Here is a 53,960-nt window from a genome sequence, read left to right as displayed (position 1 = left end):
ACATCTTTAAGTCCATGATCCACAGAACTGACCAGTAACTAATACCTGAGCCCATGATCTGGTTTCTTCTCATGTCCTCTACAACTTCATGTTTGTTTACACTCCGAGCTTTCCTGCTCTAAGCAGAGTTTTTTTACTATGATATTCTGAAAAGATACTTTTTCTAAAATGGCATTTGCCAAATCATCTTTTAATTGCACTCATCTAGATATAACTTCACTTTAGGATGCTGTCAATTACTATAGACAATCCTCACCTGGATGAGCCAGCACTATTTTTACTTATGCCAAAAGAAAAGATGCCTTATCTCCTCCTCAGAATACTCATTCTCATTAGAAATCATTCATCACCTTCACAATTAGTCTTGCACCGGAGCCAACAAAAGAAAACACAAAACAATAGTGGCTCTAATTGCAAAATGTTAATGTTTCAGTTTTTACAAACACCTGGCAACTTTCTCAGATCTATTTTAGGGATGTATGATCTGTCCTGATCATAAACATCTTCCTGCACTAGTGCTGAAAATATTCTCTAGCTTTAATGACTGCCAGGCATTCCTTTTGAGCACTGCAATAATTTAAGCTCTGTTTTAAGAATCCTCAGTAACCATCCCCTGAAGATTTTTATGTTCTTATGTCAATACTGCCCCAACATGCCTACCCTAGCATCTGTACTTAATATGGAAGGGGTTTCAAACACTGCTATAGTAGAACATTTGCAATGGGCCTTCCAGCTCTGAACTTGCTAAATCACATTTCTACTGATTACTGAAATAGTTTCCTTTTTGTCTACAACTCCTGCATGTTTTGCAATATTGGCAAATCTACCATCTTATGTTCTGTAGTAATAGCACCATAATCCTACAAAACTCTGCACATCTGGTGGGTGTAAGGAGTTCTGCTCAGCGTCTCCTTTTGTTCCTGCCTGTGTAAACCCATTCTCCAGTGACTAAATCACTGGCAGAAAACCAGAAATAAATTTTCTGTCCTTAACCCAATGCACACTTCTTTGGGTTCAGACTGGTGACTTTAAGATTAGCACAGGTCATTTCTAAACACATCTGTTTCTGTTCATCAGCTGTAACATTTGCCAGGTTATCACTTACGTACGCCAGACAAGCTGGGGGAGTACCCTGACCTTCTCATTAGCCTTTCACATCTGACCTGGGAAACACTAAGTCTCAAAACGTGTCCTGAAAAGGTCTTTGGGTCTAATTCCACTTATTGAGAGCCACTTCTGAAAGCTCCCTGTCCTTTCCTGTTGGTAATGAGTTAACCAGGAGATGGAAAGTCCTTACCTGAGAAGCACTGCAGCTCAGCCTGTACCCGACATGTCCCATGCAAACCCATCCCACTCATTTGCTTCCCTGTTTAACTCCAGGTCTGTCCCAACACTATGGACTTTCTTGACAATCCCTAGACCCTTGGCTAAACCAGATTATCCTTCCCAAGCCTCTTTTTTCACCTCTCTTGTGCACTTTGAGACTGTGCCCTTGTCAAGGAGGACACCACCCTTGCCTTTCCTGCCCTCAACACATTTTCCCAAGACATTTCCAGAACAGAACCAAGAGTTTTTACCTACCTTCTTCAAAAAAAAGCAAAGGGAAAAAGCAGAAATGTTTACCTCAAAGCCATACAAAATCCAGCACAAACATTTATTGAATTTGTTCTACTTCTAGAGTTTTGTTAAATTGAAGTTGGGTTCACTTAGGACTTTTTGGTGTCAGGGTAGGGTTGCACACACTTTGCAACAAAGCTTGTTGCAACATGGGGAGAGTTCAGGCACTCCTGCTCCTTGGGCTGAAGGAAATCTCTCCCAGTTCTGAGCAGGATGGGCTGCAGGCCCCCAGCAGGGCAGCTCCAGTCCAGCAGGGCAAAGGGCAGTGGTTTAGCAACTGCTCCATCACAATACATAAAAAGCAGCCAAGGCTATAATGAAATGCCACAGCTTAAACACTCAACAGACAGAGCAGCCTGAACTGTGAATCATGCTTAACACTTTGTGTCTCACTAACACTTTGTATTTGCTAAAAATACAATTTCTTCCTGCTGCTCTGTCTTGATTTTACAAAGCAGCAGTTACCCATAAATTTTAGGAATTGACTGCAAATGTGCTATTCTTAAAATCAGGAGGAAGTAAGCCCTTTAGGTCCATTTTGGACACATTATTTCTATTTATAAACTCAGACATGTATGCTTTTAGCAGCAAAGACTAAGTGAATGAACATGCTTCTGCTTTTGGAAGAGCTGAAATCAGCAAACAAACAGGCATTGAGCTCTGTGGAATCACAGAGATTGGTACATGCAAAGATAAACACTTGTTCCAGAGTGGTTATGTAAAACAATCAGAAGTATTAGGTGTTTCCAGGTAGGAAACTGTAGTAAGAACAAAAACAAAATCAGAAAACAAACTCAAAATAACAACCAAGCCAACAACTATGTTTTCAGATCAAGACTCCTTGCTTTTTCAGAGAATATTCTTCATCAGACATTATTTCTCATGGTTTTTGGGAAAACAAATTCCTGGCCTGGACCAAGAAGGGAATGGATTGAGTGAACCAATAGTCTCTTCTAGTCTTAAACTGCCTTAGGCCATTAAATTAATTTCTATAATTTAAGAAGTATATATAATAGCTTTTTCTAAATTACATATTAAATACATGGCTACATGCATACATACACATGCACGTACAAAGAAATAGCTCATGGCTATATTAGAATATTTTATTTCCTATAGATGTCAGAATAGAATATTTGGTTTGAAGAGACCAATGACAATTATCTAGTCCAGCCGTGTGAAGGCTAATTGACCTAAACCTGCTCAGCACACAACACCAGCTTTTCCCTTCTCCAGAAAATAAATCAGAGTCTGAGCAAAGAACAACAGGGGAAGATAAAGTAAAAGTGTTCAGCCTGCACGGGTAACCTTCCCTGGTAGCACTACTGGAGATAACAGCCAAGAAATCCAAGATAATAATTTGTTTTATTGCTCAAACACTTTCTGGAATAGCTGCATGAGAGGCCACACCAGCACTGACAAGTTGGTCAGCCTAAGTAGCACTGGGAAGTTGTATCCACACTGCCTGCTTATATCATCACTGGATCATTCTTTCACCTAATTTTGCAAATCCCCAAACTCCCAGGAGGCTTCTAAAGTTCAGCTTCAGCCAGATTCACCATAGTCATGTTCAGAATCTTCCAGACAACCAACAAGCCAGCCTGGAAGAGGGATACAAGAATAAAAGGCCTCATGATACTACAGGTCTGCATTTGCCTTGCAAACCCTGCCACAGATGCTCTACACAATGAGCCAGAGGGTGAAAAACAGAATCTGTTGAACTTTCAGCTGTCTTTTACTGCCCAGTCCTCTCCTCTGGGACTTCTCAGAATTACTCACAAATGAGTGACTTGCTTTGCTGTTAAGAATTTGTTAGCATTGCCAAAATAAACTAAAATTGTAAGAGGATAATTGTTTTAATTTAGATTAGCCTGGAGTTTGGCAGTCTGTCTCTGGAATTAGGTGGAGGTGGTCTCCACTTTCTAAAAGACAGGAATTCACAATATTAAGCTGTCCAAGTAGGCTCCTTTTCCATGTCTCTTACCACTGCTTCAACCTTGGACTGCTTCACAGCTATATTCTGCCTTGCCTATGCTTCTTACAGCACCATACCGCTGCCAAAAGGGCTGAAGCCTGAAAGCAGCTTCACACTCTGCAGTTGCGTGCCAGGCAATGATGCAGACCCAGCACCTCCACTTCATAAAGTTCCTAATCACCACAAGCCAAGGAATGGGGAAATTGAACCCCAGGTCTCCCACCCAGTGCCACATCACACAGTCACTTCAGCCATGGAGAGATTATTTCTGCTGTGGCTGCACCTAAACAATTCTGGCCACGGCCACTCTCCACTGCTCTCCTTTCCAGCTCCCTGACCCAATGGAACCCCCACAGCAGAGTTCAGTGCCTCAGCAGGGTGAACAAGGCAAACCAAGGCACAGGACTTCACCAGAGAGGCAAGTCCTGCCTGCAGAAGGAAGACAAGGGCTCTGCCTCCTCTCTGTGGTCAATGCATTGACTGTTGAACCCAGGCCTCAGAAGAGAAGGACTCATTTCTCACTAGCTGAAGACATGGCAAGGCTCATTAAATTCTAGCATTTTCATGCTTTTCCATTAAGTAAATGTACTTTTCAAGGCCACTCACAATTCTATTCATCAGCAGCTCAAAAAATGAAGTAGGAGGACCTACACTGAAAATCCTTTTTCTGTTGTTTCTAATGTTGTCAAAGGGGTTTCCAAACCCCTCATTTGTAGGACTTTCATCCATTCTCACATTTACATGCACAGTATCGTATTTCTATGTAAGATTGTTTGCCAATGCTAAAGTTCTTAGGAATGTAAGTAATGGAGTATGATCTGAATAACTGTGACATGAGCTAGGCTGCTGTAGATACCACACGCACACTGTGAAAAGGCAAAAGGAGGCTCTGCAAAAATTATGGTGGAAAAAAAAAACGAAAATTTGTGAGCCTTGCTTTCTCCTAAGTTTGAAATAACCTGCATCCTCACTAGCCCTACACACAGTACAAAGTAGGCTAATTCAGAAGGACATTTATGAAATGTGGATGTAAACTAGAACAATTCCTGGAGTTCAAGGGGATAAAAATCTCTGCAGAACCAAGAAGTGATTTTACAATAATTGACAGCTTTAAAGCAAACTGAGGGAGAATTATTGCAGTTGACGCAACATTTGTTGCTTCCAGTTTGATTTTCCTTCCAGAGCCAGCAGAGGAGCTGTCACAGACAAACATATGGGAAGGGGAGCTGTGTTGAAATTGCCGCTGCGGGCGCGATCCGCGCTGCGGGCTCGGAGCGGCCCCTGCGGGAGCGCGGCCGGACCGCACCCGGACCGCGCAGCGCCGGCACCGGGACGGGGCTGCTGGGGCATCGATACCTGCTCATCCTCCAGCAGGGCACCGGGACGGGGCTGCTGGGGCATCGATACTGCTCATCCTCCAGCACAGCACCGGGACGGGGCTGCTGGGGCATCGATACTGCTCATCCTCCAGCAGGGCACCGGGACAAGGCTGCTGGGGCATCGATACCTGCTCATCCTCCAGCAGGGCACCGGGACAAGGCTGCTGGGGCATCGATACCTGCTCGTCCTCCAGCAGGGCACCGGGACGGGGCTGCTGGGGCATCGATACCTGCTCATCCTCCAGCAGGGCACCGGGACAAGGCTGCTGGGGCATCGATACCTGCTCGTCCTCCAGCAGGGCACCGGGACAAGGCTGCTGGGGCATCGATACCTGCTCGTCCTCCAGCACAGCACCGGGACAAGGCTGCTGGGGCATCGATACCTGCTCATCCTCCAGCAGGGCACCGGGACGGGGCTGCTGGAGCACTGGCACTGCTCATCCTCCAGCACGGCACCAGGACAAGGCTCCTGGAGCACTGACACCCATTCCTCCAGCACGGCCCCACAACGGCCCCAGCACCAAAGGCAGCACACAGAACAGCTGCATCCCTCGGAGTCCTCACTGTAAGAAGCTGTCAAGCAGGGCGCTTGAAGGATTTTGCTCTCTTTGGGCCAGTTATTTTGGGGTAGAACCAAGCTATTTAAAATAATAACAGAGTGCCTAAACATCAAAAGGAAAGCGCATTTAGTTAGGAATAAGTGTGAAAATTCTTTTATGGAATCAATTCTGTAAAGGGAGGGAGAACTGTTGAATCCCATTCCACAACTCCCATGTACACTCTGCCATATGTACGCTCCATATTCATTTAGGGGAAGGTTTTCCCTGAGTTTGTCTCTCCTTCCTCATGTCCCTCAGGCCCTTCATTTTAGCCACCATCCCTTCAAGCCAAACGAGGAAAGTCATCCAAAGCCGCACAGCCTTCAGCCAGGACAGGCTGGGAAATGGCTGGGCCAGGTTCAAGGAATTTCCTCTCTGTAGGAGGTAAGTCCCTCACAGAAACTCCTGCCATCTGCAGAGCAAATATTGTCTTTAGAGCAGCACAGTGTGCTGCCAGTAGACCTCTGGCCACATCTCAGCACTATCTCCACCACACACTATGGGTATTCCAACCCATTATCTATATTTTTTCCAGACTTGTTAATGTCTTTGTTCTTTAAACTGATACCACCTGAATGTAATTTTAACAAGTCACCTTGGTGCAATTCTCTGGTATAATTCAACACCTGAAACTGTTTATTTAACTCTAAAATTTTCTTTAAAAAGTAATTCTTTTTAGATCTTGGCATGTGACTAGTATGTCAACTCAGAGAATGGGAAATTATGCAGATCTTGCCTCTATGGATAAAACTAAAGTATAGCCTGAAATATCTTGGTGTGCTTGAGAACACAGGAGATAGAGTGGGAAACCTTGCTAATTAGGAAAGATGACTGCTGCACACTCATACCCTTAAACACACACCTTTGGGAGAGAAACCAAGAGGATGGGCAGTGCCACCTAGTCTCACATTAACAGTGCAAATACAGAGCTACCAAGCAGTAACTCCACAGGATAATCTAAAGCGTGAGAATGGCCACAGCAAAAGAGCAAGGGAAGTGGAAATGAGCAGCTAAGTAGCCGCGTGGTTCATCTTCACAGAGATTATGGCCCTGTTTCACCCTTGGAATGCTGCACTGGCCTCACCTCCCCTGTGCCATCCCACCTGAACATCACTCAGCACTCACTGTTGGAGAGGCAGCAACACAAAGCTACATTTTAAATCCAAAAATGATTCCTCTTGACCAGACAGCTGTTACAGCTGCTACTGCCCTTAGGCCAACAGCAAAATTTCAGACATCATGGAAACGGTAACAAAGTATTGACAGTATAAAATAAATATGCAAGCAGCTCAAAACTCTGAGATGAACTAACTTGTCATTAGAGGTCTTCCTTCTGCTATTATTTACAGGGGGGAAGGGGAGGGATCACCAGAAGGGGAATAATCATAAGGAAGGTAACAGATAAATTATTACTAGAGACAGAACTACTGAATTCCATTCCAGCACCTGGGCATGTTTCACACAACCATGGAGAGTTACCAGGATATAAAATCAATTCAAAACATAGACCATGCGCCTGGCAGGCTCTTTACTGCAGCAGATGTCTGTCAATAAACAGAAATTTAACTGTGCCTCAATGGCATTTCATTACCTGGAGTTCAAGAATGCTACTAAATACTTCACATTTATATAGATTAATCCATTCTCACTTACTGTCTAATATCCATCACAATCTAGTCTATGTTGGCAAGACCGCTCCATTTCCCTGATGGGATGAGTGTGGACAGGTTTTATCTGTATCACTGGTGGCTATTCATAAAAACACCTTCAGTTTACCAAAATGCAAGATGATTATATTATTACCATTATTTTAAAAAGCAACACATTTACCTGGAGTTAAGGACAACAGCACTGCATTGTGGATAAAGGAGGATGGTCTTTTCTTCCTATTTGCAAGGCACTTTAAAACAGCTCAGCATTCACGCTGAGTTTGGGGAAGGAAGGGTTAAAGTGAAGGCCCCTCCTCCCCACTCAGAGCACTTTAGAACAGTAGATACTCATTTCAACATAAATGTGGTACATAAAATTCTGATTGTGCATATGCTCAGTAGTGCTTTTGTAGCTTTTACGTTTGAAGGAGCATTGTCATAATTTAACCTGATCTCCTTAATTGTCCCCTCAAATTCAACCACTGATTTCTACATTGATCAGTCACTTTTACCCTTGATTTAAGGGCTATAAACAACAGAAAATTTACCACATTAAATGATTGTCCTCTTAAGTAGTTCAATTTCCACAATGCCATGAATGTGCTTGCTAAAATCCCTGGCCTTTTATCTCAAAGCTCCTTAAACACATTTATTCTCCTCTCAAGTACTTCTTAACTCAGCCACAAACTTTGTGCTCAATCATGTTTTGACGGCCTGTTTGTTTTAAGCTATCCATGGATATTCAGAGGTCTTAACATCCAATTTAGCTTACTCATGCAAAGGCAGAACATTTACTTTGGGACAGAGAACAGGAAGAAGAAATCTCAAAAAAAAAGCCCCAAAGAACTGTCCAATGTTTCCATTCTTCCATCATTCTTCCATGACATTATCTCCATGGGAGATGTGCCCTAGGTCTGTGTTAAAGCAAGCAACTTTGCTTTCATGGATAAGCATTATAATTGGCATTTTTAGCCACAGAAAAACAGATCTAAACCAGCTTGAGAACCAATCCAACCTCACCAAATAAACCATGAACAGATTTTAGAATGGTGCAACTCCAGCCTTCTGCTAGTCCATGCAAAGCTAAACAACCACCATATCACTTACTGTAATACAAGGTAGCATTACTGTTGTACAAGTCCCTTACTGTGATCTTCTTTGGAAAAAAGAAGAGAAAGAGAAAGCTCTGCATGACAGTCAATGGTTGTCTTGACTGAAAAACTACACAAAAGCTCTCCAATGATATGTGGAAAAGAGCAGTAAAAAGCACAAGCAGAATATAAAGCTGGGGAGACTGCCTTTCATTCTGAAAATACTCAAGGGATATTTCTGCATAGGATGGAGTCACAGACTGGCCCTGTTACAATCTACCCTTTTCACTTGCTTCCTGCTTGGTGGCTGACTTGGCCCTGAAGAGATGCAAAGAAGACCTGCTGAAAGAATTACTCAGGAAAATCAGTTGTATTCACACACATTTGTAAAAACAGTTAAAAGCACATATTTAAACTTGCAAGACTTTAAGCCTGATATCTTGGGAGACTAAAAGTGGTTACTGGGAGAGTTGGTCAAGTTACTGAGGAAGACTTGAGATGGAAGGAAGTGCTGGCCTGGCACTTCAGAAAGGGAGTCCTTTGACACAAGGGACAGCAACTCTGAAACACAACCTCCAGCAAAGCATCACCACCTCCAGCAGCCAACTTTAATGCATTAACATTGACACTAACCCTGCCAACCTCTGAGCAGCATTCTAAGTGATACCTCAGGGTAAAGTGAGTGGATAAAAATGCTATCAAGGAAGTTATGAATAGAAAGCATTCTTATGGAAAACGTTTTCTACTGAGGAGTGATAAGCGCTCAGAAATAAATCCTGCGCCATACTATCTCATTTGAGAGTGAAGCTATAGAATCTGGGGGCAAGGCATAAAACAACAAAGAGGCAAAATGAGCTTATTAACACCCTTTCACAGGTTTTGGCTTCCTCCCTTCTCTCTTATTTTCAAAACTTGAATGTACATGAGAACATTGAGAAAATCAGTTCTCTAAGGCATTCTTGCCCTACGGCCACAACTGGCAACCCAACAAGCATAGAGACAGGTTTCAGAGATTTTATTCCATATCTCATGGACTAAACTGTGCCTTAGTTTGCTTGTAGGATTTATTACTGCAGTGGAATACAGTTTTTTTAAAAAGTCAAACACTGCTATTTACATAGAAAACACATTTCTTTGCCTACTGAAGCACAAGCTCTTAAGAAAAGTGTTTATTAAAATTTAAGTATAATAAAAGCAGTGGTTCGGTAAATTTCAGATATTCATGGCAGTACATTTTCTTTCAGAGGTTCTTGGGTTTGCTTTATCATTTCTGACATTTCATATAGCACGTTATAAGTTTTTGCAGGGGAACAGCACTTTTACTAGAGCAGCAAATTGCACAGGTGGGAGAGGTTGATGCTAAACATTATTAAAAGATCTTCCTTCCCAAAACAAGAAATGAATGCAAAAGCATAAAATCATCTGGGAGCACAAATTCTTTAGAAAAACATTAGAAATAAATAAGGAATAGTCTGGTTTTTAATAAGAAAGTCACCTGTGCATATGTCTGTTAACTCTGCTTACTATACACATCTTCAATGGTCAGATGAAACACTGCACTGTGATTTAACAAGACAGTACAAGTAGTTCAGAATACATTCCAGATTTCTGTCATTTATATGTCAAAAGACTTCAGCTGACATGGCTACAACACAATTTTCCAAGACCATTTCCAAGGAGTTCTAAGGCCCCATAACAAAATCAAAATCAGATTTTATTTAAAATACAGACATTAATATTCACTTTTGTAACAACACTGAGATTACCACTACTTATAAATTCTGATAATGGCAGTTTCTGGAAATGATTTGTTGCTCTGCCTCTCCAGCCCATTTGGTGACTGCTTTGATATATAAATTGTTTGCAGATCTATACACTCTGAAATTCTTCAGAGAAATATCCATCCTTCTTGTTTAAGTTCATAACTGTCAGAGGCATCTCCCAAATATCAATACATTTTCAACTTGATTTACATTGGGGTAAATTTCCACAAGGCCTTTTTTATTTTGTGTTTGTGGAGATTTTCCTGGTTCTTTTTCTGTTGTTGTCTCCCAATCTACTGTCATTTTTCAGTTTCCACAACAGTGGTGGAAACACTGTGTTTATTTCTAAGTTCTTTCATGGATCGTATGATCCATTTTAATGGCACACATCCTTTTGAATTACAGTCCTCTGTTCAATTAACACATTTTATGTTCACTTTCTGCCAAAATGCCTAGGGTATGTGAACCTTCTTCACTCTGCATGTTTTGTTTGCAGACAGAAATGAAGCAAGCAGTTTTCTTAAAATTTCAAGTTAATAAATCCCTGAGTAATTAATTGACATTAAGTGTCTACACTATACCATTGGACTACCAAGGCAGGGACTGGCAATGCACAATTTAGCCTTCCAAAAACCCCAGATCCTTAGTCTTGGAAAGTCTTGTGTTTACCTAAGGCCTCTTGATAAAGCAGCCTGATCCTCTTCCTGCTGAAATCAGTGAGGGAATTGCCAGTGACCTCAATAAGAACAAGGTTCCAACGCCACTACCCCAAGGCTTTATTTTTTCCAATTGTCTCGGTACACATCACAGGCATTAAGAAATGTGTCTCCACCTCAAAAGTAAATCCTGTGGGTGTGCAGCAGTAGATAAAACCACTTTGCACTGAGATAGCACTTTCTGTTTCAATACATTTTACAACTGATTCTGCCTTTCAATCCCTCCAGTAAGATAACCACTTCATACTACAGGCTGGAAAACCAGCACACAGTTACTGTCATTTGCCCAGTGAAGCATGGGGGAAATTCCAACACCCAGCCCCTTTAGGTCCATGCCCCTCTGCTGCTGGGAAGGAAGCAGAGAGCCTCTGTAACTAATCACCATTTCTCTTTATGAGAACTGAGCTACAGCTTCATAATCCTTTGTTAACATCCACATCTGTGATCTGATTCCACAGAAGAAAAAGAGGTTATTTTACTGTTCAAGGCCCAGTCCCAGTTTTTTGAACCTGCCTTACATATCAGTGTCCAAAAGCTTCTCCAAGCCAGCTGGGTAGAGTTTAGACAGTGTTTCTAATCCCACAGCACATTTCCAGACTCAAACCTTCTTTGAAATAAAGAACGAAAATCTTGGGAAAAGCACCTGTAATCAGCATCTGAAATGTCCTGTTAGACACACACACACCCTCAGAGCTTCCCCTGCCTTTTTGCTGGCCACAAACTTTGGCTACAGTCAGCAGAAAAGCAGAATGTTTATTCTTCAGGCACAGCTAGCAGCACATCTCTGAAAACTGCCAAGTTATAGCAAGCCTGTTTCCTAGCATTCAGTCCCTTTTTTGCAAGACTCATTGTTTCCACCCTTCCTGCCCTTTTCCTCTAGATTTTTTTTTTTAACCTGTATTCCAAAGCTTATAAGAGATCACTGCTTTGGGCTTCACATCAAGTGTCTAGGCTGGTCCCTATGTCAGATCAACCTTATCTATGAGTACCTGTGCAGAAGAGACACTGCTGTGGTCTTCAAGGCTCCCAACAGCTAAACAGCAGAAATACTTGGTCTTGCTTCAAATTACCCAATATCCTCCCCTTCGGTATTTGAAGATGCAGTGTGGCTCAGGGAAGATTATGTTAGCATTAACTGATCTCACGCACCTGAATTTTGCTATTGTCCTTACAATCTTGCATCCTCGCCTGTCAAATTAATAGCATTAGAATGGCTTCAGTGATAGCACTTAAAAAAGCAGAAACTGGTTTGAGCAAAGCAGATACCTGTTAACACTACAGAAGGAATAGGTAGGAGAAATCTTCTTCCAGTTGCTAAATAAAAAAGAATCATTGCATACCTTCCACTCCTCCCTTAACTCTAGTTACCAAGTTCTCGGTCTCATTAGACACCTCAGCTGAGTCACATTTAGTGGGTCAGTGGGAAATGCCTCATTTACTCTTGCTTGTTCACCCTCAACTCCTATTTATTTCTTGAAATGGTATAAAAAGACTTGGCCCATCTGCATACTTACTCTCCTACTATTGTGGTGTACATAAAACTCCAAATAATATGACAAAAATATCACTTAAATATCCTTCTGACATACGGATGGAGTTCTGAAGGGTGAATTTTTGTGGTAAGAAAAGTTTGTTTTCTTTGGCTGGAAACATATGAGTTATACATTACAGTGAGGCAGATCATATTTACAATTGAATGTGCCTATTAAGATTTTCATACCCCAGACACACAGCAGAGCTGGAGCTGCATCTGCCAAGGCAGTCAGGAGACATTAATGAAGCGCACAGGACTCTGCTGCTGTCCAGAGGAAAGCTGATAGTAAACCAACAGCCACAGTCACATGGGTTTGTTACATAATTTTGGTCTTTACTAAAATAGCCAAAATGCCTGGCTGTACTGAGAGAATCTCTGTGGAGGAGTTTGTGTTTACAGCGGTTCTTCCAACCTGGAACGACTGACTGTAAAACCCCCATTAAAGCCCTCCAGTTTTAGAGTTGACAAAAACAGTGAAGAGGCCACAGACCTCATCTGGTGATTAGGAAAGGCATGGGGCAGACTCTAATTTCCCTTCAACAGGGTAAATTTTTCTCCCCAGAGGTGCAACCTGCACCTCTCCCCAGCTGTGGCTGCTGCCCAGTCCTGCTCCTGTTGGCATCCCAGCTGCCAGAGCACAACCCAGCACTGCACTCCAGGACAGCTCTGCCCTCGCCCTGGCACAGCCCCTCAGGAACCACTGCAGGAGGCCTGCAGGTGAATTGTCAAGGTTACAGGCAAGATAATATCAAAATAAATAAGCTGTTGGTAGCCCTGATTGCTAAGAGCTCCCTCATACTGCAGGCCTGAGGCAATCAACAGCTGGGCAAGGGGCCAGGCAAAGCTGAGTCTCTGCAACCAAACACAGCTGAAGCTGTTGAAAGACAATATAAAGGTGGTTTTGTCTCAGCTATCTGAGACAGCCCCAGAACTCCACTGAGACTGCAGAAGGGACCTCAAGAGTCATGGACTTGTCTTATTATTTAAGGCAGTCACATCAGCTGAGGCCCTTAAACTCGCTTGGACACTGTGCTAACACATTGAGCAAATACTTCAATGCATTGCTAGAGACTCTCAGCATTTATTTACTTTTCATATTAAGATACAAAGTGAAAACATTCTTCAGAGGCCATACTAACCGTAAATTATTAAGAATTTGTTCTAATACTGACAGCTTAAAAACTGCATGGGCTGGGTCATGGAGCTTTAGGGCTGGAGGAAAACCAGCTCCTTCAAACACAGGAGCTGGATTGAACTCAGATAACATCAACAGAGATAAAATTCAGCACACTGAACAAGTTGTTCATTTTTCTTTTCCTTATTCAATGTAAGACTCATTAAACCATTCTTAATATGCAATGTGAAATAGAAACTATTAAAAAGAGATAGTGAATGTGAATAAGTATAAATATTGGAAATATAATAACATGTTAATAGATTACAAAACTGTCAACAAAAATAGAGAAATTACAGTTCTCATGACAGCTGTCCATACTGATACTGTCACCACAGAAGGCTTGGTTTTAGATGAGATAAAATTATATTTAAAGGGAAGGTTCAAAACAAAATATACTTTAATTCAAGAAAAATATTAACATTAAGAAACAGAAGGTTCTGATTACCAAAGGAAGTTTCAATATGAGGAAGAAATAAATATACACAAAACACTTAGGTTATGGGAAATTGTCCTGAATGCTGCGCTCAAAACCACTTTTTTTGTTATGTGCTTGACATTTGTCTGAATTTAATACTTGTATGTGTATCATGAAGAAAACATTTGCAATGTGTGGTGGATGCATATTATAAATAAGTTCTCCATATCTAGTTTCTACTCATAGTAGGATCTGCAGTGGGATTAAATAAACAGAGCATATCTTAAGCTCCCCATAAACCAAAACAAAAGGCATGACAATATTTCATACAGATCATATAAGTATAAATCAGTTTTCTGATGGCAAGCTGGTCTTTATGACGTTTTGCAGAGAGGTACTGAACACACACGAGAGGCTGCATAAAGATGACTGGGGATTTATCGCCCTCTTGTGAATAAGGGAAAAGTTACAATCTTCCTGAAAGTGAACGTGCAGTTGTTGCTGCTGCTAAAGAATCCTGTAGTAAAAACACAACTGTACAATTAATAAACAGAAATTCAGGTTAATAAAAAGGCAAGTCTGCTGGTTAATTTAATAACTTATAATAATTTTATCAGAAAATGATAAATTTCAAAATGAAAAATAATTCTAATTCAAATCAGAACTAGCAAGATATTTTTCTATGTAAGCAGTCAGACAGTAATCTAAATTCCACAAAATCACTCCCTAAAGCACTGATGTCAAATGCACAGACTAGCTCAAAGGTGTGTTAATCTCTGATTGCAGCCCCAAAACATTCTCCAATTTCAAACGGAGCAGGAGGATGAAAACACCTATTTTTGCCATGCAGAAGATGTGGCCTTTTAACTGCAAAGAATAATTGTGAGTATAAATCCAAATTTGTTTGCAGATGCCAGTGAATTTTGCAGACAGGAGGAGGTGTGTCTTGGTCGAGCACTCCTGAGGAAACAGGCTCAACACTGGGAAGCCATCACACTTCTACTGAGTTATTTTTACAGAGCTTCTTCTTTGTGGCACTCCTTTCTTCCCTGATGCTAGGCACTCACTCAGAGTGTCACTGCTCCTTTCCTTCTCCATCTCTGTCTGCTGTCCCTCTCCTTTACCAGGTGACCACTGAAATCAGGGCAGGAGCCATAAAATGTTCAGGCAAAGCCACCACCCCTCATCTGACAAAACTCCAAGGCTGAGGAGCAGCTGGACACCAGGGTTTCTATTTCACACCCTGCCCTAAGGATGGGCAGCTACATCAATCCTTCCTTCCACCCTTCCCTTCTTCATCACCCCTCACTAAATAAAGGCTCCAAAGGGAACCCTTCCAACCTAAACAACCCTGCAACTGCTCACCCCACACACAATTCCCTTTGTCCCTCACCAGACAGGGTGCCCACCATGGGTGACCATGGTTCCCTCTCAGGCTCACCTAGGATGTCCCCACACAAGCACAGCCTTCCCTGGGCAGCCATGGGCCCTTCCTGGGTGCATGCACAGCACATCCTGAGTGTTTATACAAATTCCTTCTGCTCTTGTCACCACCCCTACTAACAAGAGGGCTCTCTCCTGCACATCTGCAACAAAGAAACCTCACCAAAACTCTCTCCTGAGATTATTATCACGGTATGATATCAAGAAGCCAAGTGTTATTTGATCACAAGTAACAGAGGACCCTCATCCTGAGAAGCAATAATAACACTGCCTTAGAGGAATCTGAGAGCTTCTGTTGTTTGTGCTGCCTTCCCTAATTTAAAGTAAATAAAGCATAAATCCTATCCAAATGAAGGCATCACCGAGCCCTACTAGCACAACATAATAACCATTTCCCTGAAAAACTATGTATTAATACCACTTAGCATAATGAATATTTAAAATGATACTGCAGTAAAGAATATAAATTCACCTATGTCTTTCCTCTTCTTAGTAGTGACTGTTAATAAACAGCTTTATAGCTACTATATTTAAATGCAATTAGTTCCATACATTTCCAGCTTAATAAGAAATAATACATATTCATTTCTGCTCATTAACAGTCAGTATATAACTCTTAGCTAATGAACATTCAATTATGTTCTCTGAATACATTGTGGGATAAATTCTCTTTTTGTTGCTCATATCAGTTCACTTCAATTCAGTTGCTGCTAATTAAAATTCTTTTGCCTCATGCAGTCAAACCTGGGTTTTTTGGAGTCCCTGGAGACTTTTTTAGGAGTTCTGTTTTATCTTTATGTACAGTCAGCTCCCTAATTAATGCTTTAAATAGGGTAAACTTTACTGAGGCTCCTGGGCTCAGTTCAAAGGGAAAGAAAACCCAACCAGTAATTTTATATCTCATTCTCACACAAATCACTGGAGTCTCTCTTTTTCTTGTAAATCTACTTTTTTCCTTTTGTTTTCAGGTGAGTTCAATAATAAGGGAAGGTGCCAGTTTGAGAGCACTGGGAGCTGGAGATGCCCTATCATCAGTTGAGAGCTTTCCTTTCCCAGAGGAACAGAAGAGAAATTCTTGTCAAGTTGTCTAGTTCTGCAGCCAGCTCAGGTGAGGAAGGAGCAATCTCCAGGGGTACATACCCAGTGGACTCCTTGAGATAATACCACCTCCATTTTCACTCAGCATCAGCAAGAGTCAATGTTATTTTTCCCTAAATTGTTATCAGAGCTGGCTCAGCAATCTGTCTGCCTGTCTAGGACCAAAAGTCCAGCCAAGTCCTGCCTACTCCACTGAGACTAACACCACACACGCTGAGCATCTACTCAAGTGTCTCCCTTTGCAGAGGTCAGTATGAGGAATTATTTGCTAAATGAAGTGATTACGTTCTTGTCTCTTATTTATTTGCCTTATTAAGCATTGCAAAGATAAGGGAATTCAGCAGAAGAAGCTTCAGGGAACTTTCAGCATGAAGTTTTCCTCTTTGGCACAGCATGCTAGGACTCCTTTACCTGCACTTATGGGTTGGCATGGATAACACACTGGGGGCAGCAACCTCCCCGTGACAAAAACAGCTAAAAAATCTCTCAAATTGAACAAAGCATTTGAAAACTTACCAAGCAAACACTGAACCTTATGTGTATCAATATAAGGAATATAAGACAAATGCAGAAAGTCTAACATTTAGGGAAGAAGGGACAGAGGCAGAGAAACAAATGTCTGTAAGAGAAAACATCTAGGAATACCTAAGAGAAAGATTAGCTTAAGGGGTGTTCAATTCTATTTAGCATTAAATGAAACTCCAAGATACATCTATCTCAGCACCTGCCTTAGAAGAAAAGAAAAGGTATGTCTGGGTTTGAGTACACATGCATGACCCCATGTGTGCATGCAAGCAAGTCAGCACCTCATCCCCTCCCGAAGTACCTGAGCACTGGGAAATGAACAGTCCAGAACTGCTTTCCTTGCTTGAAATCTCACTAAACCAGTGAATTCTACTGAGGGATGTGCAGAGCTGGATTCCCAGGAGACTGAAGCTGACTGACAGAACCCTAAGGACTTTCACACCCTGTGTTATCCAGGCTGCCACAGTGCCATTTACATGGCATGAGACTGAGGTTGCATGGTGCACAAAAGCCTTTGAGTACACACAGCTTACCAGGATAACCCTGAAGACTGTCCCAGGTGGAGAAAGACAAACTCCATGCGATCTGTGTCCCACTTTTTGGCTGCCCTGATTGCTGCAGAGACCATGCTGTCAGCTGGGCACAGATGGTGTTAGTGGGTTAGTAGAAGGTGTTAGTGGGCACTATTCCAGCAGGGGGGCACAAACTCAACCAGCATTGGGGCACCATGGCCTAGGCAGCAAACAAGAAAGCAAGAGAGAAAGACAGACAGAAAGAAAGCCAGAAAACAAGAAAGCAAGCAAGAAATTGTTGAATTGAGAACACAAACACATGGCCATCTACTCCTATCCTCATATACATTTCTCAAAAGTAGTTCACACTTAGTACCACAGAAAGAAACTGGAAAATCAGAATGGCACTTTGCATGACGAAGTTTTTAGCTAGTCCTTGAGAGGAGTTTTTTTCCTAACAAGCAGTGAACAGATGCTCCCCAACTGCTGTGTGCAGCAGTGTTACACGGCCAGGCCAGGAGATGGCAGATTTTTGTCAGACAACAGCAGGGAGCAGATCAAACACGAGCAGGTTTTCAATTTCTGTATCAAAAATGTCTTTGTACACGTGTTTTTTCAAGGTAAAACAACAGCCCTGATCAAAAGAATTAAACAGACAAATGTTAAAAAGGGAAACTCCTTTTAGCCTCTGGTTCAGATAAGGAATTACTGACAGAAGAGTTAAAAAAATGTTTGCAAATATTTCATATTCTGTAGTATATGCTTTTGCCTACCAAGAATTTTATGATAAGAAGATAAGTTAGAGTATATTTTTACAAAAATGAGGAAGAGAGTAAACTGTCCCAAAGGCAGCTATAATAAGGCAGATATCTTAGTCCATTTTAGACTGCATATATACAATTCATATTAAACACATATAAAGCTGCATACGCTTTTTTAAAAAGAGCTGTGTCTGTTTATGAGAGAGAAAAACTCATGTCTTACACTATGGAAATGTGTACTGGGTTTTCATGTATCGCTAATATGATTCATTTGGATTGTATACAGAAGCTACACCGGCTCCAGAGCCACTTTTAGTTTCTAGACAGAATCAAGGTATAGGGTAAGCTTCTCAGGAAAAACACACACTGTCCTAGTGACCTGCAGAACTAAAGCTGTAGTTTCAACCAAGAAAAATAATGAGTAACAAGCTAATGCTACTTAGTCCATTGATGTCCATCTTTAACACCATATAAACATTTTGGTGAAAGATTCCAGATATCAGTTTTGCTAAAGCTTGGTGGTGTTTTATGTTAGCAGTCCAATTGATCAAGATTCAATTTACCATAGATTCATAGACAATAAAGAAATTATTATTCAAAAGAGATGCTAACTCTAGTTTAGCCAAAGAATTAAATTTCTTTAATTCTTTGGCTAAAGTAGGGTTAATTTCTCACATGTTCTGAACAATAAAGGTTTTTCTGCACTGTGCTTCCATTTTGGTACTTGTGATGCTAAGCCCTTCAAATGGTGCTATAGCTAATCAGCCTTAGAAGAGTAGAAATTTTATAATCAATATTATAGTTTTTCATAAATGTACAAGTCACCAGAAGCACTAATCTAGATATGAATAGCATCATGTCTGCAAGGCCACAGCGTGAGTCACAGGATCAGGCTAGTGGTAAAAAAAAGTTCTAAAAATAAAAGCAGATGCTATTATATAGTGATATAATAATATAATTTGTCAGACACAAATTAATCCTGCCCACCAAGTTGCACTGGTCAGGCCTCCCAGTAGTAGCATTTCCTGTTTGGGTACCTCAAGAAAGATGTGGATTTATTGGAGAAAAGCCAGAGGAAAGCTTTCAGAATGCTCAGAAATGTAGAAATGAGCACCTGGGAGGGAAAATCTGAAAACATGAGTCTGGTGAAAGCATAAGAGAATCATAACACTACACAAGTGTACAAAAACTAGCTGCAGAGAGGAAAGGGACCAGTTCTTGCATCCACTGAGGGTGGATAGCATCTGCAATGAGAGATTCTTCTCAGATACAGAAAAAAATAATTTCAAGACATTACCAGAGAAGTGCTGGAATGGATCCGCTAGGGAAGTCATGAGCTTTTAAAAAGAGCTTATAAAATCATCTGCCAAGAGTGATGGAGGTAGAACTGATCTTTCTCCTCTGAAGTTCCCCCCAGCCTTACTTTCTGTGACAATTGTGCTGATCCAGTTCGTTCACAGCTCTCAGCTTTTTCAGAAGACAGTGCTGGTTTCAAGGACTGGCAACCACAGGGAAAGCCTGGAAACCAGCCAAGGGAAATCCTATACTCATCAAGCTTCCATTATAGGCAGGCTTCAGTTAGCCCAAATATGTCATTAGGACTACTCCTTAAGCACCTGCAGTCGCAAAACACAAATAATTATTTTATAATAATAAAGCTTTGTGAATGCTGATGGTATCTTTGTGGAAGCAGAGACGTCAAAGTGGGAAAGGAACCATGAGATGTTTATAATTAGTTTCATTACAGCGACATGAACAGTCTGGCAACATACAGACAAGTGCTGTGCCAGGAAGTACCAACATATTCATGGGAAGGACAAATTGGAAAAGCACCATGACAAAATGAAGTGTTTGAACCAATGTCAAGCAAGAGGCAAGCGGCCTGAGCCCAGTGCGCACTGCACAGACAGACTGGCGGCTCAGCCCCACCACTGGAGTGAAGGATTCCTGTGAGAACCAAATAAGCCTGCTTCCTAAATGTGGTCAGCGTGGAACTTCCTCTGGGGTGAGACCAGCAGCCGGGGGCAGGCGGTGCCGCAGGACGCTGTGGTACCGCACTGTACCGCCGGGCCTGCCCGGCCGCTCCGGGCGCATCCCTCAGGGCACACCCGCGGGAAGCGACCCCACGGGCATCCGGCAGCAGCGAAAGGCTGCAGCAGATCTGCGGACCTCACGTGCTCCAGAACCAGAATCACTGTACCAGCCTCAGCAGCGCTGAAAATGCACCTAGAATTGCACCTAAAACTGCCCTAGAAGCGACCTCTGCCGTGTGTCACGACCGCGCCGGCCCCTGTCCTCTCCCATCCCAGCTAATGGCCCGCGTTACTCCCAGCGCTTACGGACATCGCCCTGCGATCGCACCCGGCCAACGCGGCTCAGCTGCGGAGCCTGCAGCGCGCACGGCGCGGGGCAGGGCACGGCAGAGCAGGGCTGCGGGGACACGGACCTCGGCACGGGGCAGGCCACGGGCAGGGGCACGGGTAGCACTGTGGGCACACGGACCCCGGCGCGGGGCAGGGCACGGGTAGCGCTGTGGGCACACGGACCCCGGCGCGGGGCAGGGCACGCGTAGCGCTGCGGGCACATGGAACCCGACACCGCTACCGTCCGTCCTCGGCTGCGGCGCAGCAGCGGCAGCCCGCCATCACCTGCCCGAGGCGGGGCTCCCGGGATGGGCAGGGCCGGCCGGTGGCTCTGGCCCCGGGCTCCGCCGCCGGCTCATGCGCAGCCGCCGGGGATGGCGGTGGAGATGGCGCCGCGAGTGTTGCCGCTGCCCAGGCAGCAGTCCTTCAGCCCGCCCATCGTCATCAACCCCTTCGTGCACCCGGGCTTCCTCAGCACCGGCGACAAGCTGCGGGTAAGGCTGGGGGCGGGTGGGGAGGCCGGCGGGGCTGGGCCGCGCTGCCCGGGCTGGGATGCGCTCGGCAACGCGGCGGGCACGGCACCCCCGGGCACGGCTCAGTCCGGGCACGGCTCCGAACCAGCGCTCCGTGCCGCGGCCGGGCCTCCGCGGGGCTGTCAGCGCTGAGGGCTGGGGGCACCGGCCGCTTTCGAGCCCCCTTGCCAGGGCAGAGCGTGGTGTGAGCGATCGAGGTTTGAAAGTGCCGCCGGCAGCCGGGGCTGCGGGGCCTGGCCTGCCCTGCACCGCCCGTGCCCAGCACCGCCCGTGCCCAGCGCCGCCCGTGCCCAGCGCCTCGCCCGCAGCGGAGCGGAGCAGCCCCGGCTCTGGTCACATCCACAGCTCCCGGCTTGGCTGGGAACGGGCTGCTAGTGACAACATTTCCTTCCCTGTACGGCGCAGTTTGCTTCCTGATCTAACCTAGACATACGCGGGGAAGTTATGTAAACGGTCAAAGATGCAATGGGTGGTCAGCATAAAAAAGTCACTGTTTTTGAAATTAAGTTCTTCAGCCTTTCAGAGTCCTCAAGCTGCATGCTTACTCAGTGCATACACAGATGCTTACTGACTTCAAACTTAAAACTTTAAACACAAGATTCAAAACAAGCTTTTGGAAATATTTGTGCAATCATTGCTGATAACACATCATGCCTAGAGAAAACAGCGGTCCTGTTTCATCAGTCAGTCATGTCAGATGCCTCAGCTTTAGAGTTGAGATGTCAATTTCTCTCTGATATGAAAAGCTAAAACAGAAGAGAACTTTTTCAGTCATGCTGTTTCAGATGCTTAACTGACATTAGGCTGATCTTAAGCCTGGGATGGGGGCAGTGAATCTCTTGGCTCCATATTGCAGGGTGTACAACAAGAAACAGTACCCCATATTCCACTGTGTCACTGACTGGTGTCACTGGGTGAATTGAATCAGGCCCCTGAGCTGAGTGCTATCCCAATATGACTTGTGTACAAGCACACAAGACTTACAGGATACTCATACAACTAAAAAAGCTTTGATTCTTAAAAACATTCTTTAAAAATTAGCTGAACCAAACATGAATATATGATTGAGGACAATGAGGACATCAGTGTGTAGGTGAAATTACAGCATTTTCTGCTGATGTTTATAAATATCTGAAGCTGACATACAACTAAATATTTTATGTTTCATATAGATCTTTGTCAAGTTATAAACAATGTTTGCCCTGAAGATAGCTGGGTAGAGGAAATGTGAGAAAGCTGGAAAACAATTTCAAGTCCTTTTATCCCCTGTGTTTTACTAGCAGCCTGGAACATTTCAAGTGCATCTGGATCAGTAGCTTTAGGCATGAACCCTGAAGAAACCAGTTTCTTAATGAGGTGCCAGAAATTGACAGCTTTCTGTGCTGCCTGTCTTTTCTGGAGGGTGCACAGACTACTTTCAAAAGCTTGCATTTTTAAGTTACTCCATAAAGCACCTGGAAGGAAAAGCACCCATCTGGGTTAGGGCCTGGTGCTGGTGAGCTGAGGAGAAAACAGTCACAGAATTGTAAAGCAGAAAAACACACAAGAGAATCTTTTCTGTATTGTGTTTTGCTCCCTTCTGTTCTTTTCCCCCTTGGTCATAAGGACTGGAACACTTCCTACTGATTGCTTTGTCCTGTGAGCCTCTGCTCCTCTCTTGCTCAGCACTGCCAGTCAGACCTGCTGGGAATCAAGGCCTTAGCAGACACTGTTACTATAAACTTCAGAAAAGGGAAGTCTCCCTTCCTGTTCACATCAAGTGCAGTGTTTCTCCATTCTTGCATGTTAAGGATAGTCTTTTTATGCCTCCCCATTCTGTACTATTCCTTTAACATACACCAATACAGATACACAATTTCAAAACCCTCTTTCTTTGGGAGTCCACAGCAGGATTTCCACCTGCTGGTGACCTTGCATGGGCTGTGTCCCTGATGAATGGAGCTTGAAATGAGACAGGGTAGGTGTTTGTGTTTCATGCAGTTTCAAATATAAAAACAGCCACACTGAAAAATGAGTGAGCAGATTTTACAATTTCTTGCCAGTCCTTTTTAAAAGTTTACAAGCCACCCTTTATTTGTCATTCTTTAGAATGTGCAAAGCAAGGATCAGTTTGGATGTGCTAAACATCTTCATGTGCCAAATGATTTTAAACCAGTTGTCAAATACTTCTGGTTTCCATCCACTGACTGAAGTGCTGCAATTCCTTGTTGAGATTTTTACTGGGTTTTAGTTCTTTTGCTCCTGATTGCTCCCTTGCTGTCCTAACTTCTGAACTGCAAATCTAAAGCAGAAATTCTAGTTAAGTCATTACTGGATTCCAGTTTATTCAGAAGAGATGCTCAGTGCAATTCTGCAGTGGTGCACTACGTAATACCATAACCAGCATGCGAAAAGCAGTATTTTTGGAAGCAAGCAACTGGGCTGCCTGGCAGAGCTGTGACATCCTCTGGATGCTCATGGAGCACTGTCTTGCCCTGTGTGTGCTGCTGGGGACAGTCCATCTGATCACAGCTTCAGATGTCAGAGTATTGCAGTGGGAGCTGGGCTTCACTCTGGCCCCCAGCCTGCTCTGCTGCTGTTTCTGAGATAACTTGACAGCAGCTACAGTTGAACAAAAATTTTATATGGAATTCTGTGGCTTTCTGATAGACCTGCTTTTCCACTTGTAAGGTTCCTGCCATCAGTGGAGGTATAATCCCATGTATTGATCAAAGATCAATCAGCTGTGGGAGCGGGACCTGGACTGCCAGCACTGCTGCAGTGACAGGATGTGCAGTTATTGCAGACACAGTAAACAGAAAGTACATGGGTGATTCAGTATGTGGGAAAAAGTTCTTTGGATGACTCAGATTACTTCTATCTTGGTGATTACTGCACAGAAGCTGAAGTGGCTCTCATCCTACTGAGTAGTAACTACGCTTTGTATTTTTCTCTATGTTTTTCTCCTATGCTTTCCCTTTTCTAGTCTACCTTGACCTTCCTCTTTTCTGTCCTTTTCGTACCCTGCTCTGCAGCTGATGGAGCAGAAACCAACTCTGCCTCATTACACAGTGACCTAGAAAGCCAATAGCTTGCATCAGCAAATCAGTACCACCTGTGCATCTGCCTAAACTAGATTAATGAATTTATTAAAGTTTTGAAGAAGGGATTGTTTTGCTTTTGCTATTGCATCCTGTATCTTTTGTTTTAGGTCAGTACATATATATTCTTTTTTTCATTAAGAAAAACATTAAGAAATATTTCATTAAGAAAAACTTATGCTCATGCTGCCCATTTTGGATAACTGAATGCAGCTGAAATGTTGAACTGGACTATAGATCATAGTAAAAGAGGATGCATATAGAGGAAAAAAAAACCCCAAAGCTAATTTTGGGAGACAAGCAAGGAGTCTTTGCTGGTTTATCTTCCTAGCTGACTTTTTCAGATTTGCCACAACTGGCACCAGAGTGAGTGGGAGCAATAGATCTCTAGGGTGAAACCTGTCATGCTCATTTCTGTGATCCAGAGCAGTCCTTTGCCTGTTGTCCATAAAGTTATGGTTAAAATCCCATAGCTACCTACTTACACTTTTTTAACTTACCTAAATAAAAAAAGGAAGTAATCAGACCTAAATGTTCAGATCTCTCCTGGAAACGCACTGTGTGGCAGTGCTTGCAGAACATAAACATCAACACAGTGTACCTGCTTATCATGCTCATCTTAATTTACTCTGTGTATCCCCTGTCATGTTTGGACTGTTGCCACTGTGCCTGTGGTAACACAGAAGTGAGTCCTGAAGGCCCCAAATTCATCTTAATCCTCATCAGTGTCAGAGGGTTTAGAGCCAGATGGCAGAGCCTCTCCTGAACAGTGACAAGGGGAGGGTAAGAGGACATTACATGAAAATGGAAGGGATTTGGTGAGAGGAAAATTAGAAACAACTGACTATCAAAGATTTGGATAAAGTACACACTAAGGTGCTTATTTTCAAATATACCACACTCATTCCTTTTTAAAGAAAAGAGGTAAATTAAAATCCACTGTGATATTAATAATCACAGCTCTAGGAGGTTACAAACTATTTTGTAAAGCTGTCTCACAAAAAGCCTTGCTTTTTCTGTACAGTAAGAGGCCATTGTTAGAGCTGACTAGAAAGGTTGATTTTGAGAGAGAAACACTGTTGTTCCACTGTAGATTTTCTTAAAAACCAGTAAAGCATGAAACATAGTAAGCTCACAAGAATAAGTTAAACTCTCTTAACTCTCCTTCAGTAACTTATCCCATACACTTGAACTGGTGGAGCTGTCAGTGTGTGACACACTCTCAGATAAGTTTTGGGGGACTGGAAGAAACAGCCCAAATAAATTTTTAAAAATCACTATTACAGTTTTTTTGGGTGTGTTTTGTTCTGTTCCTTGGTTTGCACACAAACTGGTCCTCATCAGTGAGTGGCAGCAGAGCTGGGTTAGTGCCAAAGGGAGTTGAACCCCTCACTGGTTTCCCAGCAGTGCTGGGCTCTGAGCTGCTCACACAGCTCACCTGCCTCCCAGCCCCACCTTGCTCAATCTGCACAGTTGCACCATAAAACCAACCTTCAGGATACAGTTTCTAACCTAATGTGCTGGGGTAAAACAATTAAGAATTTCTTCCTGCACTGTACCAAAGCTGCCTGTGGTACAACATGGTGCCAACACACCTGTTTCCCGGAGCTATGCATGAAAACAAGCAAGCTAAATATTCCTGTGGGAGGGCTGGACATGATGTTTGAGGATTATTTGCAGTCAGGGCAACTAAAACCTTAGTTTTGTTAAAGTCCCAACTGGGGGAAATGACATTGTGTTGTGTGTGCACAGCTCCCTGGAGCAGCAGTGAGGACCACTTGCAGCAATATTGTGACTCAACACAGGATTTGTCATTTGAAAGGGCAAGACTGCAATTAGTCATCTTAAGGATCCCTCTTGACTTCTAGATAGGCAGCTAGTGATAGAAAGCCCTAGAGTGGAGATATGTGTCAGCTGGGCAAACTCATCTGAGCTGGTTTGTGCTGCAGACCAGGACCAAATATAAACTGGAGCCAGCAAACTTAGTTTACCTTCTGTGTCTAGCTACATCCAAGCCAAAAACATAAATACTCACATACTCCAGTTCTTCCTGAAATGGGAACTCAGAAGAGAAAATGAAACCATTAATTATTTCCCATAAGACCACTGCAATAATTAAAGCTTTCCTTAAATCACAAAGCAATAGTGGTAGTACTTTAAAATCATTGTAAAGTAACTATACAGATAGCAGAGTCCTTTCTTTGTTGATACCATTTCTTAAGATTTTTCATCTCTTTTTTTTCCAGACTGTTCTCCAGGGGGTTATTTTGCTTCCCCTCCGTCTCGTTACCATCACATTCCTTTTACTGCTAGCTTGGCTGTCTGCATCAATTGCAACTGTCTGTCAGCCTGGAAGAGGAGTTCTGCCACTGCAAGGATGGAGAAGGTGAAAAACTGACCAATATTTGTGAAAACTAAGCTTTTTTTTTTCCTAATAACACAAAGCCAGGGTCAAAAGCTATTTTTTCCTTTCACTCCTCCTTTTGATTAAAGAGGATTCCTCAGTTTTACCCATTTATATGAAGCAAATTTTTAATAAATGTATTTTACAAGAATAGTGGACCTTTTTAAAGAGGTATATTTTCAGTTGTCTTGAGGCTAAAAAAATGTATAAAAACATTTATAGACTATCTGTAAGCCAGGACTTATTTCAGTAATAATCCTTACAGGAATATTTGAAAAAATAAATTCATTAAGCAAGTATTTTGTAAGGTGTCATAGGCTGAGCTCCTGTGTAGCCTTTGTCCTTTCTGCTATGCTATGATTCTATGACAAAATTAGCTTTGACAGCTCCTCTCTGCTGCATTGCCCTTGAAGTGGTATTTCACAGCTGCTTCTGTGGGTTCTGGGTTTCAGTCCCTCACTTCTGACCTCAAAGTACTGAAGTTCCCTTCTAGCCACGATGCACTGCAGCTGCAGGAGGAGGAGGAGACACAGGAGGTGAATTCTAGACCAGAAGTTTAGGGAGAGTCCCATGAAAGGAATGTGTCCTCTCCAGTGGGAACAAGTTCCAGTAAAGAAACATTGTTATTTAATCTTATTTAAAACTGACAGTAAAAAACCAGTATCAATTACATCAATTCTTATAGAAAGGGCACTAAATCTGCTAATTACCCCACTCAAAATAGTGTTATGGTACCATGCCATGAAATGTGCCATGAGAAATAGTGTACCTGGGAAGAGGCTGTACCCTGTCTTATCTTCCATCAGGAAAAGGTGATGTCCCCTTCCCCACTTCCTTTCAGGCCTGCAATCTGGTGATGTCCCCTTCCCCACTTCCCTTTAGCCCTGCATTCTGGTGATGTCCCCTTCCCCACTTCCCTTCAGCCCTGCATTCTGCGGGTGAGTAGCATTGCTGCCCTGTGTGGAGCCCCATTGCTGGTTAGAACTGGGAAATCCGTTAGGGGCTTTTCTTTTGAAGTACAAAATAAAAGCTGACTGTAAGCTGGATGAGATTTTTGTGTTTCTGTTTCCAAGGAGGATGGTCCAGATCACCCTGTCCGGGCTGACTCGCGTGGCGTACTTCGTGATGGGGTTCCAGGTTAAAGTCAGAGGCAAGGTGGCGAGTCTGTCAGAAGCACCAGTCTTTGTTGTAGCTCCTCATTCAAGCTTTTTTGATGGCATCGTTTGTGCCCTGACTGGAATGCCATCAATAGTGTCTAGAGCAGAGAATTTGTCAACTCCAGTATTTGGCAGTAAGTATTTATGAAAAAAACCTGAAAGTTACAAGTTAACAACTCGACATTGGGTCAAAAATTTTATCTCCTGAAGTGATTTAAGGGCAGACTTTTAAGCTCTGTCTTGCAAAGACACTGACAAATTGTTTTCCAGCAAAATTCCTATGACACATTATCTTTTTTAATGGGTAAGAATGCCTAGAAATTATTCTGTTTCTTTTCCGGTATGAAATATGATGTCATTTTGAACTTCTTTTATACTGAAAGCATGTTTTGCAGCTGCTCAGACTGGAAACTTTCTCTTTCATTCTCCCAGTAGTAGCTCAAAAAATCTGTTTCACTGCTGTCTTTTAACAGTGTAGCCCACAAATCTGAGTGAAGGTTATTTCAAAACAGACCCAAAGTACAGTAGTCTGGAAAATACCATATTGATAAGATTAAACTTGCAGGCAATGTTATGGATTTTTTTAATGGGAGCAAGACCAGGAAGGAATAAAAGAGGAGTTACTCAAAAAGGAAATGCAGGGAATGGAAAAGATCAGATGAGTCATGCTTCTATTATTTTCTCCTCCTTCTGGCACAAAAAGAATCCCCATTTGCATTATTGCTAGAATCAGCTGTAGACTTTCTGCTGGCTATCCAGTAACCCAAAACTAAACACAGCAGGCAATATAGCAAAGTGTTTTTGTAGAAAAGAAATGGACAGAGAATATATTGATTTTAGCTTAAAAGCAGAGGATTGGGACAGAGAAGATAATTCTTCGCCAGGTTTCTGATCACAAAGGTCCACATATTCTGATGTAGACTTCTGATTAAATGAGGGGGTTTTTTTCTGTAATTTACATCAAAGCTATGCATGCTTTGTAACAGAAAAGGGAAGGCTAAAACTACATTTTGGGTGTAGTGTGCCTAAGTTAGGCCTGAGCGTGGCCCGTGAGCAGACCCAGTCAGGTCACTCTTTGGAATTGTGTGGAAATGCTTAGTGAAAAATAACAGCAATATTATTAGAATGTGTTTGGATAAATTTTGAATGTTTATATCTACTGTAAAGCTCCTCAGCTGGCAGGCTGGGTATGTCTTCTGTGTCTTATTTCCCATTTTGCAGAAAGAGAATAACAATGCTCTTATCAATTTAGTCTGGAAGTTGTTTGTGTGGAGTCTGTCTCCTAGCATATAAATAACATGTTTTTGCTATAAGGAAGCATTGAACCCATGTGTTTTCTAAGCACTAGTATAAGGCATTTTTTTAATCTGTTTCACAGCCATTTTGAGATCCCTCCAGCCTGTAGTAGTTTCTCGTCAGGACCACAATTCACGGAAGAACACGGTGGCTGAGATAACCAGGCGGGCACAGTCGAGAGGCCAGTGGCCACAGGTAATAAACACACCACTAACTTCCCTTCTGTCATGTGTTCTTGTTCCCTGTTCACTGTGCATCACAATGGCACAAATGACCAGCTGGATAGGATTCTTAAAGTGTACAGAAATGGAGTCAGCCCTCGGGTATATGACTGGGTTAAGAAGGGTGTCCAGAATATGATATGGTGTCCAGAAGGAGTTTTGTTGTGACAAATGGATCAGATAAATCCAACCAGTACCAATTGCTGTTGCAAATGCAAATGCTCTTGCCTTTCTCTTTTCCCTTTTCAAGTCTTAACATGCTGCCTTCAGTGTGAATTGCATTGGTATGGATCAGTATTCTGAAGCTGGACCACAGAGCTGTGCTCACACCAGGTAGAGGATGAGCAGTTAATGAGATGGATAACCCAGACTGTCCAAGATTAGTACAAACTGTACTTTAGCCCAAAACTTCAGAGTAATGTGTAAGAGTAACTACGTGAAAGTTTCTCACATAGGGTATAGACAAGGTGGAAGAATTTTCCTTCACTTTTGTTCCACTGAGTAACTTTTGAGTAAAATTAAGAGGAAGTGAAGATAATAGACTTCAGTAGGAAGTATCTGTGACAGCTAGACCTGCTGTTTACTGCTCTACTTCTGAACAGTCTCTAGAAACAGAGACCATTTAAGTAGGGGAGACCAACACTTGCCATTTTTTTTTTGTAATGGCATTATTTGCACATTTCATACATTTTTACTACATAAGTACCTTTCTAAAAGCTTTTTTAACATTTAAGGTACTTTGACTCATAAATGTATTTTTCTAGTACAATTGCTCTAAATAATTTTAGAGCCTCCATTATTTTTGAAATTTTTCAGTTAAACACGCACATGACAAATTTTTTAATACTGGGCTTACAGACTACCCTGCTGCTTATGATTTGCTAAACTGTTTTAGGTGAATGCCCTGGTAGACTTGATCTCTGCTGGAAGCAGCATGGGGAGGAAAGGGAAATGGGCTCCTGCATCAGTGCTGCACTTGGGATGAAACCTAGATATGTATTGTGGCATAAATAGATTATGATTCAAGTAATCTGGGAATCTCCAAGACTGAGTCAGCAGTACAACTGAGGGTGTCACTGGGTGATTCCTAGTCCTGTGCCCTGGCCACACTTTCTGATTACAGGATGTGTCATGGAGGACTGGCTGGAACTTGCTGTGTGCAGCAGCCTCTGTCATACCCTTGAACAGTGTGTGTCCCTTGGGTGTGACATGCTGAGGCCTCTCTCACGGCTGGCCTTGATCTGTTCATTCAGGCTGAAGTGGGAGCACACCTGACCCAGACCATTTTGTGCTGGGGTGTTTTTAGAATGCTGCTTATGATCCTGTAGTTTTATGTGAAATACAAAGCTTGTGTTCCTGAGGGGGCCAGATTCATTGTGCCACACTGCAGTTCCCAGTGCACTTCATGTACTGTCTCAGACACTGATCCAGAAACCTTCTGGGAGCTGGTGTGTCTGAGTCACTGGGGTTCAGAGCTGCTGTGGTGTGTGGTGCTTTCAGAGCTGTGCCTCACAGCAAACGCCTTCTCTGCCTTTTGCTCTGCTGCTCAAGCTGTGTTCTCATCACAGCTGGCATCTCACTGATAGCATCTTCACTGTAAATGCCCAAGCACCTCATGTACTTCCTTTCAGCCCAAACTCCTCTATTTATACACCCAGCAACTCGATAAGAAACTGCTGTCAGAGGAACAATTTATTATTACCAACACTAAAATGACAAGTGAAACACTTAAAGCATTTTGTACCATATTTTTGAACTGATAAAGACCTTTCCCCAGAACTCCTTTCTTGGAGAGCATTGGTTTCCAAGTCAAGATGGATCAGGTTAATAATATTGTGAGCATCCTTCGTTAATATGTTTGTTTCCTTTGGAAACAGTAGTGATATTCTTGTAATACAGTACAACAGAGCTTGCATAAGGTCAGCCTGTGCCTAACAGATACTAAGGTATAATTCTTTTATGAAATATATGTGTGTGTGTGTGTATTTTTCTTTCTCTTTAAATCCAAGTTGCTGATTTTCCCAGAAGGCACCTGCACAAACCGATCCTGCCTGATCACGTTTAAACAAGGTGAGAGATTTTGTCCTGTTGTTGTTGGGAAAAGATAAGTGATACTAATTTGATAGTTGTACTAAGGACTGAATTTGTGAAGATATATCATCCACAACAGCACTGTTGTAATCTCTTACATTATTAAAGTTTTAGAGGTACTAAACTCACTCTTTTATACTAGCCAGCTTACTTCTCTGGTTTGTGCTATTGTGTAGGATTCAAAATGTCTGTGACATACATGAGTAGTTAGTTGGGGGATTTTTCTGGCTACAGTTTTCATCTAATATATTTACTGAGAAACTCAACTGTGATTGTTATGAGATGAATGTATGAACTTAGATGTTGTTCTTTTATCTCATCTAACAGGTGGGCTATCTTACATTGCTGTAAATTCTGCCATGCAAGACTTAGCAGCCAAGTTACAAAATGTCTTTGCATAGCACTTAGCAAGCCTGGACAACAAATCATTTTTAACAGAGAAACATTTTTCATTGCACCACTGATCATTAGATTGTTGTGCTGCCCTTCAGTTAAGAAAGGAGAGCAACATGATTTTAACTGTTTTACAGTGTCTTGGGTAGAAGTGTTAAAAACCATTACTCCCTGGGCAGACCCATATCACTTGTGATGATCAGACCACAGAATGATTCAGGAAATGCTCAGAAGCCTTGTGAGCATCTCATCCTTTGAAATTAATGCCTTCAATGGGGAAATAATGCACAGAAAGTGAGTTTGAGCAGCCCAGGGATCTTAGGCAGCTTTCTCCTTTGAGATGAAGCCAAACCCTTTTCTGTCCTAACATCTTGCTGGTTGTGCTGCTGATTTAAAAACAAATTAAAAACTAAAAACCCAAGCTACAATACACATAAAACCCAAATCAAACAACAAACAAAAAACTGAAGTAGAATACATCTCATTTTCCTTGTGTTTTAAAAAATGTCTCCTTCCAGGTACTGTTGTCTGAAATAAATCTCTTAAAGCTTACAATTGCTGTATTAAGCTTAGTTGTAACAATTAGTTCTGATTTGTGGCTGCAGGTGCCTTTATTCCACGAGTCCCTGTCCAACCTGTGTTACTTCGATACCCCAACAGGCTGGTGAGCAGAAACTCCTCTGTTACTCACTAATAATACAGAAGGCAAAAGTCTGACTTAAGTGGTACCTACAATGAGTACTTTGCATTGTCACTGAAGAATATATTGTGCTGAGCTTCAGCATTGCTAAAGCTAAGCTAAGCAGCCAGGCTTCCCAAGTGTCACCATGGTGTAGTTGCTATTCTGACTGTGAAAAATTACTGCAGGGCTTCTTAGCTAAAGCGGGGAGACAGGAAAGTGTTGTGGCGGAAGTTGGGAACTTCCTGCAGTGCCACAGAGCCTGTCCTTTGAAGTCTAAAATGGACAAACTTCCCTATTAGTCATCATTTTCTGGTTAACCTCAAGATAGCCTTACTGCAAAAGGACTTGTGATGTTTCTGAACAGAAGCAAAGCTGAGCCCTGCAGTACATCCAACACCCCTCCTCAGGAGAGCAGCTTTGCAGATGTTCTTTTCAGGCAGCATTCCTTGTGCAGTTCCACTTCACTCTGCCTGTAAAGCTGGGACCTTTTCAACATTCTTTAAATTACCTGGTCATCCAACAAATCCAGGAAAGACCAAACTTTCACTTCCTAATGTTTTGTTAGGATTGAAAATATGGTTGTTATTGTTATTTGCAAAGACTCCTTTGTGTAATCCTTTTACAAATAAATGTCAAATATGAATCACCCAAGGGGATTGGTATCGCATTTTCCTGATAAGATTTAAGGATCTGCCAGTACACACTGTAAAAATAATGTATAAGAGGTAATAAACACAGAGAGAAGAGAAAAAAAATAAAAATAAAATATCAAAGAAAAAGAATGATAAATTATGCAGAAATGTCGTTAACTAAATGAGACATGTTTATGAGAATGCCTCTCTAAAAGGACTGGTAAGGCCCACTGACAAAGTCTTACCCATTTTTCTTTTCCCTGCTTCTGTTGTTTCGATCAGAGTGAATGATTTACAATATCTAACTAACTATAAATGTTATTCCCAATTGTTTATAAAAGTCTGCCATGCTTATTTCCAAATTTTTAAGGCAAGGAATCCTATTTGCCTTAACACCTTTATTTATTTTCACTATAGGCCTATAAAAACATCATCCACTTTTACTAAAATTGTGCCTGTTTTAAATTGTAACTTGCTTGCTTGCTAACTTACATCTGGTTTTGTCATACATTTCTGTGTTTTATTTTTTCCTTAGGATACTGTGACCTGGACATGGCAGGGCTATTCATTGTAAGTTTCTTAATCCTCCTGAAAATTGCATACAGAAAGTTTTCCCCTGTTGCTAAACAGTCTGCCAAACAGATTTCACTAAGCCAAGACACATGTTCTTCTAGATCTGTTTTTATTAGGGGGAAATATCAGTAATGCTGTCATGCAGTAGATTTCATATCTGAATGGCTAAGAAACGGTTAGCAAAGGAAAGTATTATTTCCAGTTCCACCACTCTTTTTTTTTAGTTTTCTCCTGTTTTGCAAATTAAATTAGAACAAAGGAAAGAAAAGTATTAAAGAACCTTCACAACTGCACTGAAAATATGTCTAGAAAATACTTTTCACTTTACAAACATTCATTAAAATGTGCATTTTCAGACTCCATATACCACATTTTCATATGTAGTGTATCTAGGTACAGTAGTCCTGATTTACTGACTAACATTTGTAAGGCAGTTAATTGTGAAACACGTCTGGACTAGTGGAGCAGATCATAAGCACCTTTTAAGCTATCTTTTTAAATATATATACATATATATATATACACACACACTTTTTTATATATGTATAATCCTGACATCTGCACACTTAAACAATGGACATGATGGGCATGAAAATTGCCATTTAAATTTCCCAAGATTTTTTCCTGTTTCTACTATTGCTGATATCAGCTTACTGAGACTAATGAACATTACAATTTCAGTACATACTACACATTTCCTCCATGGAGGGTTTTTGCTGAAAGATTAAACTAGAGCTGTGTCTTCAGTTATGCTAGATGGAGTAGGAGCAGGCAAAGAAAGAACTAAATCAGAGATATTCCCATGGGAGGGAGGAGGCTGCCCATTCACTCAGAGTAGAGAAATGCTCTGAGCCTGGTGGCTGGATGGTGAAGGCTCAGATCAAAATCTGTGACCAGGTGAAAGGAACTGCTTAGCAAAATCATGAGGAGAGAAGGGATGGATGGAGAAGAATCCATAGATTCTTAGCAAAACTAATTGGAACCAGGAGAAGAATATTCCCTGCACAAACTTGTAGATCACAACATGCAAAACCACCTCACTCTTTGTAAAACTTCCTGGATATTGTGGCCAGGACGGGACAGTACCGGTCTCCTCAGAAACCTCCTGACACAGTTCCTGCTTTCACTTACTGCTTATCTCTTACTTCTGTGCCTTGGAGGAATACCTGATGTTATGTGTTTGAAAATCAAGCATTAAGACTGGACTTGTGCAGAAGATAGACAGGATCCCATAGGTTCTCTTGCCTTTTCCCTTTTCTTTTCTATTTTGCCCAAAACAAGAAGAGAGAAATACTGCTTGAAAATTTTCTATTAAAACATACCTGCTGTAAAAATCAAGTGTGCATTTCTGCTTAAAAATCACAGTGAAAAGAGCAAGTCAGAAGTAGAAGTGACTATGCTTATTCTCTTCAGCAGTTTCTCCCTCCCCCAAGTTTATCTGTTGATCCTAAAATTTCCGACGTTTTAAAAAAAGCACTGATGGTCCTGACCCTACTGGCACTTCATTAACACTTCTGTGTAAATGTTACTGTAATTTGAAAAGTGACTAGCAAATACTAACAAATCCAGTTCTGCATAATGAAGTTACCGGTCCTATTTTGCAGCTGAGAGAGTAAAAGATAAAGTAAAGCTTCTTCTCAGAATCAAAGTTCTTAAAGTTTAAAATCCAGTGTCCATAGACCTCCTTAAAGAGAGGGAGATGTTTTAGTGGCCAAAGAGCTGTGCAGAATTGTTAATGTGCTTGAGAGCAGACAATAACTTGCCTGCCCTGTGAGCAAGCAGCAGCTGTATACAGAAGCCCTGTTAGAAAAAACGTGAAAAGTAACTTTTTGGGAAACTTCACTGCAAGGTGCTTAAAAACCTTGCCTAATACTAACTTTGGTTTTTTGTGCTTTAAAATGTTTAATCTACTGACATGCAAATTCTTTTGTTTTAAATAAGTAAAATTTCTTTTTCTTCCTCTTTGCCTGCAGTAAAGAGTTGTGCTTAATGACAATGTGTCAGATCTTCACAAGAATAGAAGTTGAGGTAAGAATTGGAAATATTTTTGTATTAAGATTTAGCAACCAGGGAATTTCTGCTTTAATATAAATGCAGTCTTCACATTATTAGTTATTTTTACTGAAAAATAAACAAATGTCTCAGAAACAAGAGCAAGCATCACAGTAAGGAATAGATTTGTTGTCCATATGTATGTATCATACTGAGGAGTTTCTAAGACAGCTGCAGAAATTACTTTATTTTTAGAGCATTATAAAATCACTGTTAATTATCACCACATGAATTCTACAGATATTAAAACTAAGAATTAACATACATTCTTTCAAAGGTAACAGCTTCTTTTTCCCACCTCCCCGTTTCTCTGATCTCTTTTAAGTAACCTTCTCTTCCTCACCATCTCCCCAGACTGGACTCTCATAGATTTCTACAACTAAGAGTTCATTCAAGTACTTGTGCTGAGCCTCATGTGAGGAACCAGTTCCCTTGATCATTAAATCCACTGCACAGCACAGGGACAGGTGAATGACAACTGAAACAACATCCACACTTCTTCATGTGAGCACCCACACTCTAACTGCTCCCTGCCAAGGAGGCAGCTTTCAGAACACATTCCTTACCAGACCACAAAGGATTGTCAGTGTGGCCTAAGCTGGTTTAGGAACCTGAGGAAGGGGAGAAAATTACACATTTTGCTGTTTATTTGCAAAACACAGAATTTAGCAAGAGTCCAAAGCTTTATGAATGCAAGCAGTGTTATTAATGGTAACAATTGGCAATCTAGTCTGTGTTGTGGAGCAATGAAATTCATTTTAAGGGAGCATCTTGTTACTGTATAGTGCATGCATTAGACACATATTTGTAGAGGGTGTAATCAAGAAATAATTCACCTAATAATTTTGTTCAGTGGGGCATAGCTATGTGATTTATATACATGGGAGCAAGGAACAATTAATGCAGCCTTTCCAAGAGAAGGAAGAGCATCATTTTCCCTACTTCAGAACAGAACTCAAACTTGTTTTTAAAAAAATAAATTTCATGTTCCAAGAGATGAAACTGAAACATGAAAAAATTTGCAGCTTTCACATCAGCATTTTTCCCCAAAATGAAACTAATTTCTTAGTGTCAGTGCAAAAGCCTTTCAGTTTCTACGAAGAGGAGGGACACATTTTCCTGTGGAAGGAGGGACTTCACCTACTCATTTTAGAAATGGACATTTCTGTTGCTGTCCCATCCTGTGTGTAAGTAGCCTCCCCACTCCCACCAGTCTTGGAGTGCCTCTACTTGATGTGCAAGAGCAGTGATGGGCTCCAGGGCTGTGTGTCCATGTCCAGTCCTGCTCTAACACACTGGGATATTGCACAAGGAACTGAGCCTGGCAGGGAGTTTTAGGGCTGCAAAAAATACAGCAATTGGCAAATTCTGTAAGAATTTGAAGAATTCAAAGAAGAGAGACTAGGTCTCAAGCAGATCAGAAAAATATTTTTGCTGCTGAAAGAGGTGTGAAGAATTTTCTTACAGGACTGAATTTGGCTGGGAAGATGCACTTGCCACCCTCCAGCAGATAAGCAGCTGAGCTGTGAGATCATGCAGCCACTGCAGGAGGTCAAGAAACCAAATTCTTGATTCTCAACTGGCAAACAGGTTTTATGAATAATTGTAGGGGGTTTTTTTGAAGGGGATGAAGGTGGTGTTTAAGCTGCCAGGAATTTACCTCAGCCTCAAGTGAAGTCATGACCACTGTCAAAGCCGTGGCCGTGTTTGCGTAGATAAACCCAGAGTTATGACTTCATCCCATCCAGGGGTGTCAGAGATTCCTGTGTGCTGTGTGCCTGTGCTTTCTCAGTTTAAGATTTATGTGACTTCTCAAGGGGAGTTGTAATAACCAGGGACCTATTCCAAACTTTGAACAAAGCTGGCAACTGCTTACAAAAGGAATGAAATCTCAAATATTCCTGTCAACAGCTGGACCTCTCCTTTCCTTACAGGGGAGACAACTTTTAATTATAAAATGAAAATGTTATGGTTATTTGACAGATAACCAATTCCATAAACTCACTGGTTTTAATCATAAAGAGAAAGCATTCCTTAAAAAAAAAAACTTTGAATATCTCTTCAAGACAAACTGTTTATATGGGACAGTTAGCACTGCAATAATGCATCACCAGCACCTGCAGTATAACTAAAGCAACACACTGGTACATAATTAACAACTTTCTTCCAATGAACCATGAGCAACACTTTATTTTGGAATCTTTGTATTCTAGGAATTAAGGGCAGGATGCAGAGCAGCAGAACTCAGATAAGTGATAACCACAGCTGAGAAAAGGCACAGTAAACAGCTGTGAGCAAACACTGTAGGCTGAAGTAGGAAGAGCAAAGCACTCCCCCACACACAGCACTTTGCAAACAGGTGCTGGTTCATGCCACAATAGACAATAGTTCATCTAGAGGCTATTTTGGTGAAAAGGTACTTCCAAGTTCTTACATAATAATACTGAATCCTCAATAGTAAACTTGTTTCCATTTAGATAGCTGGTGTGTTTCCTAGGTGTGGTCAGAGAGAGCTTGTTGGGTTTTTTACTTTCTGCTTGGAGTTCCAGTTAGTGTGCTACTTACAAGTCAAAACTATGATTCCTCAATGTTTTTGTCAAGGGGGAAAAATGTACAGAAAACTTATCAGTCACATGCTGACAGATACAAGGTATGAGATGGGACTGCAGTTTGTATTTAAAAACATTAAAACTCTCACACACACTAGTCTAATACATATCACTTAAAAAGGATCTCTGAAAAGGAGTGTTCAGTATTTCAAGCTCACATTCTTACCAGTACAGCATTTAATCTTCTCAGTATGTATTTATTATACTTTTCTTCTTTGGAGAGTTGATTGTACATCTTAAGCTTCTACCAGTGCTTGAGAGTTTTGCAGTAAATTTCATTTGTGTGGGGAGGGCAGAAGAGCCTGAGCAGTTTCTGAGGCGGCTGAGACCTCTAGTGCCCAGTCCTTTCATTGCATGGCTGATGTTTTTCTGTTCTCCCACACTCAAAACAAAAATAAGAAATTGCTTATGTTCCTAATGAAGTGTTAACTACTGAATTGATTGGATAACTCATCCCTTTCAGTTTCTGCCTGTTCATGTTCCTTCTGAAGAAGAAAAGAGTGATCCAATTCTTTTTGCCAACAGAGTCCGACAAACCATGGCAAAGTAAGTAACTGATCATCAGTAAAACCTCTGAGAACTGTTCTTTTATATCCAGCAATTCTATATACAGCCTAACCATAATGTACAATTTAATCAAGTTTTGGGTATTATCCATAGGAATTGCTGTAGATTTTCACTAAGAGGTGTCAAAATCCTATGCTAAATTACCTCAATTGTTTTTACATGGGACACAAAAAAGATATACATTGGAACATAGTATGTTCAATTCATAGAAAACTGGAATAAAATGGTCTCTCCTTGCTTGGAAAGGACAAGTGGGTGGTGGTTTGTTCTCCAGCATTACTGGGCTGCATTTACAGGACTGTAAATCTTAAAAACTCATGGTGCTGCCATAACGCAGTTTCACGGTGTGGTTTCACAGGTTCATGAAATGGTGTGTATTGCTTTGTCCTACTTGCAGCAGTGCAAGAATGAGTTAACATTTGCTTTGCATATCAGAGAAGGGAAACTGCCTACAATAAGTTACTTTAATATATAAGAAATTAATTTTGCTTTTCCTTGATTTTATTTCAGTGCTTTGAATTTGCCAGTGACTGATCACACTTTTGAGGATTGCAGACTGATGATTTCAGCAGGACAGTTGACTTTACCCATGGAAGCTGGGCTGGTAGAGTTCACCAAAATTAGCAAGAAACTCAAGTAAGGGAAGTTTTTACTGCTTGGAAGCATAAATACTAAAGTGCTGCAGGTGTTGATGGCTGTCTACCAAAGGTTAAATAACCAGACTACAGACTTGGCCATGTGTAACATACTGTATTTAAGCATACAACTTACATAAATTGCAAGGAAATCAGAGATGAGGAAAATCCCAGTAAGGACTAATCCTGAGCAATTTTTGTTGCCAGAGAAAAGATTGTTTTCACCAAAGGGTTAGAAAAGCAGAGCATTACCTATTTGAAGAATGTAATGGTAATCTTGGTGGAAATTTAAATTGCTTTAGTGGTGAGGCACTGACAGCTTGTGGCAGGAAGTAAAAAGCTTTCTTTCCAGCCTGAAACTTCAGCTTACTGTTCTTAGTTTTACTGTGCAGCCATGTGTCACTAGTGATGTTAGTTTTTTCTGTCTGGATACAGTGTAATTTGAGGACTGAGCCATGTAACCATACTCCATCAAATAACCTGGCATGGCTGTGGTGAAATCTGAATGTGTCCAATAAATCTTGACTTATTATTAAGTGCTATGTATCCATTTATAGAATTCTATCTGGAATAGATACATGGCAATCCCAATTATTCTTACTGAGGTGCAGTGGTGTTTTTTGCAGAGATCTGACAGTTCTGAGGCTCTAGCAATACTGGTGTTTGGGTAGAGAGCTTGCTAATAGAGCTGAGACCTGCTCCCTCTGTCAAGGAAATACTTACCCTAGAGCATGATGCAGAAAAATACACCTGAATTTATGGTAATGAAAAGCTCTCTGCTGGAGCAGCCTAGTAATTGGACAGACTATTCTAGGTTTGGGAAGTTATTCTGTGGAAGTCAAGCATAGAACTGCCTGCTTTTAATATTAATAACCAGAGGGGAGCAGTCCTTAATTACTGATTTAAAGTCAAATATCTGGTCTGAAGTACAGCATTAGAAATGCTGTACACACATGCCCTGTTTGGCAGTTTTTCATCTTTGAACACTGTAATAACTCCTACTGAAATTCCATCTGTCCGAGAACTGCTGTATAGAAATATCTCCTCTCTCTCATGTTTGCATAGCCTAAAATGGAATCATGTCAGAGAGCAGCTGGATACTTTTGCTGCTATTGCAAGTGCTTCCAAAGGGGGAAGAATTGGAATTGAGGAGTTTGCTGAGTACTTGAAGCTGCCTATTTCAGATGTCCTCAAAGAGCTGTTTCTACTTTTTGACAGGGTGAGTAATTGGTTAACTGACTTGTTGACAATATTTTGTTAGACATCACATACCAAAACTATATTTATTATAATGCATTATGTCCAGCTTAGTAAATGCTTCTTGGTTAACAGTTTCTGTAAGCAAGGTAGGTGACTCCTACAGTTTTTTTTCATAAGTTTCAGTGGAGAAAATATTCATTAGTTTCTGCCTTGTGAGATGGCAGCCATCCCTCAGACCAAGCTGCTGCACCAGTATCCGACAATAATCTTCATGCTGGTAACAGCTGAATATTTTCTTTGGCCAACTGCAGATTTTGATCTTATGTACATTTTGATAGCTTATTTAGCTGTTGTAATTAATTAGATAATTTAAGGCAGAGTGAAGCTAACTGGAGTGTTCACTGGAACACTGCAGTGTTCCTGCTGTGCTTGTGAATGGTGCTGTTAGACTGTACAGGGACCCCTCTTGCTTCTCTCATCAGTAAAGGGGGCTATGTGTTAACATGATCATTTAGGCTTTACCCCTAGTCAGTGCTAATCTCTCCAGTTTTCTTCTTCTCTCTGAGGATGACAGAAATGGCTGCATTTCTCTCTATACCAGAAGCATCAGTGACTAGAGCAGAGATAGAATTAATCTTACTTCTAGGCCTCCACTTGTGCTGCAGTGCACACAGCCTGTTGTCCTGCAGGTGCCTGTGGACTGGAGATTTTCTGTTACCATAAGAGCTTTCCCAGCTCACCATCACTCTTCCTGATCAGTTGGCCTTAGCAGTACACCTGTCCTTGGGAGGCCATGGTATATGCTGATTAAAACTGTTTCAGGATTTTTGACATAAAAAGTTTTTACGAGCTCTAAAATAGGAAAGAGTCAAACATATTTCCTGAACTTCTGAAGTCCTTGAAGCTCTAGCAGAGCTAGGTACTCATCCTTTTGTCATTTCTGCCTCCCCATCTTGGACCATTGGCTCCTGAGCTATGTAGTCTAAGTCCTGATGCACAGTATCTATATCAGAAATGTGCAGTGGCAACCAGAGTAATTATGGGCAATCATACTCCTTCCACTTTCTTTATATGGTGCAACATCAATGACTAGAACTAGTAAAGTTATGCTCAATTCACTAAAATTTTGAGGGACTAAAAGACTGTGAAAACAAAGAAGTGCAAGGCTGCATTCGCCTTTAAGGAGATCAGCACAACTGAGGAACAGTCATGCTCATCTAATAGGGCTGGTTTCAAGTTGCTTCAGGTATGAGCACAAGCATTCTGAGACATCTGCTTTGTGGGTTTCAACCTCATTATGTTTCTCTCCAAAATGGTTCCTTCCTCAAATCACATAAACATAACAATGCAAAGAAGAAAAGAAATAGGGGCGTATCTACACCTGACAGAAACCAGTGAGACGTAACTGGCAGCCAGAAACATGCACAGACATGGTGAAGTCTAAGCATGCAGATAAGCTGTGTTTTACCCACGCCCAAGTCAGACACAAAACAGCTTCAGAGAGCTACAGAACACTGGATCTCTGAGTAAGTCACTTCAGAAAATCTTCACAATGTTCCTTGCTAAAGCTTTGCTGAGTGGAGGAAGTGGAGGAAGTGGAGGAAGTGGTAAGAGTCGTGGAGGAAACCTTGTACGTGGCCTTGGAGGGCTCCTGACAGGAGGTGGAGGTGCAGGGAATATTGGAGGACTTGTTGGAGGTCTCGTCAACCTTATAAGTGAAGCAGCAGCTCAGTATAACCCAGAGCCGCCTCCACCTCCTCGCAATCATTTTACAAATGTGGAAGCTCAGGAGAGTGATGAGATCAGACAATTTCGTCGCCTGTTTGCCCAGCTGGCTGGAGATGATATGGAAGTGTGTGCCACTGAGCTAAGGGACATCCTGAACAAAGTCCTCTCCAGACACCAAGACCTGAAGGCGGATGGCTTCAGCTTGGACACCTGCCGCAGCATGGTCGCCGTCATGGACAGCGACACGAGCGGCAAGCTGGGCTTTGAGGAGTTCAAGTACCTGTGGAACAACGTCAAGAAGTGGCAAGGAGTGTACAAGCAGTACGACACTGATCAGTCAGGCACCGTTGGGAGAGCCCAGCTGCCCAGCGCCTTGAGGGCTGCGGGGTTCCAGCTGAACGAGCAGCTGTGCCGCGTGATCGTGCGCAGGTACGCCGCCGAGGACGGCAGCATGGACTTCAACAGCTTCATCAGCTGCCTGGTGCGCCTGGACAGCATGTTCAGGGCCTTCAAGTCCCTGGACCAGGATGGAAGTGGCCATGTCAGAGTGACCATTGAAGACTGGCTGCAGCTGACCATGTATTCGTGAAGGCAAAGAAGAGGCCTTGTGTGGAAGATCCATCTGGAGGGCTACACTCCTCTGCTACACTGCTGTGGGCTTCACCTTTAGTCTTTCTAGGGCAGATGTAGCAGTAGATGGCTTAGCTTCAAGTGTAGTGATTCCTCTAGTGCATGCACTAGTTTGCTTTTCTGAGGGGTTTCTGTAGGTTGTTTGGGCAGTTGCAAAAGTTAAGAAAATTCTAAACTCTAAGGTTAGGGAATATATTAGAAAGATTAAAGCTTATTTACTGTTTCATGTAAAGTGGCTTGTACACTAGTATAACTATTACATAAAAAAGCTCCCAAGTTTGGTGTTGATGTTGATGTTGCTGTTCTGGTTTGTCAGCAGTCACTAAGCTGGAATAAAGGCTGTTTGCCTGAAGGCAGTCACTGGTAGAGTCTTGTGCAGTTATTTCTAACGAGGGGAACAACATTAGAGTTGCAATAACTGTAATTATCAGTGAACTTACATAACCATTCAATTTCCTTTCTACTTCTGCGTTTTCATGCTTGGCTGCTGAAGCAAAACCTCAGTTTTACTGTCAGTTATATCTGGTGGCCAGGACAAAATTGAAGACTTCTATGAGGCTACTTCTGCAATGATCTCCTTCCTACAGTTCCATCTTTTCTCTCTTTCCTTCAAACCTAAACATAGTTATAAAGCAAACAAAATACTACATTTATATTTAGAGAAACTTGAAATAATTATGCAGTCACATAGCAGAGAGAGAGCCAAAGTCAACCTTTGGCTGTCTGAGTGAAATTTCATCAGAGTGCAGCATCCCACTCAAGGCAGTTATGCAGTTCTGGCTAAGATGTCAACTTCTGAGTAAAAAAATAAAAGGAATAACATGAACTGTCAAAAGTGCATTTCTTTGAATTAAGAATTACATTGTTGATCAAAACAGCTCTTGCACAAGGCGGATTTCTTGGCAAGGCTCTGCTGTTTTAAACAAAAATCGTCTTGGGTGTGTGCGAGCTGGCTGGAATGTGAAAAGAGGAGTTAAATCGGCAGCCTGGCACTAGAGGCAGTCTCCAGATGTGAGAGAGAGCCTCTCTCAAATGCCCCTGCCCTTCCCCAGGGACACAGCAGTGACTCATTGAGAAATACCACACAATACCTGCCGGCCAATCCGCACATTAATCGGGTGCTGTGGTTTGGTTTGATTTGGTCTGTAAGTTTCCATAGGTTTGATTTCTAAATCTTGCACTTGGCAAATAGTGTTTTTCAAATTGTTGAGATATCCTCCCTGGTATACTTGCAGAAACCTTTCACTTGAAACTAACTTACAATTTGTGCCCAGACTTTTTTCCTCCTGCGCTTTGTCTAATAGCAAACAGAAAAATATTCATACTATCCCAGAGAAAAGAGGCCAGTTCCTTCCTAATGGCATTCAGCCTCCTCCCAGTTCTTCAGTGGAAAAGCACTCAGTTATCCATTGTGCCACGAAGTGCCATTTGGGCTCTGAGTAGTAGAAAAGTGAGCAGGAGGTAAAGTGTGATACTATCCTCTAAAGTATTGATGCAGTAGTACTTTATACTGCATCTGGCTTGCAGTCCCTGTGCAAATCTAAATGGAGAATGCTTATGACAGTGCAACTTTCTTGTTTTCCAAAGTCTAAGATTTACTATGTTATATAAAAAAACCAACAACAAAACCCCAGTTACCACAGCATGCTATAGGGAAAATAGCAGCAGAAAGCTGGCTTCCTTAGAGAAAACAGGAGTTCTGAAGGTTACATTATGTTTTGATTCCTTTGTGTAGCATAACTACAAATACCCAAATTCTGATGTTCTACTTTACCATGTAGAGAACTGGAGCTTAGTTCACACATTTTTTCCTTAAAATATTCTTGGGTACGTACATAGGCTGCAAACACAGTTAGATATGCATAGAAAGACAATTGCAAGCGCTTTTTGCAATGATGTTACACAAGCACCTAAAGTTTTCCTGTATTTTCAGTTTAACTTCCATTTCTTTTCCCAGGCAGCAACCCCATCATTTCTCCTTAACCAGAATGCCAGAGCATTTGGAAGTTAGCCAGCATCCCAGAGTTTAGTAGAACTAGTCACAACATGATCTTGCAAGGATAGTAACTATTTCCTACTAAAATGGCTGGAGTTCTATCAGATTGCACTCAGCATTGATTACTGAGTTTTCACATTCTAATGAAAGTAATATGACCTTTATTTTGTCTTTTTTCTTGTCATATTTCCATGTGCAGCCACAGCTGTGTTAACTTCTTTCAGAAGTTGTTTGTAATTAAATTATTTTAAAGTTTACTTCCCAATTCCTTTACTGTGATACATATTCTCAGCTTTGAAAATAAATTTTAAAAATATTCTAATCACATCAAACAATCCTTTGTTACGAATACAGTCTGCAAAACTATGAAAAAATAATATTCTGTGGAATGTTGAACAGTTATTTTCTGTACTGTTGCTTCAGTTGTTTTAAGACTTTATGTTTGTAATGTTACACCTTAAATTTAGATCTGTTACCTCTGAGAACTACAGTGTGAAGAAAATACTGAAAGTCAAACTCTGCACCCAAAGAGAGATTTGTAAATAAAACAACGCGTATGGGATAACATTGTCCTTTTCTAATGATTAAAAACTGTCAAAAGTTATAACCCTTAGACACCCATGAAAGTAACTTAAAAGTTCATATCTGTTTCATAGCACCCAAAATTTTCAAGCACTCTACAGCGCAGCCTTAGTATCTCCCCTGGCATATTGCACTGTTCAGCAGCAGAAAACCAAGAGCAGAAAGGTTAAGGTTGGTATGCTCAAGTGGACATTAGAAGTTGGTAGGAGAGCTAGAAATAGAATCCTGGTCTGGCTCTTTGCTGCAAATTTACCCAGCTGACCACCCCTCACTCACTTGGCTGGAAAAGTTTTGTGTTGTTCTCATACATAGGGACTCCACTTCTTGAGAAAATGTTTTTCTTGTTGAAATGCAAAACATATTATCCACAAAGGGAACTCTGCTTTACACTTCACTTTGCTTTTAAAACATTTTTGATGAATGCCCTTATTGTGAATATTCAAAACAATGTCTTCTTGTCTACTTGTCATCTCTGTTATGCTGTCATAACCTGCTCTGTGTCCCACCATGTAAGTTTTGCAGGTGGCCTTTGCCCAGACAGATGTTTCCCAAAACACTCAAGAAACTTCCAGTGTGGTGACAGAAACACCACTGACATAAGCATAGATTTCATCTGATATTCTCCCTGTCTGCAAATGTAATGCAGCTTACACAGAATTAATCACAAATCCCATCAAAGCAAGCTTCAAATGTTTTGTTGATGTAACTTTGTAGTTAGCACATTGAAATGTCTGTTCAGATCAAAACTGGAATTATTATAGAGGCTGTTCCAATGAATTCCTTGCCTTTCTGGCTTAAAAGGTAGGACAGTGCATTGGCTTCCAAATAACATATAGGGCAGTGCACAGGCTTCAGAGGAAAGCTTAAGATAAACCAGGGAGATGTGGTTGTCCTTTCACTGACATATATTTTATTGCTGAAGGTTCAAACTCAAAACAACAGCCTCACTCTCAGCCTGTTGATTCTGCATTGTCTTGCATTGGTCTCTGAACTTCAGCCAGTGCCAGTGCTGCAGTTACCTCAGACACATGGATTCCAGTTATTCTTAGAGCCTTCCTGAAGGCCATGTACTAAAGACAAACCACGTTGTTTTAAATCTTTTTTGTTTGTGTTTTGTTCATAGAAAGAAATCTATACCCAGTTTGTAGCTATTGAAAACGTGTATGTTGCTACTCCAGCCTTAGTATTACAGAGTTAGTGAGCTCTTAGGTTTTTTTCCTAGGAAGAACAAAAACCCTCGAGTATTGTAAACTGTCTTAATGTATGTGTTGTGTTTGATTCACAGAGGAGCTTTTAAAGTGATTTGCAGTATTAACTCTAACTGCTGCCATGCATGTTTGGTTACAGAATGGAGATGGCACCATTGACTTCAGAGAGTATGTGATTGGTTTGTCTATCCTCTGTAACCCAGCCAACACAGAGGAGACTATTCAGATGGCATTTCAGGTAAGTTCAATTTAGTGTAAATCTGCAAACCTGACAAATCAACACTGACTGTAAGTCTGTTAGCTTTCAAATCATAAGTTTATAGCTTCAATCTGTTATGCAAATGTGAGTAATTCTCTTAAACCAATTGACATTTAGAGTGTGAAAGGGAGGGGAAGAATTCCAGGCACCATAGAGAAGAGTTTCAAAAGCCATCTAAAGGCACTAATGAATATGTAACTTGGCAGGCTAACTCCAAAAATGATTCAGCAGCACTTGTAGTTTTTTTTTGCCTGAGGTTTTTTTCTGCTGTGATTCTTCAATGTCACAATAGATGGAGTAATATCCTCTTGTGGGTCAAGCTTCACTAGAGTCATTGTTCTTAACAAAGAGGAGGAATAAAACAAATCAAGGGCTGTTCAGGACTGGCACATTGAAAACTGGGCTGCATCTAAGAGCTGCTGGCTTGTCCTCTGGTGCCCTGCTAGTACAGGCAGTAAAGGAGCAGTAGCTCCTTTCACATCTCAGGTACATGCAGACAATACATGACCAGGCATGCCCGTGTTGTGAATCCTTGGCTCTTTTTTTAGTAGCTCTGACACAGATCCAGTTGTTTTACCCATTAATCTGGTCTTATGAACTGCATTGAACAACATATTGAGATACCACTCATGTTCATTGTAAGCTGGATGCTTCCTAGTACTGATACATACTTGGGAAGTACCAGAGATTTTTTGGCAATCCATTATATCCGCTGGCTTCTTTTCAGATAAGCACTAGAGCTTTTCAAGGTGATTTGTTAATTTTTGGGGATGTTTTATCCATGAAAAAGCAAGCCTAACAGCTATTGTTGCTGTTCCATTGTATTGTTTCCTAGACTATATTGTTCAGCATGTTAACAGGTGTGCTGATTATAAAATCAGTAATTTGGTTTAGTTTCCGGTTTCAGCACAAAACAACTCCTTTAGCTGGTAAAAGCCTGGTTCAGTCTAAAATGGAACTGTGGGTTCCTTTTGCTACTTGTTTTCTGTGCCACTAAATGTCTTTTCTTTCACAATGGCAAAGTTTGCCTGTAGCAAGTATTTAAGAATTACAGCCATCCATCCCTTGTATTTCTCCAAGGGTGATTCATAGCAGATGGTTACTGTCACTGCACTGGGCAGGATGGGATGATCAGTGTACATCAACTGTCTGCATTCCAGGAACCAAAAATTCCTTGTTAATTACAATTAATTCCTTAGTGAGTGATCAATCACATACACTAAAATTTAGGTATGTCAGAGCATAAACTATGATAGCAAGTTTAATCTGACAGCAGATGTGCTATAACCTAACAAAAATGGTGACTAAAACTGAAGATGTTCCAGTATAGACTGGCTGAATCCAGTAGACTCTTAGCATAGCTCATGGTGACAATAAACATACATCTTTGTTTATGTTTTACCCATTTTATATTATTTTTATCAGTTAACCAACAGTGTGAGGTTTGTTTGTTTGTTTAGGCAGAATGCTCTATTCCCAGCTATAGCATGGGCATTGCTCTGCAAAGTGTCTGCTTAGTCTTATTCCAGACTCTTCAAATCCCAGGCATTGTTCACAGAGCTGCTGAGTGCTAGAAAGGCACAATAAGTGGCTAATGTGCACAGAGGGTTCATAGGCAAAGTGATGCCAAAGTATTTCTGCACATTTTGTCTCTTCCAGCTCTTTGACACGGATGAGGATGGCACTATAACAGAAGATGAGTTTGCTTCTATCATTCAGTCAGCACTGAGGCTGCCTGAGCTTGATGTTTCTGCGCTCTTTAAAGAAATAGATACAGATGAAACTGGGAAGGTGTCCTATGGTAAGTTACATCCTTTTGTTAGAAAGAATTCTCTCATAGTCATATTGACAGGGGGTTTCCTTTTTTGATTCCCTCAAATTCCCTGATGGTTCTCATATCTTGTTTCTGGGAAGAACTGTTGAAGCACAGACTTAGATACTTTGTGTCATATTCCTGTGTTTTCTTGGAGGGAACTAACTTGAGATCAGCTTCAGTAAAAGAAGTAGGCATTGAAATTTTCTTTGATTCTATTGCTGCATAATATCTATATTTTTTAATGTTTTTCAGAGGAGTTCAAGAACTTTGCACTCAAGCATCCAGAATATGCTTCATTGTTTACTACATACATAGATCTACAGAGACACCAGTTAGGTATGTTTGAGGAGCATAGAACTGAGCCACCAGCCCTGATCTCAGAAACAACACCACTTGCAAGAAATAAAGTCTGTCCAGAAGGCAGTGAAGATAGCTCAACTACCTCTGACAAAAAGGATGACTGAGAAGAGTTAAAAAATTCAGCTCTTGAATTCTACAGAATTTTTTCCCCCAGCTGTTCATAAGCACAACTGATGTAAAGTAGAGATGGAAGTTACAACTTAAAAAAAGTTTGGCTTTTTTTGTTTGTTTGTTTGTTTTGATATCAGAAGGAGTTATTCCTGTTTGATTGTAAGGGAAAACCACTGTTCAGTCCTTAATGTCGGTATCACAGTACTTGGAGTGTTGTTCAGTGTCTTCCAAATTCATGCTTCCACAGAAGTAACAGGTGTGCTACGAGGGGTACGAGGCTCCAGCACTGCAGTGACCTCTCAGAACGGAGACTGAGGAGTCCACTTGTCTCAAAACAAGTGGTATTTTTGGTGCTGCTCAATTCCTCTACATCCCCAACATCACTTAAGGGAAAAAAATTATGCTGGACTGTTATAATTTGCAATATCACTTAGCTATTCTCAGGTTTCTGAAACACACAAATGAGTAACAGGAAGCTGAGAATTTAAGATTTTGTTTTTTGGCTGTCCTTAGACTGCCCTTAACTACTTAGGGACCAGAAAGCCTAAGCTTCTGAACAAGACATGCTCGTTCATTGATGTTAACAAAAACCACTTTAGGCCTAAAGGCTGGTGGCAGATGGAAATGGCTGCACTTCTAACAACAGAAAACAAATTGGAATTCCAAGATAGCAGCTTAACAGTCTAGAGGAAAATGCAAACAGTAAGACCTAAGAATTAATTTACTATTTCAAAATAAATACCATGTTGTTTACAGTAACAACTGTTCAGGATCACATTGGGAGGAGCATTTCAAACTTCAGCATATTTTTTTATTCTCGCAATTATCAACAGAGGAATGTGACCTTGTTCTGCAAAGCTCAAAAGACAAATATACTGTCCAACCATAGTTCTAGTACTTAGGATCTATCATAAGCTGTCTCCTAAAAACCATATTTGCATTACTGCCATTACTCAGTGTTCTTGGGGCTTGGTTCAAAACCAAGCTCTTTCTAGTTAATTATTTGAATATATTTTGCCTCCGTCCTCTCTAGTGCACTGGAAATTGGGCCTTTACCTTTTTCCATCCTTTATCTGAATGCACTTTATGCAGTATTTAAAATATATAGCTATTTAGGCAAATACTTCTCAATAAAAACTTAGAAGGGATGAAATGAGAAGATATTTTCAAATTATAATTGAGATGAGCAAAGCCTAGACTGTCTAGTACCAATAATAACCAACTTTCAGCAGGTTTTCATATATGAACTCTGCCTCTAAGTTATTGCTTGCAGTCTGGCCACAAGTTCATTGCCATGTTTTACTTTCTCTGTTTATAATTGTGCCTCTCCTGATGTTTCATGTGCTTAAAATAAATCTATATTTTTAAAAGATTTTACTTGAATATGTGAGTCTTTTTTGTTCAGTGGGAAGAGTACTTTGTCTACTACAAGGGGCTGGGGGGAGTTTCCAGGAAATCATGCTTAAGACATCTTACCTTGGTAAACTCAGTGCAACCTGAAATTGGCATTTTCAGTTCTTTGGATGGTGGCACCTTGCTTTATGGTAGGACTGGAAGAGCAGGGCAGGACCGATACTCTTCCAAAGATTTACGTCTGATGATTACCTTGACAGGAGGGATTATGATATAAAGGTGTGCAAATCCGTGGAGAGAGAGAGCGTGCCATTTTTGATTGAAAATATGGTGTCACCATTTACATGTAAAATGAGTGACCTCAACCACAGCTGAGATGTAACAATCATGGCTTTGAATATTGTGAACATTAGGAGAGTATTTTCTCCCAGTTAGAGGAGAAACAGGAATACAGTTAACTGGAATTCATGTTAACTCTTAGCAAGGATGCTTTTACCTAGCATGTTAACCAAAGTCTCAGCTTTTCAACCAGCACTAATCTCTTCAAAGATAACTTCTGTTCCAACCAGTGAGGAAAAGATGTGTGGGCAAAGATGACAAAGGAAAGCACTTCAGGGTCTTGGGATGCAAAGGCTTCCCTGCACACACTCCTGCTGAATCCAGCCACATTCAGCACCAGGAGCTGTGCTGTCCAATAGCACAGCAGGTTTGGAGATTTTATAAAAATCTGCAAGTCACACAAGCCCTTTGCACTTACAGCTAAAAATATTATGTATATAAATCCACCTATCCCTGTAGTTAGAGGAAAGGCCACAAATGGGTTTGGTATGTAGCAGTGATTCAACCGTGCTCTGAAGAGAAATTAGCTAAACACTAGAGACACTAACTCAATATACACACATCTGCTGGGCGTGCAGGAAGGGAATACATTAATTTCTAGGCATCATCGTGCCTCGGGGAGCTTTTAAAAGGACCAAACTAAAAGCAGTCTGCAATAAACAGGCATTACATTAAGTGGTAGAGCAGGAACTAAACAGAAGGAGAAGGTTAAAAATACTAAACAGAAAATGGCTCTCAATCAGGCATTGAGGAATGACACCTTTCTGCCTCTGACTTCCTGAGGTGTAAATTCATAAGTCTACAGAGACTGCTTTAGGAGCATTGTGAGTCCTGCACTGCAGAAAGGATATTTGGCCCCATGTCACCATAGAAAACATCATTTATTGAGTCAGGACCTCTCTGTCTTGCTTTGACATGGATTTGATGATAAGTTCTTCATGTATACAAAAATAAGACACTGTAAAGTGTGCAGAAACTCCAGCAATCTTAACACCAGCAAGACTCAAACAAGGACAAGTCTATTACAAGAGGGAAACACAACTTATTCACAAGAATACAGGCTCATGGGATGCTGTTATTCATGAAGTTTGATAACTATGTACACTACGAATAAATCTCATTTACATTTTTAAATCTAGGCTCTTGTTTCTGAACACATGAAGGGCAATGGTGGGTCACATAGAAAAGTGAACCTTCTTTGTACACCCTGGAACAACAAAGACACAAATACTATATGTTTAAGGAGCTGAATTAATTGAGTGTCCACTGTCCACGGCCACACCAGAGGTTGATTTCTGAGACAAAGATCTTTCAATCCAAGAAAATTAAAACTGTTTGTACTTCCTTTGCTACATCAGTGTTACTGCCTAAATAAGTGGAAACAGAGATGACACATCCAGGTTTCATGTCAGGTTATACCTCTATAAGATCTGGCACTAAATGCCAAAATGACATAATTCCTGGCTGGTTGCTGTCCATCAGAACTATGAGGAGTAGTAACACTTGGATGGAAAGCATCTGAAAATGGCTCTCCTCACAGTCAATAACTGGGCAGCACCAATCAGGCACCAAACCATCAGTGACTGCTGCTCCTGAACTCTTGTGCTCATCTGCATCAGAACAAGTGAGGTGCCAAATCACATTCCACAATATTCCTGTGAGTGTTACATCCTCTTCCTCATCAGCTTGCTCCATGGGGATGCAGAGGAGGCAAAGTTCTGTGATTCCTGAATGGTTTACAGGGGAAACTGCACAGCAGCTGTGTGCTCTGCCCATTCTTCCCTTCTCAAGACCCCAGCAGGACCAGAGCCCCAGGAGTCCAGCCAAGGGCTGTGTTGTGTGACAGCTCTATTGACCATTCATGGAAGAGCTGCACAGGGTAAGGGCTGCTTGGCCATATCTGCCATCTCCCTTGCAATTCCATCTAAAACAAAGTATTCCCTGGGTGTCACAAGTCTGAGAACCATTTGTCAAGACCTTGCTTCTCTGGTGGTCAGCCCACCAGGGCCCTGTTCCTGGGTAATTCCTCAGGCACCATGCCAGTGCAAATAAATACACCATTCTGCCTGAGCAGGCTCCTCTTGCAGAGGTGCCAAGAGCTACTCAGAGCCTGTGGATGTGAAAAATCAGGGCCTGAAGCTTAGAAACTAAATGTAAAAAATGTCCCTACGTATACAAACACACCCACACTGGACAGTGCTGTGAACTGTTTGACCACAGCCTTCAGCCAGGAATGCAGCCTGAGATTTCATGCTGAGAATTACACAACTCTCACTTTGGGAATGCCACAGGAGAAATTCTAAGGAAAGGCTTGAGAGGTTGGTAGCTACACTCTGTGTGATTTGCTGGAAGGCTGGACTCTGGTCAGTGCCCTTTGGCTCACCTTTTTCCCTTCTGTTTCACATCTCTTGAAACAGCCTACCTTTCTCTCCACTTTCTCCCTCCACATTTCCACCTCAAACATAGCTACCACCATAAAAAGTCATATTCCAAAATGATTAAAGTTAAATTTTAATATTAAAACATAGAAATTACCAAATCTGGTAGGATTCAGGGGCACATGCAGTATTCAGGTAGCTACTTTTACTGGTCTGCAGTAAGAGCAAACTTGTCAAAGGTTGCAAGGGATTTTAATGACATTGAATTAATTAATTTTAAATCTTTGCTCAATGAAATAACATTTATTAGACTGACTAGCAGTAGGGAGACGTTTGTCAGCAGTGCTTAAGTTTGCAGACTCTCTGTTACTATACATAGCCAGAGAGGCAGAAAGTAAACATCTTATAGGATTAGCAGCTATGTTCATAGCTGAGATGAAATTTGAACATTTCATTAG

At 41.4% G+C, this 53,960-nt stretch overlaps 2 protein-coding genes across 2 annotated transcripts; both read left to right on the top strand.

Moving 5' to 3' along the window:
* Window positions 1-20,970: 20,970 nt before the first annotated feature.
* LPCAT2 (lysophosphatidylcholine acyltransferase 2) lies at window positions 20,971-50,773 on the top strand. Its single transcript, XM_054269416.1, has 14 exons — window positions 20,971-21,111; window positions 26,477-26,616; window positions 27,708-27,925; window positions 29,170-29,282; window positions 31,318-31,378; window positions 32,398-32,456; window positions 33,642-33,676; window positions 35,653-35,707; window positions 38,804-38,886; window positions 39,418-39,543; window positions 40,608-40,761; window positions 47,026-47,124; window positions 48,805-48,946; window positions 49,214-50,773. Exons 1-14 carry the CDS (start codon window positions 20,992-20,994, stop codon window positions 49,423-49,425), a joined length of 1,617 nt encoding a protein of 538 aa, XP_054125391.1. The 5' UTR covers window positions 20,971-20,991; the 3' UTR covers window positions 49,426-50,773.
* On the top strand, window positions 41,855-43,363 carry CAPNS2 (calpain small subunit 2). Its single transcript, XM_054269417.1, is given in 2 exon segments — window positions 41,855-42,251; window positions 42,254-43,363. Coding segments are annotated over 2 exon segments (885 nt in total). The 5' UTR covers window positions 41,855-42,172; the 3' UTR covers window positions 43,060-43,363.
* Window positions 50,774-53,960: the final 3,187 nt, after the last annotated feature.

This window comes from Melozone crissalis, unplaced genomic scaffold (genome assembly GCF_028551555.1).
Source record: "Melozone crissalis strain CALT ecotype California unplaced genomic scaffold, PUWL_Pcris_2 ptg000007l_1, whole genome shotgun sequence".
In the NCBI taxonomy this organism is placed as follows: Eukaryota; Metazoa; Chordata; class Aves; order Passeriformes; family Passerellidae; genus Melozone; species Melozone crissalis.
The sequence above is the reverse complement of the archived record's forward strand: the minus strand, read 5'-3'. Positions and strand labels throughout refer to the sequence as shown.

Excerpts from the sequence above, each read along its gene's own strand:
- LPCAT2 (XM_054269416.1), top strand. The coding sequence starts at position 20,992 with ATGGCGGTGGAGATGGCGCCGCGAGTGTTGCCGCTGCCCAGGCAGCAG. Across the intron at positions 27,926-29,169 it reads GTCAACTCCAGTATTTGGCA|CCATTTTGAGATCCCTCCAG; the intron begins GTAAGTATTTAT and ends TCTGTTTCACAG. Across the intron at positions 47,125-48,804 it reads CTATTCAGATGGCATTTCAG|CTCTTTGACACGGATGAGGA; the intron begins GTAAGTTCAATT and ends TGTCTCTTCCAG.